This window comes from Zingiber officinale, chromosome 4A (assembly GCF_018446385.1).
Source record: "Zingiber officinale cultivar Zhangliang chromosome 4A, Zo_v1.1, whole genome shotgun sequence".
NCBI classification, from domain to species: Eukaryota; Viridiplantae; Streptophyta; class Magnoliopsida; order Zingiberales; family Zingiberaceae; genus Zingiber; species Zingiber officinale.
The window spans coordinates 77,882,806-77,954,894 of record NC_055992.1 but is presented as its reverse complement, the minus strand read 5'-3'; the positions used below and the strand labels follow the sequence as shown (position 1 = coordinate 77,954,894).

Genomic DNA, 72,089 nt, shown 5'->3' with positions numbered 1-72,089 from the left:
GATCTAGAGCTTGGTCAAGGATTGGGTCTATACGAAGGTTATTCAAGTTAGAAATAGGGGGAAGATTTGGCTGCCAGGTTGTTGGGTAGGACAAAAAGCTCGGAAGGTGTATGAAAAAATATTTATCTTTTCATTCCTCCTGGGCTAGAATTTTATTGAACAAATCACCTTAGGGTGAGCCTAAAAGCAAAATAGACCATCCTCTACTTGTCGGGGGAAGAAATAATAGTGTAACAAATGAGGAGAAAGAAGAACAATGAACAAGTGAAAAATAATAACAACACCACTTAAGATGCGAAGAGATTGAGGAATAAGTTGATAAAGCAGAATGCTAAAATATTAGCTAACATCAATGAAGAAAGGATGTAGGGGGAAATGGAATCTAGCTATGACTTGTTCTCTAATGACAACAATACTCTCCGGTGGAGGAAGATGAGGGAGGTCTTGGCCAGTAGGAATAACCATGTAAGATGGAAGCCTGTAGTTGATGGTGAGGTCGAAGGCATCATCAATAATAAAGTTGGAGGAGCATTGAGCGTACCATGCATGTGCTTCAACCATGGTAAATAAGAAGATGAGGAGAAGGGAAAGTGTGAAAATATTGAGGAAGAAGAAGAAGAGGGCAAAACCTTAGCTTTTTCTCTTTTTCACAAAGTTTTTATACGGATTCTTTGAAAATTCTTTTTGAGTTAAATCATCGGATCATAATAGTGAAAAAGCGGCGGTCGCCTGTGAACTATTGGATAGTTAGAAAAATCAACGAGTAAATGAAAAATTGTATATCTAGGATGAAGTGCGCGAACATGTCACGAATAAAAAACTTACAACGGTAACTAATTTGACAGGTAGTCATCTCAAAGTGTCGGTGAAGTTTTTGAGGTGAGCTTGGTTTTTTGTGCAACTCTTTTAAAAGCATGGCCAGTCCTAAGCTTGAACAAGCCTTTATGACTTGACCGGGGGAATAATAAGTTAAATTGTACGAGATTGATTGTTTACCCAGACAAAGTTGTACCGAGCGAGTTCAATTTTGATTGGTTTGGAGTAAACAATATTTGTCGCAGTTCATCCTATCCTAAAGCTTAAGGTACGGACAAGTGTAAGCCGATGCAAAAATAAACTTGAACAAGTTTTAATTATGGTCGGTCATAAAGATTAGCGTCCTTAGGTGAATAAGTGTTAGGCACTATAGTTCATCCGACCTAGATGGTCGGCCCTAAGCATTCTTGTCTTGCCCCGTCCCAATTCTCGCCCAAATGGATTCAGATTATCCTTAATATAGTACACATGTGTTAAATAAAACCATTAATGGTTACATAATCAAATTTTAAAGAAAAGATATCTAATAGGTTCAACTAAAACTTACATTAGGACATACGACAGAAATTAATATCTAATTCATTGAAGAAGATAAACTAAGAAGAACAAGATGAATCACAATATGTTTGGAAATAGATCGGGAGGAGCACTACGGGTTATCTTTTTATGATCCAAAAAACTGGTGGGAGGATTAGAGGTTAGATATCCACCGTCTTTTAATTACTCCATTGCTCCTACCACTCCAAGAAAGAGGGCTTTAATAATGGAGCCAGCAATGGGGGCGTTGAAGTCCTATGTTCGAAATATAGCTTTTTTTTCTTTGTTTCAAATTGCTCATCCTCTCTCGCTTGCTAGGCTATCCACTATGACCGGACTGTTATTGATTCAATTTGAGCAATCATCAAATCTGATAGCAGGGAATCCCACTCCACATTTTGAGCCATTAGTTTGGATTCTTTGCTAGCTAGTTTAGCAGCATATGAAGCCTTCAATTCTTGTAATTGGGCAAACAGTTGTACATTCTTTGTCATTTGTTTGACGAGCTTCATCTTTATTTCTACTCAGAGACTCATTTTTTATTAAAGTTGAGCTTCAAAAGTATCCAAGGTATCTTTCCATTGGGTTGCCTTCTCAAGCTCAGTTTTAGCCAGCTTTTGAGCTTCTTGTAGTTGGGTATCTAGCTCCTTTATCTTCTCAGAGGTACGTGTGGGAACTGCCTCGGTAGCTCGTTACTTTAGCGACTTGTTTTCCCGAGATAGGCAGTATAATTGTTGAGCAACACTCATACTAATTGCCCAACACTGAAAATGGGTGAAACATAGTTATGAACATCCAAAATGGGTGAAAGATAGACAATTAAAATTATATTACCTTAGTCTGCTCATACAAGAACTCGTCTGCTAACTCTATAGGAGTAAGCTCTTTGAGCTGATTTTCTGTATCCTCCTAGGCACTTATTAAATGATCTTCTAATAATATCGGAAGGGTAGGAGAAGGGGTGGATGTTGAAGAGATCAGAGGTTGGGTAGAGGGTTAAGAAAAAATGATTGATGATTGATGAGGCCACTCTTGGGCATCAATGGTGGTCTTTGTATAAGGAGATGCAGAGAAACTGGGATCTAAAGAACTACCCGATAAAGAAAGGTCCTTTCGAGTTCGAATGGAACCAGGGGTAGAGAGAACTAGATAAAGGGCGGAAAGGGTTTACTCAAGAGATTGCTCTTGTGTATCCTCTAGGGCAAAATCTTCCTGGGCAGAAGACAAGGGTAGAGAAGTTGTCTCTGTGGAGACTGCTAGCCTCTTGGGAGGAGGGGCAAGGGTAATCTTTCTCCCTTTGCATTTTTTATTTGGGGAGGCACCCTTCTCCACTGGATAATCCTCCAACATTGGTAGCACATCAGGGGAAATTCTCCAAAAGCGATAATCGTGATGAACTCAGTTGCATGACTTTCAAAAGCTTCATCAGGGGAGACGGTCAAAGGTAAGCCTCGTTTGGCTAATAATTCTTGCTCCTTGGCATGAATCTTTGCTATGTTCAGGTTGATTGCTTTATCAACTAGAGCCTTCAAAATAGCATCCACTACACGAAACAAAAAACACCTTAGTTAGTAATAATGTAAGAATTGAATTACCAAAACTTACCAAAGGAGCTAGATGTTTCTTGGGGATAGGGCTTAATCCAAATAGATATAGGAGGTCTTCGTGTAGCCACCTATAAATTCTAAAATGTTGATTATTTAGTTTAGGAAGATAAGAAACAAAAATGGGATTCTATTTGAATTGGCCGAGGTAAGGAAGAGGAGGAAAAGAGGATTGCCAATAGATAGGCCAGGTAGCCGGCTATGGCATTTCCATGAAAAAGAAATGAGATTTCCAGCTTTTATTCGAAGATGGCATGCCCTCGAAAAAGATAACCTTCGGTCAGGACTGGAAAAGAAAGGCACTGAGTTTTGATTTCTTGGGATAGGAGAAGAGAAAAAGATTATGGGATGTTGGGGGAATGTTGAATAGGCGAAACAACATGAACATCTTGTACATATACCAAAAGGCATTCGAGATGAACTATTGTAAGGTGATTTGGAAGTATCGACTTACTTCCGATAAAAAAGGATGGACAGAAAAGCATAAAACTTCCACTAACTAGTCAAAAAAGAAGGTGATGTGATTAGGAGGAGGAAGGTGAGGCCGATCGTCGAGATAGGGCAGGATGATGGTATACCCTTTAGGGATTTCATACTTAGATCAAATGTAAGCCCCATTAGAATCATCAAAGGTGGAACAGGTAGAGGTATACCAGGGGTGAATGATTCTTGAGCTATAAGAAGAATTTATGGGAGGATAACAACTTACTAGATCACTTAAGGCGTAGGAGGAGAAGAAATGGCGGAGAAAGGTTCGCCGGAAAAAAACTAAAGAAGATGAAGTACAAGTGCTAAGAGTAACGACTGCTTAGGATTTTTTATAAAAATTAGTTTAACTGTGGTCACTTGATTAAAATGGCATGCACTTTGGAGGACCGTTGTTCTACAAGGAAGGCGTATCATCAATTTGTGCAGATTAGCGTGCGCTAGAACTTATTTCGAAAAACAAAAAGGGAAGAAACATGTCATCAACCCATGAATGGGCATTTATGATGGAAGTGACAACCATATTATTTCTCTAACCATGAACATCTCCATGCATCCTCGTTAGTCTCATTTGAGAAAAACTGGTTGTGGAAGTCTCCAAGGTACAAAAGGAAGGAAGCACGAAAAGGTTGAGCATGAAAAATTAAGACTTGAGTCTAGTCAATCACCACACCTCCTTCGACTAGACTTGAAGGGGAGGTTAGTGATACGGGTTATGATGGATGTACCAAGAAGGTGATGTGGAGATTAAAGTCAAGATGACATGGCAGTCCTACTCCCAAAGGAGTAACATCTCCTCCTTTAGCCAGGATAAGCTACCTAGTGTTAAAGTTCTTAGGTTGACCAGACCGAGGTTTAAGTTGATCAGGGAAAGAGGGTCATCCCTTAGATTGAGCGAATCAGGGAAGTTTTGTCCTAAGGGTGGTCAGACCTTGAGGCAGCCAAGATTAAGGTCATCCAGTCTTACGCATTGGTCGGAATGACTAGCTTGCTCTATAACAACCCGACTATAGAGGGTAGCACGCAAGTGTATCTGCCCAATCTTAAAGTTGGGCGAACATGTATGCTCTTATCGTACAAATATCTAGCCATATAAATATCCAGTCGAGAAATGACACAGTGTGGATGCATCTCTCTTAGTAACCCCTTAAAGGCCTGGGCGGATAAAGGGACGACCGAGTTTGCAACACTTATCCTCATATTATCACCAAGGCAGGATTTCAGCAAAACATATGGTATCATAAGGAATTCTAGGAAGCATGAGGTACTATATTATTCCTTGAGTGGATTTCCAACATGACTAAGACATTATATCATTCTTAAGCAAATGTCTTGAGGCTATGGAAAATATAACAGTGCAACTTAAGGAATGACTGCGATATATTCAACAGGTATTCCAATCAAGTGGTTGGCTTAAGGCGGCTGAGATATATTTAGCAAGTATTCCAATCAAGCGGCCTGCTTAAGGATCGGCCGAGATATATTCAGCAGGTATTTCAATCATGCGGTTGGCTTAAGGATCGATCAAGATATATTCAGCAGATATTCTAATCAAGCAGCCAACTTAAGGACTGGCCGAGATATACTTATCAAATAACATCAGCCCAACAAGTTAGATGGCTTAAAGACCATCCGAGACCTATTGAATCAACAACATCATCCTAAAAAGATGGCCAGCTTAAGGACTAGTCAGGTTATATTCAATCGATAACAACATCTCAACAAGGCAGTTGGTTAAGGACCATCCAAATCATGTTAGCAGATAATATCTTGATAACTTGTCACAATAACAACTTTGTGTCAAAGAATATTCTTCTAGAACCTTCTTTAGGGGTCATCGTGTCTCCTATTAGTAGACCAATAATAATAGCATATTTCTTCATCAACCTCAGCAATAACAGAATCTATAAATGACAAAAGAGGTATACATGTGGGTAAGAAAAAGATTCCTCAAATAATTATGGTGCATTGCCTAACAACCTCTGACACTCTTCGTCATCTCATGATTGTGGAGGTTATGTGAGGTGGGATATAGAAGGGGAGTCCTCTCCATGATGAAGGATTGAAGGAGAAGCTTCTTTCGGAGAGAAAGGTCTTTTGATGGTTAATCATTTGTCCACCGTGCCTAGCGCATCATCTCCTCAGGTCTCAGAAAAGATCATTGAGATTCATTAAGGTAGGCTTTAAATACATTTCTGAGAACACCCGAGTAAACATCCATAGTCGACTCATTTTACATCTCTAAGGACCTTGAGATTAGTACATTAAAAAATTTATTTTATGCTTTTGAACTTCACGAATCAAGAAGTGTAAGCTTCAGAAATAAAGAAGAAAAGATGGCTCAAAACTTAGTATTGAAGGCTAGCCAGAAGGGCAAACCAAATTTAGACACATCACTCGACGAATATGAAGCTGCTTTTATGGTAAGAAAATTCAATAAATTTTTTTTAAGTCCAACAAGTTTAACAAGAAATTTTCACAAAGAAAATGAAAGGTGTGATGCTATAACTACTAAGAAGAAGGGCACATCAAGGACAACTGCCTAAAACTGAAGGATAAGGACAAGAACAAAAGACCAACCTAACAAAGGCACAAGAACCTAAAGGCAACATGAGATGAAACATCATCATTAGAGTCGAAGATTGAAGCATACATCGGACTTGCGCTGATGATAAGTCACCAAGAAGACGACGAAGAAAGCTCATCTAAAATGAGCATCAAAAGCATCAATGAAGGAGGAAAAATGTTAGAGGGAAGCAGAAATGAAGGGGGGGTGTTGGATACCGAGATCGACAAGATAAGTCAGGTATGAACTCTACCTCCTGACAAACTGTATAAATTTTTTAAATTGCTTTCAAAAAATTCTTGTCAATTAGAATTAGAAAATAAAAAATTAATAAAGAAAAACTTAGAGCTAAAAATGAATTTAGTAAAATTTTATCGATTAGAAGATTTCGACAAGTTTAAAGTTGAAAATGAAAAATTAAAAGAACAAATAGAAATATTGAAAAGAAATGATGTATGCCTAAATCTTAGTTCTTTTCAAAATTCAAAGTTTAAAAGTTATGGTACGCTTATTTGGTACCTTAGACACCATAAGGGTCAAATTATAAAGATTTCATAAAAAATTAATTTTCAGAAAGTATTTGGTTAATCCAATAGGAAATAATTTATTTTGGATACCAAAATCATGCTTGGCTCAATACAGAAAAAATTTTAAAATTTTTTGATCGCCAGATTATTTTTTATTAATTTTTTTAAGCAAAAATCATATTTTTAAAATTAAAATTATTTTAGATATTTATTTCTTGAAAAAAAAATTATGATAAAATATTTATATCCTCTGTCAAAAGTATTTTTTTCAAAACTTTCTGACCATTAATTTATTTTCTAGGATTTATTTTTGACAAAATGATAATTTTTAATATTAAAATAATTAAAAAGTCAATTTTTGAAAATTTTGATTTTCTATAGATAGACTCTTTGTTTTATATACTTAAGGTTACAAGATTTTTCGAGTTCAAAATCTATTTTTAAATATTTTTTAAAAAATTATATCTCTCTAGATAAAATAATTTATAATTTCTTATATTAATCTTGTTTGCTCTTGAAATTTTTATCACTATTCTAGATTATTATATTTAATATTGATAATACATTTTCAAAAATTTTCAAAAATTAAAAATTATTTTAAAATTATTTTTTCAAACAACTAGTTTTTAAATCATGAAAATATAGATTTTTAAAAATAATTCCCAAAATTTTTTCTAAGTGTTAGTCACTACTTATGTATCCCTTAGATTTTTTTTTTTAATTTATTTTTGATATTTACTCCTACTTTTAATATGATCAAAGGGGGAGAAATAGGAGGGGTAAAGTTAGGACTTATTTGTAAAATGTTAAGTTGAACTTAATTGATATATTCATGTCAATTTATTTCTATTAAACAAATTGTTTATATCTATTTTACCCTAACTTTAATTGGAGCTAATGCACATCAAAAAGGGAGAGATTGAAAGTACTCCGGATAAGTTTTGATGTGATCAACTGGGTTAAATTAGGTCCTGTGATGTTTTGATCATTATATCCAAGTGTGCAGGAACTTAGGAACAAAAGAAGTCGAGTGGAAGACGTAGCAAACAAGAAGGATGTCACTAAAATTAAGTCGACGAGCTCGGTGCATCCAAGAGATGAGAAGTTGTGAAAGAGTACACCGATGGAGCAAGAAGAATGCACACGGCGCTTCAAAGGAATGAGAAGCCGGAGCGGAAGACTGCTTGAGGGAGAAGGTCGGAGTTGGGTTCTAATATATTCAACTCTGGAAGGCCAGAGGATCACCCAAGCGATTGGAGAAGAAGCCAACGAATGGAGAAGGCACCAGACGGTCAGCACATAGCTCATTGGTCCAGGCGCCTGGACCACTTTGGTGCCAAAAGGGTGCCTAGTAGCAGCGGATCAACTTCAGGTCCACATCAGTAGCGGTTCGAGCTCCAAGAGTGGGTCTGAGTGCCCAGGAGTAGATAAATACTTATCCCTTTACTATTACGAAGCGAATTGAGATGACCAGCTAGACGACCAACTGGGGGTACCCGGATCGAGTCTGGGCGCCCGGATCATGCCACATCATCAAACAGTCACTTTGACCAGTGAGTCTATAAAAGGAGACCTGGTGCTCAAGATTTTAAACACTTGTATTCGAATCATTTCTTTCTGTTTTAATTGTTCTAAGATATAAATCACTGTACAAGTCTTCTTTACCTCCGAGAGTTTGCTCGAAGAAGGAGTTCTGCTAGTGCACTTCATTTGTCTTGGATTAGCAACCTTTCCGGTTGTAAATCAAGTAAATCTTATAGCTTCATTTCATTTCATGAAAATTAGTTTTATTTTTCTAACAAGTGTTTCTAACTTAAGTCCAAAGCTTTGAGAAGGGTGTATTTATTTTTTTTAGACAATTGACCCCCTCTTGTCGGTCATATGAGACCAACAAAAAAATAGTTAGAGGACTTATAAAGATCAAATTCTAGCCTATCCTCACCTATCTCTACTGACAGTTTATAATTATTTACATTAATTAATGCTCCTGCTGTGGCAAGGAAGGGCCTTCCAAGAATTATAGGAATCTTGGGGTCCTCTTCCATATCAAGTACCATAAAATCAGTAGGAATGATACAAACCCCTACCTTTCACCGACACATTCTCCATCATACCAAGTGGGTATCGGCATGAACGATTAGTATGTTAAAGTGTTATGGTGGTCAATTTCAATTCACTAAGTTTCAGCTTATTACAAATTGATAACGGAATAAGGCTAACACTAGCCCCTAAATCACAAAAAACTTTACTAAAAAGTGGTGTTCCTATCTTGCAAGGAATTGAAAAGCTTTTCGAATCCTTGAGCTTTGGAGGCAATGAGTTCATTAGAAGGGCACTGTACTCCTCGATTAATGCCACAGTCTCGAATCCATCTTTCTTACATTTATTTGACATCAGCTCCTTCATGAAATTGGAAAATTTTGGCAATTGTTACAATGCATCCATCAAAGGGATCTCGATGCAGAGCGACTTGACTTTCACCAAAAACTTGTCAAATTCTTCATCTTTCTTTGCATTGATTAGTCTTTAAGGAATAAGGATTGGCTACGTTGTTGGTTGAGTAGGAGAATGACCTTCAACCTCAATGGTACTCTCCTCCTCCTCCTAAGTGCCTCTTCTTTGAGAGGAAGGTGGAGAGGGCTCTCCATTAATTTATAGTCCCTTCCTTGAAGCAGTCACTTGGGGTTCCCCTAAGATTCATCAACTTCTGAGTTCAACTCTGTTGCAATGATTGACTAGGTTGACATCTGGTTTTCCTAGAAATGACCCGGGTGCTCTAGAGGATGATGTAACTATCTGGGCTACTTGGCTATCTAGCATCTTCATATGTTTCTCAGAATTCTCCATCCTTTGGCTTAATTGCTTGATGTCATTCTTCATTTTAAGTTGATTTGCTAAGATCTCCTCAAGCAACTTTTCAATCCTTGATGGTTGGTAACTCTATTGTTGTTGAGGTTGAAAGTTCTATTGTTGCTCCGATTGATAGCTCTTTTATTAACCTAATAGATAGCTTTTCTCTTGATTATTCTTGTAAGAGAAGTTAAGATGATTTCTCCACCCGAGATTATAAGTGTTGGAATACATATTGTTTTGTCTTGAATTAAAGTTGTCAAATGTGTCACATTGTTCCATTTGAGCTAGTTGTATTGTAATAGCTCCAAGTGGCCAAACTTCTTGAATATGATCCAAACCTCCACAAGAATCACAAACTCCCAAAATTATGTTCACCGGGTGGGAATCCATTAATTTAAAATTCTTTAACAAAGCATCAACCTTTGCAAATATCAAACTCAAAGTATCAAGGTCATATTTACCAGGCATTTTGATCATATTTCTAGGGAAAATCGTTCCACTTCTTTCTGATGTCCATTGGTAATGATTAAGTGTCGCACTCTCTATGATCTCTTCAACTTCATTTAGACTTTTGTTCATGAGTGCTCCACCAGATGCAGAGTCAAGATACACTTTAGTCTAATACTTGGTTCCATAGTAGAAAGTTTGGATCATCAACCATTTTTCTAATCTGTGATGTGGACACAATCTAAGCATACTTTTGAATCTATCTCATGCTTCATAAAGAGATTCTGTATCAATCTATTTAAAGCTAGCAATCTGATTTCTCATATGTGTTATTTTGCTTGGTGGATAAAATTTGTCTAAGAATGATTGCTCATACTGTGCCCAAGATGTAATATTGTTTGCTCATAAAGAACTGAGCCAGAGTTTTATTCTATCTCTCAAAGAAAAACCAAATAGGAGTAGTTTGATTACATCTGTTGGTACTACATTTATGTTTGTTGTACCACAAATTTCATAGAAAACCTCCAAGTGTTGGTTTGGGTCCTCATGTACGCCTCCACCAAACTGATATTGTTGGACCATTGTTCATTGTAAGCTTAATCTCAAAATTGTTGCTCTGACGGTCGGATACTAGACTGGTGACCTCGAGCATCCAATGCTGCATAATCTTTGAGAGGTTTGTTTACCATGTTTTGCCTTTCTTGGTCTTATTGTTGCTTTTGTAGAATTTTCTTTCTTCTGAAGGTCCTTTCAATCTTAGGGTCTATTGGTAGTAATTCTCCTGCAAAATTAGACCTTCACATATAAGAGCAAGACAAGTCAAAAATAGTTTATTTGTATTTTCTGAATATAAAAGAATGTAAGTGCAGAAATTAAAATTGCAAGAATTAAATGTGTAAAAGTTAAAGGAAATAAAAGTACAGGCTATGTATAAATATTTACAACATCAGTCTAACTTAAGTGTGTTAAGTCACTAATGTCAAAAAATCTCTGACAATGGAGCTAAAAACTTGTTACAAAGCCGTAAGTGCACAGCTACGTCATCAGTAATAAAATATCGATCCCATAGGGATTGATGAGCACCAGTGAACTGAAGTTGAGAAAGTAAAAGAGAGAAAGAGAGCTTTGAGGAGAACTGATCAAGGGAAGTGTTCTAGGGATTCGGTTTCAATGTAATGTTGATCAATGTGTTATGGATTATTCAAATCCTCTATCCTTATGCAATGTAGAAAGTCTAACTAAATCCCGACATTCCCCCTCGATTGTCATGTCAGAGTGTTGCTCCCTTGATTACCCGATGCCTCTAGTTAGTTAAGATAACTTAAGATGTCCAATTAAAGGATGACCCATTGTCACATAGGGATCCCTGATCATATGATCCTAGATTATACAATAAACCTATTAACATAGAATAAGGAATAACATATTAAACCTAATTAGGTCTTTTCGTGTAAGAGACTACCCTCCCTTTCAAGGGCATGCCCCTAAAAGTCCGGTTAACCCCTATCATGAGGTCTCCGAGCATACAATCTAGAGCATCCCCTCTACATGATGAACGATCTATACATCCAATCAATTAAACATATAAATTAAGCACAAACACATCACACACATATTTAATCAAATGGATACAAGGCATAAACATGTCATTAGAAGGGAAATTAGAAAATCCATAGAGTTCACATTAAAATTACTCTCTTAATCTTTGAACTAAGGAATATACTCCATGACTAGGACAGTTGAACCCAATGGCATAAAGATTATAAGCTTCCTAAACAATTCAAAAGAGAAGAGAGAAAGAAAGCTTATCCAAGTGCGATATTGGGTCTTTGGATCCAATCCTTCAGTCCGAAGAAGATGGAAATGTTGGAAGTGGCCTTGGATCGTCGAAAGCGGCAGAGATGGAGAATGAATCTTGACCTAGAATCTCCCCAAGGGGGAAGCTCTCCTCCCCTTCAAAGGGGGCAGAACTCCCCTATTTATAAGCAAGGCACGACCTCGTGAGACATGAGTTGTGTCACAGTCATGCCAACTTAGCATGGACGGATCTTGAGAACTCAGATATGAGGGGGCACGACAATGTCTTCTGGACACAGTCGTGTCTTGAAGTCCTAAACTAGAGGAGGCACGACCGTGTAGATCCACACGGCCACCTCCCTAGTAGCTTCTACAGTGGCCTCTCCTGGGCCTCTAGAAAGACATGATCATATCTTGAGGCACGGTCATGTCTTATCTCTTTTACAGCATGGGAAGCACGATCGTGTAGATCCACACGGTTATGCCCCTTTTGGGCTCTGGCACACAACTCCGGATATTAGAGACACGGTCGTGCCCGACTCCAAATATTAGAGAGATGGTTGTGCCAAGGGGCACGACCGTGTCATGACTTTTTCTTGATATTGTTCCGAAGTGTGTTTTGTCTCCATTTATTCTCCAAATCGCAACCTGTCAATTAGAAAACTATAAAAGAGAAGATCTCCGATAAAAGAGCAATACTATTGAAATAATGATACAATATAATGTAATAGCATAGATTTAATCAAGAAATATAAGTAGATGTGTGTTAAAATAAGGATAAAAGTATATATAAATTACATACACCAAATATCCATTTATTTATTTATTTTGGAAAAGTAGACGTCCTTTTGATGATTAATAAAATTTAGAGCGCTCTTTTGATTTTTATACAAAAAAAAAAAAAAAAAAAATGGGGCCCTTTTGATTTTTATCCAAAAAAAATTAGACTACCTAAGACTTTATTATTTAAGACTACAATGTTATGGTATTCCCAAGTTATGTTTGTTGACCAACTCAAATCTCAAAGATTACAATAAATTATAAGCTTAGTAAGGGGACTGCTCCAATAGAGTTAGTTGACTGGATAATGCTTGAGCAAACTAGTCAACTAGGTTGATAGTTGACTAGATGTAGGAGTTTGAACAAATAGAATATTTCTATTTGAGCCACCAATCAATTGGAAGGACGATTAGACGATTGGAATGTTGTTTCAATGAACTAGAAATGTTATTGCTACATCCAACATTCATCTTTGGAGTTGTCCCACCAACTAAATTATGTTGGTAGTCAATTGGATATATATATATATATAGACTTGTAACTAAACATTGAAAGGTAAGCTTCTACAAGCTCTTAGAGAGCTTTTGGACACAATGTACATATACATTTGTTGTACTTCATCAAGATCAAATGTCATAACAATATCCAAAGCTTGGACAACTTTAGAAGGCTTCAACTCCATCAAACTTTTGGTAATGTCCCTTCTACCTTAGAATTTTCATTTTTATCTTTTAGGGAGAGAAGAGGATTGTTTTTATTAAGGTCAAGCTTGTGATGCATGCGGAAATAATATTGTTGTTGGTCAAGATGTTTACCTTTGATGTGTTATTCTCGATTTATAAAAGTTTTCATTATTATCTCTTGTAAAGTAGTTGATTAGTTGAATTTTTTGAGAAGTGATGCATCAGACACATCTTAGAATATAGAGTAGGAGAGGTCCCTAATTCTCATTAAATTTGTCTATGTTAGCATTTTTTAAATTCTTTTCATGTTCCCTGCACAAATTATTTTTTTCTTCTTTTGTTATTACAATCATATTGTCACACAAACATAGGATTATTCATTCAATTTAAGTGTGATGTTTAGCAATATTTTTCGCTGTCAGGCCATTTGATCATATATAATAAAATTTTAGAGAGCATGCTTAACCACTCTTAACTTAACTATATTCCCCTTTTTGCACTCACTTCTACCATCCTTGAGATTTCCACATCTCAAATTCAAGACCCTATAATGACTTTTCAAGTAGACAAGGGTAGAACATACTATAGAAGTCATTCTTTATCAAAACTATCAGTAATCGGCTTGCTCTTAAAGTTATGAAATTCCTAAAAGGTGCACATATCTTTCGGATGTTTCAAAAGACACTTGTTTCCCATTTTACCCCTCCCATCAATTATTATGGTACTGCATTCAAAGAACAACACTATTGTAATACTAAATTTTAAAGAAAAACATCATTATGGTGCTGCTTTCAGAGTTTATGTAACATCAAAGTGATGTTGATTTTTTAAAATCAGTATCACAGTGATGTTGATCTTTAAAATGCAACACTATAGTGGTATTATTCTTTGATGTAGAAATAATAAAAAAATAATATTTTTTTATTATTTTGCCGAGTTAGATTTTTGGGGGTATTCTAGTCTTTTGTATATTTAGGGTTTGAGTATTTAAAAACATGTTTAATTATTTTGAGACGGTTTGGTTTAATTCTATTTTGAGTCATTGTCTCCTTATTGGAACGAGATATTTTTCTATTTCTTGGTATTCTCTTTCGAATCAACAGATTGTTGAAGTATCAATTTTGATATTCGTGTGCAAATCAATTCGATAGTATCCACTGCGTCAGTTGGTATCAGAGCGAAGACGTTCTTATGGAGTCATGCCGCCAAGAAGACAACAATGTGTTGATAACGTCCATAACGTATATGAACACGATTTGGAATAGCTGTATCAAGAGATGTTGGATGAATGGGTGGGGCAAATTGAAGGGGTCATGGATTGACTTGCTGACAGGATGACGACGATGTTCGAGACCCAAACTAGCAGAAATCTGGTCCATTATCATTGCTGAGCAAACTTGGGTCTGGGAACGGGTGACGAGGAGGTTCCTTCTAGGCATCACAGAACATCCGATGAATTTGCTCGTGACTTAGGGTTCGGACAACGAGATAAGCCTGTCCCCATGTCCACCTCCAAAATCGAGCCAGTAGGACTACGAGGAAGATCCTACTCTGCGAGGTCCTCCTGGAGAGTGACAAGATCTAGATAAAATCCAACCTCACCGAACGATCTCTTCATCAGAGACCCCGAAGCTGGCAATGCAGATCTTCTTTGCCATCCCCATCTGGAGATATGAGTATTCTCTGAGGAGGCGGAGAAAGAAATAATGGTACGAAGATTGGATCCAAGAGTCTCTTATCTTGATGTTGAAAAATCTTTCTATAAGAACAAAGGTAAAATGAGTGATTACGCAGTGAGTATCCCATCAAATGTGATAGTGGAGGAACCGCGGCCACCAAAGAAGCTTGATACATACCAGAAGAATCCACAAAGTGTAAAGGATAGTAATGTAAATGTGTCACGTCCAACTATGAGCAGAAGACTTAAAGCCATGAAATCTTCTGAGGGTTCCATACAGGTGCAGACATAGCCAAACCAAAGTAGAGAAAATAATGTTGACATGACTGAACCTCCCAACATTTCTTTGCGGAGCCCACTGTCACCCAGGATGATGACTTTGAATTAACTCAAAGTTCAAAAGTGAACCAAATGAAGTCTTGAAAATGAGAAAAACATCAAGTGAAGATGTAAGTAATAATATATCTCTTTTAAGGAAGTCGAAGGTTGTCAAACCAAATTTTGATTCCGCACAACAGAACGTTTCTGCAGGAGATTCTTTTCGAGCTGGTCTTGATGATGTGAGGGGCTCTGATAGTGATACAGAGAACTCAAACAAGTGAGAGGTGTCATCAGAGGATTTCAATGCAATTAACACTGTGATAAGCTCAGTTGAACTTCAGTAAATCAATTCGGGACTACTTGTGGAAAATAATAAGGATCAAGAGCACTTATATGGCAACCATGATGCCAAATCTATTTTGCCTAAGCTTGATGATGATGGTGTGTTTACAAGATCACAGTCACCTAACCAATTGTTAGCAAGAATAATATGTTACCAGAGATTTTCGGAGACTTAGTTGAATTTAAATTACACGAAATAAATTCAACTTATTTGTTAAAATGACCTGAGCTGATAATCTCAGACTGCTAGTAGGGACTGATGTTTGTCAAATGTTGAAAGCAGGCTTCACAGTGGTTGACCGGGCGAAATAGGCTAAGGTCGACCGAAAGTAGAGGCTTAGGCCGACAGAGCGAAGAGGCTAAGGCCGACCGAAAGAAGAGGCTTAGGCTGACCGAGCAAAGCGTAAAGCCAACCGAAAGTAGAGGCTTAGGTCGACCGAGTGAAGCTTAAGGTCGACCGAGCGAAGAGGCCGACCGAGCGAAGAGGCCGACCGAGCGAAGCGAAGGCTTCTGTCGAGCGAGTTGCTGCCGAGCGAATGGTAGGCTTCTGCCGAGCGAATTGCAGGCTTCTGCCGAGCGAGTTGCAGGCTTCTGCTGAGCGAGTTGCACCCAAGTAACGCCTAGAAAGCGGTCGGACGAGTGAACTGAGTAAACCGAGGCCTACAACGAACGCAGTTTCCTTGAAACAAATTCGTCCACCTCCGGTTGTGCTTCAAGGCTTTCTTGGGTCATCTATTTCCCAGAATACAACGGTGAACCGTAATTTCCACCAAGAACTGATGGTCATGAGCACTCCACCGAGCAAGAAATGCAAGATAGAGGAGATGGGGAACGTAGGTGTAGATTTAGCTTTTCATGTATGTAACCTTTTACCTGTGGTCGTAGACTCCTTATATAACAGCTAAGACCAATGGCAGCGTTAATGAACATTATTTGTCAGCTACGAACGTCAACGTTTTACTCTACTGCATTAATCATTCTTTAATGCATCCGTTTCACTCGGCTACATTAATCTTTCTTTAATGCATCCATTACACAAGCAACAAAAAGATTTAATGCATTTGCACAAGTCGTGCTCAAGTCAATATGGTTCAATGCAATGACAGCGTTAATGATTTATTTGTCAGCTGCGTTTTACTCGGCTGCATTAATTATTCTTTAATGCATCCATTACACAAGCAGCAAAAATATTTAATACATTTACACAAGTTATGCTCACACACGAGTCAATATGGTTCAATATAATTTGAGCCATAAATTTGCACCCCTCCTCTTGCGCACTTACATATGAAAGAGAATCTCTCCCTATGCATTTGTTCATATTCTCAATGCATGTAAATCAATATAAACTAACAAACATGCCTTGAAGCTTCCAATGTGGGACTAAAATTTCATTCACAATGAAACTCCATACCTCTTCCTCCTTTTCTCCATTCACATATATCCAACACCAAAGTGCTTCCAAAGTATTTGTCACCTCAAGAACCTCTAAGCAAGCTTCCTTGTTAGGGAAGCCTCAGAGGCCGGACACATCCACAAAAGGGATGCTACCACCATATTGAGGGGAGAAAGTTGCTTTGCAGCTTGATGAACATGTCTTAACTGCTGGAACTAAGACTGTTGTGTCAGCAGATCAGGAGGAAAATGACCGGAGAAGGGCAGAATACTTACTGCATAGTAGAGAAAAAACTGAAGTTGAATTGATTAGTTGTAACAGCAAGGGTTTTGTTGTATCATTTGGATCTTTACTTGGTTTCTTACCTTACAGACATCTTGGTGTGAAGTGGAAATTCTTATTATACAAGCAGAATCTGCGCATTGTGAGCAGTTTTGATGTTAGCAATAAAATCCTTGAATTGGAGCCTACATCTCAGGAATATTATAAAAAAAACTGAAGTGTCACCATCACAAGAAAATTTTGTAGAACTTATTGAAGCATACAACCTTAAAAAAACCAAGTTCCTATCATCTTTTACTTGTCAGAGACTTAGAGGTTCAGTAATTCTAGTTGACAGCAAATCCAGAAATATAACGTTCTTTATATGAGGCCAAAAGAATTGGTTGAGGAAAAGAGAAGTCTTATGGCTAGACTCAGTATTGGTGATGTGAAATGTCATATCAAGAAAATTGCATACTTTGGCATATTTGTGGAGGTTGAAGGTACCTGCCCTTTTCACCAATCAAAAATTTCATGGGATGTAACTTTAGATCTATCCTCATACTATAAAGTTGGGCAAATGATGGAAGCAAAAGTTCATCAACTAGATTATACTCTTGAACGAATCGTTTAATCTTTGAAGGACATAATGTCAGATCCATTAATGGAGGCTTTGGAATTTATTATTGGTGATGGTACTTCTTTGGGAGGAAAACTTGAAGCCACACAAGCTGATGTCGGATGGGCTGAAGTGGAATTACTCATAGAAGTGTTGCAGACAATTGAGGGAGCATCTAGCCTTTCTAAAGGCCATTTTTTCAAAAGCCGGGGTTTAACTTCAGTTGTTTGCATTGAGGTTGCTGCTACATTTTATCATGATTTTATCAGGGAGTGACAAGATTGGGTGCCTATATTACTTCTAGTTCCTTTGGTCCTTGGTCTAATAAAATTCAATCCTAGCACAATGTGACATCTGCCTTTGGACATGATCGACCCATCATTGACCATTGAGTTCTACTGTAGAGATAAGGATGAGTTCGAAGGTTTTTGTTAGCATTTTGCCTAACTAGCTGACAAATCAAGTGGAACATCATTATTTATCGTCATTATCGTCATGTTGCACCTCCCTAGTCAGCAAATCACCTTTCCATGGTGATTCGTTTAATTATGATATGGCCCGAGAAGAAAACACCGTCGCCGAGAGAAAGGGGAGGAAAGAACTTAGGTCCCGGGTAATCATCAACTTATCCCTCTTTATAATACCTAGGTATTTTATTATGGCTTAAGATTATTTCGTTCCTTATCTTTTAACGAAATACTCGCGGAACCGTTGGTTGGTTGCGTTTCCGCCGAACCCCTGGTAATGGGTTAAAGTCCTCAGCCGAGTCTTTTTCTTCCTCCTTTATTTTAAATGTTCCTAACTACCGCATAAATATAATTCGTCCCTTATATGGTTAACAAAATATTTGCAGACCAGATGGTTGGGCTAAGTTTGTTAAGACTCGGGTTCGGGTCCGTGATCTTGGGCTAAAAACTAGGCTGCAACCATTTTCTGCCCATTAATTATTGTTATTAACTTCTACTCATTAAATAAAATTCTCCCTTTATTTGATTAAGTAACAACTGTTAGCCGAGTTGGTTAGTCGGGTTTAGCTCGGGTCAAGGGTTGCCGGTTCGAGCTTTGTCTTGGACATTTTTTGTCACAACTTCTTTCTTTTGGTAAAAATACCAAACGACCTCCAAAAATTCCATAAAACTATTCTAAAAATTTCTAAAAATCTTTAGAATTTTTCTAAAGTATTTCTAAATATTTTAAAGCACTTTTAGGACTCCTAATGAGGAAAATTGGGTCGTTACAATCCCCCATACCTTATAAAAAGTTCGTCCTCGAACTTAGAATAATTCTGAATATTTCTATCTCATACTGTCCTCACGCTCCTAAGTAACTTCCTCATGCTTCTGGTTCTAAATGACTTTCACTAATGGTACTCTTTGTTCCTTAGTCTCTTAACTCCTCGGTCCTCTATCATTCATATCGCATCGTACCCATCAGTGGTCCTTGGAGGGCCTGTTATAAAGTCTCTGGAGACCATAGGTGCATTAGTCACACTAAATGGCATGACTACAAATTCGTGTGTCCATATCTAGTCCTGGAAACTGCTCTGGGCGGATCACTTCCTTTCACTTCCAACTGATGGTACCCAAAGCGCAGGTCTGCTTTAGAGAACACTATTGCCCTTTTTAGCTGATCAAATAGATCACCCATTCTGGAATGAGGGTACTTGTCCTTAACTGCTACTTTAATCAGCGCTCTAAAATCTATGAACATCCGCATAGATCCGTCTTTCTTCTTAACGAACAACACTGGAGCTCCCCGGGATGAATGACTAGGGTGGATGAAACCCTTGTCAAGTAGCTCCTGAAATTGTTCTTGTAACTCCTTTAGCCCTGCTAGAGAAATTTGGTACGGGGCTTTTGAAATTGGGCTGGTGTCAGGAACCAATTCAATTTCAAACTCCACTCCTCTGTTGGGAGGTAGTTCAGGTAACTCTTCTAGAAATACTTCTGGATATTCCCAGACTACCCGAACGTCTTCCTGCTTGGGTCTTTCTTGTTATCATTGTCTTTCTAGTTCTAATTACATAACTGGGATTTCTGACTCCCCACTGTCTTGTCCTCTATCTTGACATCTAGTTATGCCAAGGAAAAGACTTGATATCTTCTCTATCTTTTCCAATCATACATATTTGTATATGAATAAAAGAGAAACAAAACTAAAATTGTCTCTATTCTTTCTAAGCATATGTATCAAAACATAGAAAATTAAAACATGAATTTTCTTCTTTCCTAAGCACATATAAGCAGATACTCTATACTGCAAATAATAAAGAAAGCATAAAAGAAAATTAAATACTTTCTTACTCGAAAACGACAAGGATGGTGCTGCTGTGTGATGCTGGAGAATGAGGACTGCTCTGATACCAACTGTAACGACCACCCTTCTTACTACTACTTGTCTCTAAGGATGACTGTTACTTAACTACTAACTCTACTTAACTAGTATGATTAAAAATCACATGGAAACCCTACCGAAAAATTTCGGCAGAGTCTCCCTTGTACCGGTGACCATATTCAACAATACATGCAATATATACTCAGCCACAAACGGTTGGAACACATATCAATCAACCACGCAGTATAATAAATCCAAAATAAAGAAAACAATACCACAACTCATCACACCATATCACAATTCATCTACTATGTCCTAATCACATCAAAATATCATGTATTATCTCAAATACTTCTAACATAGCAAAAGACAATAGAAACTAAAAGAAAACTTCTTTCTTAGTCCCAAGGCTTCCATAGTCTTGGCATCACACATCCTTCGAATACCTCCTTGTCGCCTTCCTTTCTATATCTTTTTCTTTCCTGTATCTGCAGTAAAAGGAAGTGCAGTCTATAAGCAAAATTTGCTTAGTAAGCGCTATCTAACTCACAAAATCACGAATGTGCATGTATACAAAAAAAAAACTAGAAACTATATGCTCTAAAAAGAAATAAAGCATAAACATAACTGCTCATGTCAACCTAATAGCAAAGAAAAACTAAGGAATCTACTCATGTAATTCTAATAGCTAATCATGCTACTCATCTAATAGGTAAACATGAAAACTACTCATCCACTAGATAAACATGGTAGAATAAAGAACTAAACTTACTGATTTTCATAACTATATGAAACTTATTTCATTTGTTCTAACTTATTCTTTAATACTTTATGTTTATGTAAAACTCACTTTACTTGTTCAAAAACTTATACTTATAATACTTCAAAATAATAATCAACTTCTCTTGGGCCCAGAATTGTGCTTTTTATTGTAACGACCCGACCCATTTGGCGACCCTCAGGTCGTCGACCGTCGACCGTCGGCCGTGCCGTTACTACTAGGTTATCTAAACCTAGGGACGACTATGGGAGCCCAACCCAAGGACAACTGAGAGTCCAGCACAGTGCCACTGATAAAAGTAAAATACTTGTTATCTTTTAATACTTCTATATAATGTCTCGGCATTTTCTTTAGCACCTTGTGTGCCAAAATCCCTAAAGTCTTGACTTTGCGATTTACTTAAGGCCTTGATATTTTTCTTTCTTTTCTTTATCTTTCTTATATTTTTCTTAAACTCTTAAAAAGAATATAGGCATGCTACAACAAAATTAAATCAAAGGAAAGAAAATCTGACTTCTATAAGCATGCTATATCATAAACAAATCAAAAGAAAGCATATCTAACTTCTTCAAACATGCTACAACATATTTAAAACAAAGAAAAATAATTCTAAAATCTTTAAGCATGCTAAAATGAAAGTTGTTCAGATTTGTTATAATGCAAAGGAAATCCAAAATTGCAACGTGAACTGACATAGCTGTTCCTACTCATTGGAGCTACATAAACTTGAAATCTGCAAGCATAAGAACTAATAAGGAAGGATCTATATCAAAACTAAACAACGGAAATGCTAACAGCACAAAACCACTCTACTGCATGCTCGTTTAAAGGCCTATTCCTACACATGGCAGCAAAGAAGAGGACAACCAAAACTAAGTTCCTACATGTATATATGTATGCTATTTCTGCTCATCCACATCTAAAAGCAAAAGGGAAACAAAATTAGAAATCTATTCATGTGCATCTCCAAGCAAGGAAAGAACAGAAAATCTGCTCGTGCATATTCATAACATATGAAGGTCTAAACAGCAGGAAAATAGCTACTCGTGCACTGTAAACAAAACATATGAAGACTGCACAACATAACTGGCAGTAAGCTCCTCTAATCACACCCCTTTTTGTGGCACGATTCAAATTTAAACTTGCTATTAACACCAAATTAAATTTGCTGAAAGCTTAAAACATAAACCTCTATAAAACTGATTCACAACTTGAACTTCTATATATTGCTCTACTGAAAATATAGCAACCCTAAAGGACCACTGTTAATACACGGCAGAAACAAAAAGGAATTGCTACTGGAAACCCAAAATCTGCATTGTTTCTCATGCTCGCTACCAAGAACAGCAAAAATCTGAAGCAAGCAAACTATAAGCTAAACAAACAAACAAGCAAACCCTATTTCCTTTCATTGAAGCACACGGCAGAAATCTCAAGACTAAAATTTACAATATACATCGAATTTCAAGAGAACCAGATCCGGAACCCCTCTTACCGCAAGTGAGTAAGCGACTTACCTTCGTTTTCTTGGACTTACAACCGAAGGAGAGAGATCTAGGGTTTGCGGCGAAGCTTGAGTTTCCCGGCCACTTCCTCGTGCCTACGGGCCCTCCTGCCGAGGTGGTCTCAATTGGTGAAGATCCGCCGGAAGGGAACCTTCGCCGGCCACCGGAGGAAGGAATCCTGGCGGCGGCTGCGATTTCGCCCGAGAAGAAAACACCGTCGCCGAGAGAAAGGGGAGGAAAGAACTTAGGTCCCAGGTAATCATCAACTTATCCCTCTTTATAATACCTAGGTATTCTGTTATGGCTTAAGATTATTTCGCTCCTTACCTTTTCATGAAATACTCGTGGAACCGTTGGTTGGTTGCGTTTCCGCCGAACCCCTGGTCATGGGTTCAAGTCCTCAGCCGGGCCTTTTTCTTCCTCTTTTATTTTAAATGTTCCTAACAACCGCATAAATATAATTTGTCCCTTATATGGTTAACAAAATATCCGTAGACCAGATGGTTGGACTAAGTTCGTTAAGACTCGGGTTCGGGTCCATGATCTTGGGTTCAAAACTCGACTGCAATCATTTTCTGCCCATTAATTCTTGTTATTAACTTCTACTCATTAAATAAAATTCTCTCTTTATTTGATTAAATAACAACTGCTAGCCCAGTTGGTTAGCCGGGTTTTGCTCGGGTCAGAGGTTGCCGATTCGAGCCTCGGCTTGCACATTTTTTGTCACAACTTCTTTCTTTTGGTAAAAATACCAAACGACCTCCAAAAATTCCATAAAAATACTCTAAAAATTTCTAAAAATCTTTAGAATTTTTCTAAAGTATTTCTAAATATTTTAAAGCACTTTTAGGACTCCTAATGAGGAAAATTGGGTCGTTACAATCCCCCATACCTTATAAAAAGTTCGTCCTCGAACTTAGAATAATTCTGAATATTTCTATCTCATACTGTCCTCACGCTCCTAAGTAACTTCCTCATGCTTCTGGTTCTAAATGACTTTCACTAATGGTACTCTTTGTTCCTTAGTCTCTTAACTCCTCGGTCCTCTATCATTCATATCGCATCGTACCCATCAGTGGTCCTTGGAGGGCCTGTTATAAAGTCTCTGGAGACCATAGGTGCATTAGTCACACTAAATGGCATGACTACAAATTCGTGTGTCCATATCTAGTCCTGGAAACTGCTCTGGGAGGATCACTTCCTTTCACTTCCAACTGATGGTACCCAAAGCGCAGGTCTGCTTTAGAGAACACTATTGCCCTCTTTAGTTGATCAAATAGATCACCCATTATGGAATGAGGGTACTTGTCCTTAACAGCTACTTTGCTCAGCGCTCTAAAATCTATGTACATCCGCATAGATCCGTCTTTCTTCTTATCGAACAACACTGGAGCTCCCCGAGATGAATAACTAGGGCGGATGAAACCCTTGTCAAGTAGCTCCTGAAATTGTTCTTGTAACTCCTTTAGCCCTGCTAGAGAAATTCGGTACGGGGCTTTTGAAATTGGGCTGGTGTCAGGAACCAATTCAATTTCAAACTCCACTCCTCTATTGGGAGGTAGTTCAGGTAACTCTTCTAGAAATACTTCTGGATATTCCCAGACTACCCGAACGTCTTCCTGCTTGGGTCTTTCTTGCTATCATTGTCTTTCTAGTTCTAATTACTTAACTGAGATTTCTGACTCTCCACTGTCTTGTCCTCTATCTTGACATCTACTTATGCCAAGGAAAAGACTTGATATCTTCTCTATCCTTTCCAATCATACATATTTGTATATGAATAAAAGAGAAACAAAACTAAAATTGTCTCTATTCTTTCTAAGCATATGTATCAAAACATAGAAAATTAAAACATGAATTTTCTTCTTTCCTAAGCACATATAAGCAGATACTCTATACTGCAAATAATAAAGAAAGCATAAAAGAAACTTAAATACTTTCTTACTCGAAAACGACAAGGATGGTGCTGATGTGTGATGCTGGAGAATGGGGACTGCTCTGATACCAACTGTAACGACCACCCTTCTTACTACTACTACTCTCTAAGGATGACTGTTACTTAACTACTAACTCTACTTAACCGGTATGATTAAAAATCACATGGAAACCCTACCGAAAAAATTCGGCAGAGTCTCCCCTGTACCGGTGATCATATTCAACAATACATGTAATATATACTCAGCCACAAACGGCTGGAACACATATCAATCAACCACGCAGTATAATAAATCCAAAATAAAGAAAACAATACCACAACTCATCACACCATATCACAATTCATCTACTATGTCCTAATCACATCAAAATATCATGTACTATCTCAAATACTTCTAACATAGCAAAAGACAATAGAAACTAAAAGAAAACTTCTTTCTTAGTCCCAAGTCTTCCATAGTCCTGGCATCACACATCCTTCGAACACCTCCTTGTCGCCTTCCTTTCTATATCTTTTCCTTTCCTGTATCTGCAGTAAGAGGAAGTACAGTCTATAAGCAAAATTTGTTTAGTAAGCGCTATCTAACTCACAAAATCATGAATGTGCATGTATACGAAAAAAAACTAGAAACTATATGCTCTAAAAAGAAATAAATCATAAACATAACTGCTCATGTCAAACTAATAGCAAAGAAAACTAAGGAATCTACTCATGTAATTCTAATAGCTAATCATGCTACTCATCTAATAGGTAAACATGAAAACTACTCATCCACTAGATAAACATGGTAGAATAAAGAACTAAACTTACTGATTTTCATAACTATATGAAACTTATTTCATTTGTTCTAACTTATTCTTTAATACTTTATGTTTATGTAAAACTCACTTTACTTGTTCAAAAACTTATACTTATAATACTTCAAAATAATAATCAACTTCTCTTGGGCCCGGCAACTGTGCTTTTCTTTTGTAACGACCCGACCCATTTGGCAGCCCATTTGGCGACCCTCAGGTCGTCGACCGTCGACCGTCGGCCGTGCCGTTACTACTAGGTTCTGAGAGTCCAGCACAGTGCCACTGATAAAAGTAAAATACTTGTTATCTTTTAATACTTCTATATAATGTCTCAGCATTTTCTTTAGCACCTTGTGTGCCAAAATCCCTAAAGTCTTGACTTTGGGATTTACTTAAGGCCTTGGCATTTTTCTTTCTTTTCTTTATCTTTCTTATATTTTTCTTAAACTCTTAAAAAGAATATAGGCATGCTACAACAAAATTAAATCAAAGGAAAGAAAATCTGACTTCTATAAGCATGCTATATCATAAACAAATCAAAAGAAAGCATATCTAACTTCTTCAAACATGCTACAACAGATTTAAAACAAAGGAAAACAATTCTAAAACCTTTAAGCATGCTAAAATGAAAGTTGTTCAGATTTGTTATAATGCAAAGGAAACTCAAAACTGCAACGTGAACTGACATAGCTGTTCCTACTCATTATAGCTACATAAACTTGAAATCTGCATGCATAAGAACTAATAAGGAAGGATCTATATCAAAACTAAACAACGGAAATGCTAACAGCACAAAATCACTCTACTGCATGCTCGTTTAAAGGCCTATTCCTACACATGGCAACAAAGAAGAGGACAACCAAAACTAAGTTCCTACATGTATATATGTATGCTATTTCTGCTCATCCACATCTAAAAGCAAAAGGGAAACAAAATTAGAAATCTATTCATGTGCATCTCCAAGCAAGGAAAGAACAGAAAATCTGCTCGTGCAGATTCATAACATATAAAGGTCTAAACAGCAGGAAAATAGCTACTCGTGCACTGTAAACAAAACATATGAAGACTGCACAGCATAACTGGCAGTAAGATCCTCTAATCACGCCCCTTTTTGTGCCACAATTCAAATTTAATCTTGCTGTTAACACCAAATTAAATTTGCTGAAAGCTTAAAACATAAACCTCTACAAAACTGATTCACAACTTGAACTTCTATATATTGCTCTACTGAAAATATAGCAACCCTAAAGGACCACTGTTAATACACGGCAGAAACAAAAAGGAATTGCTACTGGAAACCCAAGATCTGCATTGTTTCTCATGCTCGCTGCCAAGAACAGCAAAAATCCGAAGCAAGCAAACTATAAGCTAAACAAACAAACAAGCAAACCCTATTTCCTTTCATTGAAGCACACGGCAGAAATCTCAAGACTAAAATTTACAATATACATCGAATTTCAAGAGAACCAGATCCGGAACCCCTCTTACCGCAGGTGAGTAAGCGACTTACCTTCGTTTTCTTGGACTTACAACCGAAGGAGAGAGATCTAGGGTTTGCTGTGAAGCTTGAGTTTCCTGGCCGCTTCCTCGTGCCTACGAGCCCTCCTGCCGAGGTGGTCTCAATTGGTGAAGATCCGCCGGAAGGGAACCTTCGTCGGCCACTGGAGGAAGGAATCCTGGTGGCGGCTGCGATTTCGCCCGAGAAGAAAACACCGTCGCCGAGAGAAAGGGGAGGAAAGAACTTAGGTCCCGGGTAATCATCAACTTATCCCTCTTTATAATACCTAGGTATTCTATTATGGCTTAAGATTATTTCGCTCCTTACCTTTTCACGAAATAATCGCGGAACCGTTGGTTGGTTGCGTTTCCGCCGAACCCCTGGTCATGGGTTCAAGTCCTCAGCCGAGCCTTTTTCTTCCTCTTTTATTTTAAATGTTCCTAACTACCGCATAAATATAATTCGTCCCTTATATGGTTAACAAAATATCCGTAGACCAGAGTTCGTTAAAACTCGGGTTCGGGTCCGTGATCTTGGGTTCAAAACTCGGCTGCAACCATTTTCTGCCCATTAATTTTTGTTATTAACTTCTACTCATTAAATAAAATTATCCCTTTATTTGATTAAGTAACAACTGCTAGCCCAGTTGGTTACCGGGTTTTGCTCGGGTCAGGGGTTGCCGGTTCGAGCCTCGGCTTGGATATATTTTGTCACAACTTTTTTCTTTTGGTAAAAATACCAAACGACCTCCAAAAATTTCATAAAAATACTCTAAAAATATTTAGAATTTTTCTAAAGTATTTCTAAATATTTTAAAGTACTTTTAGGACTCCTAATGAGGAAAATTGAATCGTTACAGAAGGTGCATAGAAGTGGCCTCATTTGGCTGAACCGTAGGCATGGAGCTCAAATTGCAAATGGTCTCCAACGCCATCTATAACGGTGCTCATCGTTGCATAATAATCATCTTCTAAAATACAGTGGCCAAACCTTGAAAGAGTAAAATGCAAATTGTGGGAACTTAGAAACCGTCAATATTTTGAAACTCCTTTAACTACACTTGAAATTGAGATTTGAAACTCTAAATGTGTACCCCAGTAAAATCCTTAGGGAAGAAAAGAGCTTTGATTTCCTTCATTTGCTCAGATGAATTATTCACACTAAGGGTTAAAATCCCTCTCAATGGAACAAATTTTGTCCAAATTACATCCTCGCAATACTTGGCAAGCAGAATATTATAGCCACTGCATCCGAGAAAAAAAAAGATAATAATCCACATTTTCTGTTTCATGTTCATCGTCCGGAGTGAGCGAGACAAAGCTCGGGTCATTAGTAAGAGCAATTCTAAGGCCTTGCAGGCCCTCGTGAGGTGGAGGAGAACACAACAAACATCCTGAGACAAGAGGACTAGAGTGTGGTGATGGAGCGCATGATCCCTGCACCGTTAGCAAGGTGAATAGCCAAGAGCCCTCCTACGGCATTGGTAGAGCAAGTGGCATCAGCTAGGCCTTTGAACACAAGTAGTCCAACCCCACCGTGTCACCAGGAGACGGTAAATTCATCTCCTGTCAACTAATCTATGTTAATCAGGTCGAATAAATATTCTTCTTCTCTCCTCCCCTCTCCTCTCAACAGGCTAAACACAGCCTAAATGAGAAAAAAGAAGCTTACTTATTAACGAAAATGCTTGTTTGGTGAAGAGACGTGTCAAAGCCACCCTCTGTCTCTTTGTTTGGCAAAGGATAACCATGGAATAATATATCTTGGTATGAAACCTTCAAGAAATTTACATTTGTTGTTGGTCTCCAAAGAGATTACCTAGAATCCAGAATCCAGTCACTGTGGAAGAGAATGAAAAGAGTGCATGTGGATTTACAAGAGTTTTAATATAGTCGAGTTGCATGATCCTGCCTTTATCACTTGTCTGGTTGAAATGAGATGAAAAACAAGGCGATGAAAGTGGTGCATCATTTTGTTATTTGTTTTGAATCAGGTACATATTCACAGTTGCCACAACCAAATTCACCTGTGCGTTAAGTCGATCACTATTGGAAAGTATAAAGTGTGTTATCATGGTCGCTATGGGAAAGTATAGTGCTTTCTCATGGCCCCGTATTGAAGTGGGCATCAAATAAACCATGCCTTTGTAGGCAAAAGAACTTGAAACCATCACTATTGGTTGAACTAAGGTGGCGGCTACAAGGTTTTGAGTGATTACTGAGCACATCAAAGATGGTGGAAGACCTGCATTATTTGGTACAATTTTAGTAAATATGTACAACTTTCATCTCATCCAGAAAAAGCCATTTTCCATTCACCGACTGAAATAGAAGTATTTGTTATATTGAAATCTAGTTTCCACTGAAACAAACCTGAATCTCGATTGTTAGAATATTGCAACTTAAATCCTCTCAAGACATATCCCTCCTTCCACTTTCCCAATAAGATCAAGTCACTTGATACTAACCGGCAACCACCGCGAAGCATTTGACCTGTTCAAACATGATAATAAATTGTGTGGAAACAGTTCAACTGTACAGAAGATACATTGTAATCAGAATGAATCTTTGATAATTGCGACCTTCAAATATACCAGAGCAACTGCGAAGGTACAATAAACATTTAGTATATATACCAACGTTTAGAATTTCTGTTTGTGTCAAGATTTTGACTCTAAGATAGAAACAATACGATTTCAATATAGTATTCTATCATTATATAATAATTGTTAGATAAATATATTTATTATATATAATTTTTTAAAAAAATAAGTTACATTGATTTTATATAAATTCTCAATTATTGAAAACTTAATATTATTAAACAAAAAAAACTCTATAATAAATATATAAATTAATAAAAAAATATTATTTTTATATATAATAATTATATAAATTAACTATTTATTCATTTAATTAATTATTAATTTAAATAATATATATTTAAAATAGTAACAAATATATTAAAATATCAATTAAATAATAATAAATTTATCAAAATATAAATTAAATTTATTAGACTTCTTTAAATTTTTAAATAAAATTTAAAATAGTAAAAAAGAATTTTTAGAATATAAATTAAAAAAATATTTAAAAAATTAATTTTAAATATATATTTTATTGAGATAATTTAATTATCATTTATAAAAAAATCCTTTCAAAATATTACATTTAAATTAGGAAATCATTGAATTAATTAAATCTCATCCTAATTTATGATCATGAACCTTGAGACATCATGCATGTCCAACAATGCCAAAGGGGTCGCAAGATGCTTCTAGCGACACCAGAGTCATCTCGCAATGCTTTCGGCAGCATCGAAGACATCACACAACGCTTTCAATGGCATCACACAATGCTTCCGGCCACACCTAAGCTTTTGCGAAGAGGAGTCAAAGGTGCCTTTGGGATGTCTTGGTCCCGCAAAACTTCCGGCAACGCCCAAGGCATCCCGCAACACCTAAAGGATGCCTCCACCTTGTTTCCCTTGCTGTAGCCTCGTTAATGTCTCATCATTGCCTCTCCACTGCCTCCCCGTCGATTGCCTTTGCCGCTGTCTCCCCGTCGATTGCCTTCGCCACTGCCTCCCACTTACTATTGCGTGACGCACAAAATGACGGACGCAAAATCGTCGGCGCATATTCTAACAATTTCGCTCCCTTCGTGAACGTGCTGCTGCCCCACACAGAACAATATTTCAATCCATAATATATACACAATCTAAGATCACCAAAGCATGTTATGAGCTGAGAGTATTTTGTTGATCGTTGATACTTGCTGGTGTGCTTTGGGCAAAAACAACATAAAAACCTGAAGCCCAAATATTTGGCAAAAAGTACTGAAAATTTGACTTATTGAGGGAGGTGGATGTATTTGAGCAGTTTATAAAATTAAGAATCATCCTGGAGTAGTCTCCATAAAATTACAGAATACACAAGATCGAAGTTTATTAGCCAAACCTTCTGCAGTATCCGCCAACTGCAAGGGCATGTCATTCCTGAAATAGAGTTGTGGTTGGCCATATGGTACAAGTGATCAGTCAGAACTTCAACGATTCAAACTATCTGCTGTACAGCAATCACAAGTGAAGGTCCCGTATTCTTTAATGAAGCAATGCTGAAAAGCATTCATCAGGATGATAGTGAAGAACTTATATGGTAAGATTCTCTTGAATGGCAACAAATGATCCACAGATGTTTCCCCCAATATCGGGAAATTTTTCATATCCTGGAATGGGCTTCACCTTGCCATTCCTATCAACATCAACTGGATACTTTAATAGGTGGCCCCTCATTTCTGTTACGTCATCAGCCACATACTGCATCCAATTCATATGACCAATATTACGAACACGTCTCATACACTCAAGGCTCTCTGGATGGGTAAAGCATTCCTCAATGGTTCCAGTGTGCTCAGCCCAAAGTGACATTCTGTACCCAAAAATCTGTGTATAGGCCATATAACAATCAGAAAGACAATCATTCATAAATACATATCTACTGAAGCATAGAGAAAGATGAGAGAGCTTCACCTAGGTTCTCTCAGATGTTCATAATTTTTTGTTTCAAGTGTTGTCCTGTTTTACATACCTTGAGAAAGCGACATTTAGATAGTTGGTAAGTATGTTTATACCTTATTCAATTAAACTAAATATTCTTGCTGCCTGCTATTTATGAAGACGGTTCATCCACTTAGCTCATTGTTTCAACACAAGTGGTTAGCCCACAACATGGATAGCAAAAAGACATACTATCATAATAGTATTTGTTTCTAACATAGCTGTTTCCAAGTGAAAAGGATAATAAGATGGAGTCGGCGGGCCTGGAAGATGTATAGATCTCTATTTTTTAACTATAACCGGTCTGGTATGGTTTAGTCTACAATAATTTACGAAAGGGCACACTTAAAGTTGTGAAATTCTCAAAAGACACACCTAACTTTTAGATTTCCCAAAAGGGACACTTGTTTCTCATTTTATCTCTCTCGTCAACCCGCTATGGTGCTGCATTCAAAGAATAGCACCACTGTGGGTACTCGATTTCAAAGAACAGCACCACTGTGGTAAGAACAGCTAGATTTCAAAATACAACAATATAATGGTACTGATTTTAGGATTTATGCAGCACGAAAGTGGTGCTGATTTTCAGCACCATAGTGGTATTAGTCTTTGAATGCAGCACCAGAGTGGTTGGCAGCAGGGATAAAATGGGAAACAAGTGTGCCCTTTGGGAAATCTAAAACTTAGGTGTGCCTTTTGGGAATTTTGCAACTTTAAGTGTGCCCTTTGGTAAATTGTCAATTAGTCTATCAGTAAAGATTGAACAAAATTGATCAAACAAGGTTTAAAGTAACCTTTTAACTTTCTTTTATGTATAATTCTAATTCAAATAATAACATCGTGATGCCATTTCAGCTGTTTGATTGAATTGCTTAAATTACCAGGGCCTGATAGAAATTGACAACTTAGTCTGACAATCAAATTTAAGAAAATTGTGTAGGCATACCCAAAGATAATGCAATTCAAACCAGATGCAGATTTAGAATTATCACCTGTCCACGAGGACCAGAAGGCCACATTGCCCATGTATGCTGGGACTGGTATGCTCCCATTGCAATCTCAGTGTCCCTGGTACCTTCTAGTGATCTCTGATTGATATTTGCTGATCCCAAGATCAAGTATTCATCATCCACTATCATACCCTTTGAGTGCACGTAGATCATGAAGCGTCTATTCTTCTTAGCAAGAGCCTGAATAAGGCAGAATCATGAATTTTGAAGGAATAGTACAATTTGTTTCAACAATAAACTAGGGCATATTTAGTCTTTTTTATGAGGCATCCTGCATCCTGTATTCTATAGAATACAAACCAGACAACTGCTAGCTGTTAGCAAAATATTCAACTGCATCACTAAATCAAAATATTAGATTTTCTGGAGTTCTTGCAATCTATCATATGAAAGTAAGAGCATGTAATTTTCTGATGCTGTCTAGGTGCAATACTTTGTTTCAAGTAATTTATTGCATGATACAGACTATCAGATAAACATGTATGAATTATCTTACACAACTAGTCTGTCTAAGGGCACAAATGTTTCTTACTGTTACTAGGCTGGAAACGTAGTTCACTGGGACTTTGAGCAAGAATTTTTTTTGATTGAATAGCACTAAATAGTAATGGCAGAGTGAAATAAACAAAAATGCTAGCAGCTCTTTAATAATAAAATAATATGAGAAAATAAAATTGTCAAAATATAGGAGGTTACTTGAGGAGAAGCTTCTGCTTTGGGATTTGAGTTGCTAAGATCTATAGCTTCACGATTACCAAGGCAGAAGAAGTTCAAATAATCTTGCGGCTCATAAGTATTCTCCAGCCCAACTTCTTTTAAGGCTGTGTAGATGGTTTCATACATCATTTGCATAGTCTTGTTCTGCAGTTCCATATCAACAGTAGAGAATTTATGTCAAGTTAGTGAGAAATTTTGCACCAGTAATTCTTGATAGATGAAAATAGCATAACAGGTAATAGAACAAATACCAAAAGAACAATAATGTAAGAAAGAGAATATTAATCTATATAGATACGGGTGTTTCAAAGTTCAAGAGAAAATCATGAAATCCGTATGAGAGGGGAAGCCTTATTGCAGCAAAATAATTGCTTATAGCAGCTAGTGAGCTAGTTAAATGAGTTTACATTGGAGAACATCCAAAATTTGATAATGCTATGCATATAGGATTCCTTGCTCATAGTGGAAGGCATGTCTTTCACTCATCCATTCACAATATCATGATTTGAAATCTCATATAGTGCTAAGCAAAATGATCAAAATGTATCATAATCACCAAAACTCAATCCAGTCAATATTGTCAATATATTCTTTCCTTATTCTTCTTTCCTTATTTAGTTTTTATACCTATAAATCCCTAGCCGTAAATCCCTTGATTGCCTCTCATTATTGTTATATTCTTACTATAATTTTGGCTATATTTCTTCCTATTAGACCCAGGATTAAGGGATTTGATAATCTTTGATATCTATATATTATAATTCTCTTAGTAAATAAGACAGGAAATATTTTACACAAATTCTCTTTTATTTCTTTGTCATTTTCTTTGTCATGGTATCAAAGCCAAAACTCTAAGATCATTTAATCTTGTGTCTTGATTTCTTGTCTAACTCAAAGATCTTAATGTTTTGTTTTATTCGCATGTTCTTCTAAGTCTGTTTTCTTTGACCTAATCTTGTAGTACTTGTTTCTAGTTGAATCATGTTTGTGGAACGATCTGAACATTTTCTCGTTCCATTTAATAGAAAGAACTATTCTTCCTAGGCAATATAATTTCATATCTTTATCAAGGGAAAGGAATTATGGGATCATATTGATGAGACAAATCCTGCACCTAACAGCAAGAAGGAGAAGGAGAAATATGTGAAATGGGAGGTAAAGGATGCTCAGTTTATGTCTTGGATCCTTAGAAGTGTGGAACACCCCATACTTCTCAAGCCAAGAGTTTAAATGGGAACTAGAGTTGAGTTAGCTCAGTCAAAGGAGTATGTCAATCCAACAGTTTTATTCTTCCTTTGGAAACTTTTGGGTTGAGTACATATCGTGTATGCAAGTGTATCTTCTAAAGGACTCATTGCTATCCAAAGTATGCATGAGACTGGCAAGCGTGATCAATTTTTAATGAAGTTAAGCAGGAAGTTTGAAGCAATTAGGTCCAACCTGATGAACAAAGAACCAATTCCTTAATTGGATATTTGTGTAGGAGAGTTTCTTAGGGAAGAACAACGGCTCATTACACAGGTTGTCCTAGAGCAAAAAGCTCAACATTCTACTCCAATTTCAGTTGCCTATGCTGCTCAAAGGAAGTTTAAAGGAGGCAAAGATATGACTAATGTTCAATGCTATAGTTGCAAAGGATTTGAACACATTGTCACTAATTGTACTAAAAAATTCTGCAATTATTATAAGAAACCTGGGCATATCATCAAAGATTGTTCTATTCGGCTCCAAAGAAATTTGAGATTGCCTACAATGTCTCAGTTGGTTCATCAAATGCTCTTAGTCCTGGCCAGTCTTCTATTACTCTTGAAATGGTCCAACAAATGATAGTTTTTGCCCTTTCTGCTTTAGGCCTTTAGGTAATAAAAATTCTAACCCTAAGCCTTGGTATTTTGATTCTGGTGCTTCCAATCACATGACTAACACTGCCTTACCTTTAAATGATATTAAAAAATATATAGGAGATCTCCATATTCATATTGTCAATGGTAATTCCTTACCCATCACAGCTGTTGGTGATATTTTAACCTCTTTAAATACTATTTTTGTGTCTCCTAAGTTGTTCACTAATCTTATATCTGTCGGTCAATTAGTTGACAACAATTGTAACATTCAATTTTCAAATTCCTAGTTGTCTTGTGCAGGATCAAGTGTTTGGGAAGATAATCGCGAAGGGACCTAAAGTGGGACGTCTCTTTCCTTTGTTTCTATCTCCCTCTCTGGTGTCAAATTATGTTGCTTGTAATGCTCTTCAATATGATAATCAGGTGTGGCATAGACGTTTAGGTCACCCTAATTCTCACGTACTTCGAGTCTTGCTTAAATCTGGTTTACTTGGAAATAAAATTTTGACTTCTAATAATGATATTGTTGATTGTGCATCTTGTAAATTTGGTAAAAGCAAAACACGTCCTTTTCCGATGGATAAAAAAAGCACCACCGAACCTTTTGAACTCATACATAGGGTATTACCCCTATAATCTCTCATGAACATTACCGATACTTTGTTACACGTAGTCATGATTTCACTCGCTTTACTTGAGTATATTTTCTTCAGTCTAAAAGTGAGGTATTTTCTATGTTTCAAGTCTTTCATGTTTTACTTGAAACACAATTTTTTGCCAATATGATTCAGGTGGTGAATATATGTCGAATGAATTTTAATTTTTTTTCTTCAAAGTCATGGGATCATTTCATAACGTTCTTGTCCTTTCACTCCACAACAAAACCGTGTGGTTGAATGAAAAAAATCATCTTCTTGATGTTGTTCGCACCCTTCTAATTGAGTCTTGTGTTCTTTCACATTTCGATGTGAAGCTTTGTTTATTACTGTTTATTGATTAATAGATTAGCATCTCCTAACTTGAACAGTGATTCTCCCTACTTTCGTTTGCTTGGGCATGCACCACAAAATATTCCAATCTTCATATTTTTAGATGTATTTGTTTTGTTCATCTTCCTGCACATGAAAGAAATAAACTTACTGTCTGTCAAGTATGCTTTCTAAGGATATGCTAGAACCCAAAAAGGATTTCTTTGCTATAATCCTCATGCCCATCGAACTCGTGTCTCTAGGAATGTCATTTTATTTTTGAAAATTGGCTCTTCTTTTGCACACAACAGACCTCGGAATTCCCTTCTCTATCTGCTTTACCACATTTTTTGTGTCACCAACACCAGTTCCAAGGTTTAAACCTGGTTATGTTTATCGTAGATGCACTCCTACATCTGATCCTCCTTTAGGTTTCACTGAGGTTCTTCCACATCTTCTTGCAACTTCGGATCCTATTTCTAATGATTCACCTCCTCTTCGAAGAAGCTCTAGACCTTACAAACTTCCTGAAATGTATGGTTTTTCAAGCCCTGCGGCTATGTCTACTACTTTGTCTTCTTTTTCCATTCCCACTTGTTAAAAAGGCTATGGAACATGAGTATTGGCAACAAGTAATGGAAGCAGAACTTCAAGCACTTGGGGAAAACCATATTTGAGACATTATTTCTTGTCCTCCAAATGTGCCCATTGGTAGTAAGCGGGTCTATACTATGAAACTCAAGTTTGATGGGTCTTTAGATAGATACAAAGCTCGATTGATTGCTCTTGGCAATAAACAAGAATATGGCCTCAACTACAAAGAAACATTCGCATTGGTTGCTAAGATGACCACGGTGAGAACCATTCTTGCTATTGCATCCTCTAAATCTTGGCCTTTACATTAGTTGGATGTAAAAAATATCTTCCTGAATGGGGATCTTAAGGAAGAGGTTTACGTGAAACTTCCGCCTATAAGTCAATGACAACTTCTCATGAAGTTTGCAAGCTAAGACACTTTTTGTATGGGTTGAAGCAGGCACCTAGAGCATGGTTTGAGAAGTTTCACAGCACTCTTCTCACCTACTCTTTACACAAAGTTATGATTCATCATTTTTCTTTCACAAGATAACCACTGGTATAGTCTTTCTCTTAATCTATGTTGATGATATTATCATCACTTGTAATGACAATGGGCTAATAACTAAGCTTCAAAATATATTACATAGTACATTTAAAATGAAAGATCTTGGGCATCTTACATATTTTTTGGGGCTAGAAGTTCACTCTCGAGATCATGATTTGTTCTTAAATCAATATAAATATATCCAAGATTTCATTGAGCTAGCTGGTTTAAAGGATGCTACTGATATTAATACACCAATGGAGGTGAATGTGAAACACAGAAAAGATGAAGGCGAGCTTTTGCCCGACCCTTTTTTATATAGGCAACTTGTTGGTAGTCTTATCTACCTAACAATCACAAGGTCTGATATCTCATATGTCCATATAGTTATCAAATTTATGCAATCACCTCGATATCTTCATCTTGTTCGTCGTATTATTCGATACTTAATTAGGCCATCTACTCGTGGGTTGTATTTTCCTACAAAATCTACTCTTCATTTGACTATGTACAATGATGTAGATTGGACTGGTTGCCTGGATACTAAGAAGTCTACAACAGACTGGTGTATTTTTTCTTGGAGATGCCTTGATTTCCTAGAAGTGTAAGAAGCAAAATTGTATCTCTAAATCTTTCATGGAAGCTGAATATAGAGTCATGTCTGTAGCTTATTTTGAAATTGTATCATTACATGATCTTTTTTCCGAACTCGGATTTCTTCCACCGAATCCTATGCCACTTCATAGTGATAATACTATTGTCATTCAAATAGCTGCAAACCCAATATATCATGAACACACAAAGCACATTGAAGTGGACTGGTATTACATTAAGGAGGCCTTTATTCAAGGTGTTATCACCCTTCCTCATAATTTTCAAATAGCTGATGTCTTTACGAAAGTTTTGAAAAACCAACAATACAAGTTTCTCAGTCGCAAATTGATGCTGATAGACTTACATCAATTTGAGGGGGGATGTCAATATTGTTCCTCATGATCTTCAAATAGTTGATATCTTTACGAAAGCTTTGAAAAACCGACACAAGTTTCTCAATAGCAAATTGATGCTTATAGACTTACCCGCATCAATTTGAGGGGGAATGTCAATATTGTTCCTCATGATCTTCAAATAGCTGTCTTTACAAAAGCTTTAAAAAATCGACACAAGTTTCCCAGTAACAAATTAATGCTGATAGACTTACCCGCATCAATTTGAGAGAGCTTGTCAATATTGTCAATATATTCTTTCCTTATTTAGTTTTGATAGCTATAAATCTCTTGATTGCCTCTCTCATTATTCTTAATGTAATTATTGTTGTATTTCTTCCTATATTAGACCTAGGATTAAGGATTTGATAATCCTTAATATCTATATATTATAATTCTCTTAGTGAATGAGATAGAAAACATTTTTCAAAAATTTTTTCTTTTATTTCTTCATTTTCTTTTTCAGATACCCCTCGGCACTGAGGTTTCAAAATCTCAACTCATGCCTTAGTTTCGATCTTTAATGGAAAAATACTATTCTGGTATCGTGTTAATGCTCCAATGCATGATGTCAATGAAAGATTGGAGATTGAAGAAGGGGATGAAGCAAAAGGAGATGTTATCTATGCTAAATGGTACTGAGTTTCGATAATTTACCAAAATAATATGTTTCAATTGTTTCCTTGGCATAATTCAAGATTTAAAACCATGTTTGATACAAACAATGTCTCCTTCAACTTCAATCCATTGTAAATAACCAAAATTACAACATGATCCCCTCCTAAATATTTGCTTTTTTTGGTCAAATGGGTGATCCGACTTTATCAATTTATTATTGATAATAAATAACCAAGATTACAACATGATCCCCTTGTGTATCTCTGCATTGATTATTGTGCACAACCACTGGGATGGTTCTTCAAAGAAAGCCATTCCTGTTCCATTTCCCAGTGCCTCCTTAGCAATTCTGTTTGTGCAGAGATTCCTCTCTATAGTTCCATAACTAATCTTTATTTCCCAATCCTTGTGCCAAGAATTTTTTATGCACTCCACCTCACTAACATAGATGGTTGAGCATGGGGCTTTTCCATTGATAATTATGCACGCCTCCTAGGAGATTGTTTCAATTATGAGTTTCTTAGATCTCAGACTCCAAGTCCATTCCATCCCATTTTTAATGCTACTTATCTATCCATCCAGTATGGAGGTTGGATTGAGTAAGTGCATGCAACCACCCACATATCTACCAGAGTGATCTCTTAGTATCAATCCAATCCTAGCTCCACTATAAGGTATTAAAGTGACACGTTTGTATTCAATTTGATAATCCCCTAACAAGGAGCCTTCTAAATTCCATCATAGATTAGAATGGTTTGGGGCATCATCTGTTTCCATAATTCAGAACTGAATTAAATATATTGGCCTAGGTATGTTCTTCTTTACATTTTGCCAACTGAGGTCCTTGCCAATTATTCCTCTTACTTGCGTTAATCTTTGAGTCTGTTAATTTTCCACTCTAATAATTTCTTCCTTAATGGAGGATAATATTTGTATAGCTGACCCCTCAAAGAAACACAAATGATGACCGATTATTTTCTTCCTCCCATTAGTCCCAATTTGAATGTTTCACTTTGTTGACTTCATTGATAACAGCAGCTTCAGGAGTTTCTTTATTGGCCAAGTTAACTTTTGTTTAAAAATGAATCTTTTCTTAAACATCTCTCTCACTTTTCTTGTTCTATATGACATAGAACAAGATAGGGAGGAAAATTCTATTTCATACTTGAGCAAGAGAAACATACTGTATAAAAGTTATATGTACTAATTTTTTGTTCTATTTTGTCATCTTTTAGAACTCATATTATGTATTAGCCTTGGAGATGCGAAACATATGGATAAGTTTTCCCTAGTGATACTGAAGGACATGCAGGAAGAACACTAAGCTTGGATTATTTCTTGACCAAGAAAACCATTGAGATATTTCTTCTATGGAATTCTTCATAATTATTTACCAGAAAAATTAATTAGATTGCAGGACTCAATTTGCTCAACCATTAAATGCAACATAGACTGACCTATATTGAGAAAAATACTAAAATAAACTGCAAATACCAACATGGTCCACAGAAGAAAGTAAATAGGGGATATTACAGAAGATACAGCAAAAGGAAAAATGGACTGAACAATTTAGAATTCAAGAGCACATTTCTTATCGGAACAACAGAAGATGAACAAAAACCATTATAGCATGGTAATTTGCAAAATCACCATATATTGATACTGTATATGCCAAGTTAAAGTGCATGGATACTAACCTGCCAAAAAAGAATCCTTTGTGTAGCAGCACCAGTTGGATTACCCTCAGGCCACATAGGAATGACAATATACACAGAGAACCTCTGATTTGCTTTGATTTTGTCTGCTATCTTAAGGGCAATTTCAATAGGTATCAAATTATTAGCACCTGCAAGAAATGAGTAGTAAAAGAATAAATATAATAAACAAATAATTTAATAAATAAGTAGAATTTAAACCACAAAAATAGCATTGGTGTTTAATACAAAAATATTGGTAAATCAAAAAGTCAACTCCCTTGAAAAATATAAATGCACAACATGAATATTAAGGAAAGGAAGTATGCAGGGTAAAAGGCTTAAACGGATGCAGAGCTTAGAAATAGAATGGCAATAGTTTTTAAATCAGTATTAATCACATATTTTCACTGAAAAATATGGAGATTTCAGCTTAATATTTGATAGAACCTCATGCCACCATCTACAACTGCAAGTAAACGTTCATAAAATAATGTCATCATAATTCATTTGAACTTTTTCTCCAGCCAGTAATTGCTTATTTAAGCTTCACATAAATCTTAAGGCACAAAAGTTCCATGGAGAGTTAATTAATAGTTAATGTAAAGGTCATGCAGTCATAGAGGGATACCATTTTTCTTTTATTTAGTTACACCTATATCGGAAGGAACACAATATAAATTGGCACCTTCCAACACAGTTCATCCGATCCATTTCTCACAAAGTCAAAACCCTATCATGGAGTATTGTATTGTAGAGCCCCCATGCATAGATTTTCTTTATTTTTTCCATGATTTTTGTTTTTGTTCAAAGAAACCTATGTGTCTTCCCTTCTCTCCCATGTTGTCTCTTCAAACAGACTAATCAGTCTTGATTAATCTGATGATCTCTGTAGTTAGACAATCCTATTTCAAATGGTTCAAACTTCATTGAGGTACTGGCCATCACAGACGGACTTTTTTCTTTGAACTACATCATACAGGCAGAACAATAGGTTGTTTAAAATATGCCAAAAATTTGTAGTTACCAGAAATGTTAAAGTGTATCATATCTAGGAACCATGATGACTTGCTACGAATGAAATTCTTACGATTCTGAAACTAATAAAAAATCCAATAGCAACCAAATTTAACTCTAATTGAAATATAGCCCTTAAATAAACTTAATCTACTGAAATTTGACCTCTATCCATTTTAAACTAAGCCTCACTCATTTAAAAGAAAACAAAGAAAGAAAGATGAATCTTTTGTTACGTAAAAGGAGTAATTTTTTTGCATAGAAATGCATCATCAACGTAGAAAGAGAGGTTTAGGAGGGTGGAATCTAAAGTGTGAAATTGTGAAGTGGAGAGACAGCATCAACAATGAGATGGAGTCAAAACCCAATAACCCAAAAGAACAAATTTCCACAGAAATTAGGAGCCAAATGTGTGGTGTATTTGACAGGGATTGAGAAGAAGGATTATCACAATGAAATCATGTTCCTTCTACTCTTTTCATATGGCATTATTATATTCCTCTCAATTTCTTCTGTCACATTTATGCCACTGAGGCTCCCAGTTGACAGAAGATGGAATAAATAGTGATTCTTTTATCTCAAACAGTTAAAGGTGAAATATCATGGCAACTATTTCATTTCAATTCTACATGAAATCAAATAAGACAATATTTTGGTAAGGTGAGATATGAAATTGTGTATGTATTATGAATCATTTTAACATGCTTCATTATCAATATTATAATACCTAATCAGATGATTTGATAGCATTCATGATTTGTAAAGCTACCAAATTCAAACCAAATAAGAATTGTAATTTTACAACCCTATCTTCTGTCTCATCTTTCTCTTGTTTTGTCTACCAATATACATAAATATATAAGGCTCCTTGCTCAACTTTTCTAACATTATTACACATACTCCCCATCTTCACAACAGAGAGAGAGTGATGGTTGGTATAGATCTCAAGAGGCATTAAACAATGCCTATTAATAAAATAAGAAAGACTAAATGATAGGTTAGTGAGCAGCAAAAGTAATATGAGATCATAAGACACTAGCACAATTTAGAGGTAGTGGAAAAAGATGACAAAATGGAGGATGAAACATTAACCTAAACTACAAACATAATCCTTTTTCCAGTCTTCCCCCCATTCAAAAAAGAGTAAATCGCCAATGCATGCCAGAAGAAAGGTCGCATCTCATGAAAGAGGTGTAACCTAAAGATTTTAATGAAGTAGGGAAGGGCAGTGCCTCTAATATCTCTTAGGAAAAAGGTGTTACAAAGTATCCAGATAATAAAGTAGGAAGGGCACAAGTGTATGGAGGTAAATCTTCTATTGAAGATTATTCATTTAAGGGCCTTGTGTCTCTTTATATAGACACAAGCAAGCACTCAAGGTGTTACATAATTTAGGTGTCGATATGAACCCAATTCCGGTGGCGAACACAATCATTTCATCTCAGATTAATTGTGTTGGGTTCATATCAACACAATTTCAGTATCAATATAAACCCAATTGATTAATGTTTAATTAATAACAATATATTAACACTAATCTATTCAATTTAAATAATTTCTGACATATATCAACATAAGTGTTAATAAAAACATGCAAATATTAATTAACAATGTAAAAATAATACTAATATTAATTTGTATTAAAATATAATAATTGATAGCAATATTAATTTATTTAATTGCTATGTGATTAGAATTTATAACAACATACCAGTAATAAACAGTAACTAAAATTGAAAAAACTAACATACATTAGTAGTAATTAATATTTGATATAACATAAATAAAACCAAATGAAATATCGTTCTGTGCTGCCCGGCATAGACGGTTTTTACCCTTCCACCGAGAAGGCGAAACCGGCAGTGCCGCCAGAGGCGTCCTAGGGCGCATGAAGCGTCACGGGCGCAGGAGGCATCGTGACGCAATGTTTTTGGAGCCGCCAGAAGCGTCGCAAGATGCTTCCAGCACCACCGGAAGCGTCGTCAGACGCCTCCGGTGGCGTCCGACAATGCTGAAGGCGTCCGCGGGGAGTCGGAGGCGTTGCGGGCATGCACGCGCGGGCGTCGGACGTTTAGGTTTAGGTTACGATACAAAATTAATATTCCAATTTAAATAAATCAAACAATTTCTCCTTTTAAGTGTGATATTTGAATGAAACTTTCATTAACCCTAATTAAAATATTCCAATAAAATATAAAAGTATATTTTAAATTTAAAAAATAATAAATTTTATTAAATAATATTCTAAAAATTGTTTTTTTATGTTTTAAATTTTATTTTAAAATTCTAAAAAAATTTAAAAATTCTAATTTAAAAAAAAAAATTAAAAAGTTAAAAAATTTTATAAAAATTCTAATAAATCAAATTTATATTCTATTTTTTTAATTATTTTGTATTTTTTTACTATTTTAATGTTTAATTGATATTCTAATTTTTTATTATTTTAAATATATATTATTTAAATTATTAAATAAATAAATAAATAGTTAATTTATATAATTGTTATATATAAAATAGTATGTTGTATTAATTTATATAATTACGATTATCTAGACATTGGAGAACTATAAAGAATCAATGTTTTCATTTGATTCAGACCACTTCTTTTAGTATTAGTAAGTTAACATACTATAATGTATCAATTTTAATTCGAGTTATGGATAGATCAATTTTCTTTAAAAATACTATATTTAATTATTTTTCTAACAATATTAAGTTGTTTAATAATGGAGAACTTATATAAATCAATATACAACTTATTTTTAAATTATACACAATAAATATATTTATCTAATAATTATTATATATACATATATATATATATATATATATATACTGAAATCATATCGGCACAGCACGATACGATACCGAAACCGTATCATTCCGATCTATGACTGAAGCATCGATATGTGTCGAGATTTTAAACCTTGAATAAAACTAATATCTTAGCTTGATATAAATATTAGTATCAAAGTTAATTGGCATTAAAATATAAATAATGATTTAATAAATAATTGTTAGTTTATTTAATTAATAAAATTATATAAGTTAATAGAAATCATATTTCACCTCCTTGAGTTTATCCTCTCTTTAACATACATCAAAGTTTCGATCACCAACATATCATTCAGTATTTTCAAAATCTTGTCATTTCCATTCTTAACCATTGATAATTTTTTAATAAAGAATGTAGCGTTGCACATGTGGTGAAGTGTGTGTTTCTTATATAGTCTTGGTATTGTTTTGCATGCATTTTGTTTCATCACATAAGCATATTTTGTATACTTTCATCTATTTTGTATTGTTTTCACTCTTTTAGTTCGAAGAACTACTCTTTATGCTTTTAGATTGATTGGATGCGAAATTGGAGCTTAATTGGAGTAAAAAGACCTTGGAAAGAGAGTTCATAGCAAGGAACATGCTCTACCCGTATCCCATGACACAGGCGTGTTCACAGCAAGGAACACGCTCTAGCCATATCCCATGACATAGGCGTGTTCCTTCGGCCGAATTTTGACGCGAAATGGAGCAACCACGGAGACCACGCATGGGTTGTTCATGCCCCTCGGCAATGTTGTGCCCCTTATGCTGAAAATTAACTTTGTTAAAAGTACAACATGCCCTGGCCGTGCCCCTTATGCTGAAAATTAGCTTTGCTAAAAGTACAACACGCCCTGGCCGTGCTGTATGGCACGGACGTGTTCATCAACCTAGTGCCCGACACGGTCAAGTCATGCCACTAAGCACGGCTATGTCGGGCATCCTCTTCTACCGACTTGGAGCAACATGGCCATAGTTCGTGGGTGATGCCCCGACAAATTAGAAAACAAACAACGATTTTGGCCAGTTTTAAGGGCTATAAAAAGCCCTAAGAGGCTCATGTTTGAGGGGGAAAGTGTTTCCGCATGACAAGGAACCTAGGGGAGTTGTTTCCAAAGAGCCGTCGAAGTTTCTATCCATCGTAAAGCTGGGAGTTCTTCCGAAGACATCGACACATACATAACTAAGCATTCTCTTCTCCTTTTCTCTTGATTTTGAGTTGTAGAATGTCTTCCTTCTCATCTTTTGGTTGTAACTCCACCTCCATGGAATAGTACTCTTAATTCAAGGATGAGGGAGTAGCCCGATTAACTTGTTGATGCTAATTTTATATATCTATTCATCTTTCTTTACTATATAATGCATTTATCCATAATCCGACTTTATTATGCATACATGATTATGATACTAACCATACATTTTCATATGCTACGGAACGTGGGGAAGGACCAAAAGGTGAACCCAACTCTCATACCCATAAAGACCGTGGCATGAGGGGTTGTTCACGAAAGTAGTCCAAAACCTCATGAGGGCACCATTACTATCACAGAGCCTAATGGGTTTACGTCGATTTGGCATCACGAAATAAGAGATAGCACCTAGATGACCATGGGGTCACGTGATAGGGAAACAGTCGCTTTATGAAGACTACCTTGAAAGTAGGCGTCGCGTTTGGGTAAGCACGTCAATATAATTTCAAAAGTCTATACCAGTTACTCAAGGATAGACCACCTTCATACGTATAAACATTGAGGTAAGAGAGTGAATGATATTTAGGGTGTCAACAGTCATCGTGGCAAAATCAAAATCCTAGAATTGTGTCCCAAAATCGAATTTCTCCTAAGACTCCTCATGTTTTCTAGATTCGTTTTCTTTCTTTCACAATGCTCGCGATTTTGATCGTCTAGATAACCTGCTTTGTGATTCTAATTAGTCTCAATTTGCAATCCCCGTAGAATCAATATTTTATTACTTAACAACAGTCATGCACTTACGATTTTCACCCATCATGTGACATTCTTGCACCATCATTATATTATTAGGTGAATTAATAAAGCTAATAATTGTCAGTGAAATAACAATTTCAAATTTTGAAGGTGTATTTTGCTCACTTGCTCATTCTAAAATTTCAAAGTAGTTTTTAAAGGAGTCAAGTTAATTAAACCATCATACCTTCCTTAATCTTGAAACCTCTTAACTTCATCTACGAAACACGTAGGCAAAGGAGAAAGAGATACATTACGGCTCCGTTGATATGCCCTATGACCTCTTCACCTACCTCTTCTCTCTTAATCCTGTGTGATGCTCTTTCTCTCCGCGAGAGAAAGCACGTCTATGTCTATTCGAGTGGAGAAAGAGAGGCAAGAAAGGAACAATGGCAATGAAGGAAAACAAAAAAGAGAGGACTAAAATGGTGGACACAAGATTAGTGTGTGCGGGGGTGGCATGGAAAATTATCAAAGCAAAGTTTTTTTGAAAAAATTGTGGGGAAATATTATAGACTTTTGATTTTGTCATCTCAAGAGATAAAAAAAAATTAAACAAGATTTTTCGCCACTTTTTCCTTCTTCCTCTCATCAAGAATGGGGAAAGAAGCTCCAAATTGCATTTTTTTTTTTGCCCCCCTTGCCATTTCTTCTTCTATCCAAGTGGACAAGAGCATAAAACTATATTTCTCATCGCCTCTATTTAGGCGTAAGGCTCGGCTAAGAAAATAGTGTGTTTCAAGCTTGCAATTGATACTTTAGTTGACTAGAAGTTAATTCTAATCAACTGATGCGCTAAATCGATTAGGGAGTCAACTAAGGCAAAATTAGTTGTGAACAGAATGTTTAAATGTTTCTATTCGAGTTTAGTCAGCTGGTCAAACGACTAATGTAGTTTCAGTCAATGGTCAGTTAACTAATTTACTATTCAAATGAAAATAAGAACATTTGAAGATTTATTGAAAGGAGTCAATTGATGAGTCTTTAATTCAACTGAAATGAATTTGAGTCAACTGGATGGATGAACAATTGATTGGAGCTAGCAACTGGCAACAAATAACAGTAATCTAAGTTTCGACTAGCATTAAGCAGAAAAACTAGAAAAAGTTATCCCAACATGGATTGAAGATTATAAATAAAGGCGCAAGAAAAGATCAAAATAGTAGAATGTCATATTTCTCAGATCATTCTACAACTCCACAAAACCTTGCTTGTTTTATTTTGTAGTCTTTCATATTTAGAACTTAAGCTTTATACCTTTAGTCCTTAATCATTTATTAATAGCTATTGGTTATTCTTCTTTAATCTTTAATATAAATTGTTTCTCCACCTTTGATAGACAGAAAATTAATGGACTTTTCAAGTGATGATTCACCTTAAGAATCCATAAGCCATAGAATAGGTACAAGTTCAAAACCATATAAATTATTTGTTAGCGCTTGTATTTATCTCTTATAGTGTTTATCTTCTCTATATCCACTACATTTATGTATTTGGATTTGCAAGAGAGACAATCTTCCGATCAAAGTGTTATTCACCCCTCCCCCCACTCCTAGTGATCCTCATATTGATCCTAACAAGTTCCACTTCAAGACTTCCAGTACACTACCTAAACTCCTACTCCTCTTCTTCCTCTTCCACCCACACCAGACTTCTTTCTCCTCTCCCTCCTCTTTGGCCGATCCAATATTGGCATCGACAAAGGCAACATCATATCAAGCTAGCCAAGGACTAAAAGCCTAACTCAACTTGAGATTTTAAATCCTACCATGTAGTTAAAGTTGTTACAAATAAACATAACATAGAGGACCACTCTTTGATATTTTGACAAGGCACACTAGCTTAGCATGAAGCTTGTAAAAATAGTATCAAATTTTTAGGATTAAACATTTCTGTCAACAAATTTGTACATTTAAGATGCATGCATGAGACATTAGACCAAAAAAAAAAACCATTGCTTGTTTACTAGAATGCAATTTCGTAGGTTGAATTTTAATTGACATTTCATTAAAAAAAATCTTTGAGACACATCCATTCACAAGTAACGAATGTAGTTATTTATGTTTTGTCTCCCAACTTAGCATGCCCACCAAAATTTTTTTCTTATTCTTCTATGATATTATGTTGCTGGCCAAAAAGAAAAATCATTTATATATAGATTTTATCAAACGGTGACCCAACCATATTTAATTTGAGAAACCTATATCCTATGCATGTGGACTTCATTAGGATACATTAGGATATGCAAATCTCCTATGTAAATCTTCTAACTTGATGAAAAAGAAAAATATTTAGTCCCTAGTTCGATGTTGGCTAATATAACGGTTCAAGAGTTCATATATATCATTTTGAAAGTCTTATAATAAGATCATAGTTTAAAAATCCATTGTGTCGACGAAACGAACAAAATTTACTTTTGCCCCCCCCCTCCCCAGGCATCGACACCGCGGAGGGGACCTCCATGAGTCGTGGCGAGGCCGCAGTGACCTTCCCAACCTCCGCAGGTCACGGCGGGGGGGCGCACGTGACTGCGAGGTGAAAAACATACAAAAATAAATAAAAATAAAATTTAGGTTAATAATTTCAATCAATTCCTAACTAGGATAATCTAAATAGGTTTAATCAAAGTCTAATAAAACTATATATATATATATTATTTATTTATTTACCACACGGCAATGTTCTAAAATTCGCTAGGCGTTAGTCGGACGCCAGACCAGCGCTTAGGCCACTTAGGAAGGGATTAGATACCGATAGGCGGATTCCATAGTATCAACATAAATTACATAATAAATCACATTCTACAACTCTAACACAAAAAAAATCAAATTTAAAATGAGTTCAAAATTACATAACTAATAAAATATCACAAATTTATTCTACTTCTTTTTCATAATTTTCAACAACTTGTTCTTCATCGGACACACACTCAATATCATCATTGTAATCCTCCTCTTCTTCTTCGGATGCAAAATCATCCTTGTGAAGTTCTCTCACCTAGAGCTTCTTCGGGGTTCTCTGATGAAATGACGTTTTCAAAGGATAAGGTTTTATCCAACCTTCAATTCAATCGCTTCCAAGTCGATCAGTTAAAGAAATATCAAACAACAAATTTTCCTTCAAATCAATTTCTCCAGTGTTTTAACTCTCTGATTTCTCATAAATGTGGGCTTCTTCATTTGCTCTGATTTCTCTAACTCTGGTTCCTAGTACGATGAAGATGAAGTTTGGTGCTAATCGCTCGAGCAAGCCAACAAATTGATTTTCTAGTTGGACCAAGGTTTAGGGCTTATAAAACTTAAGCCCAATATAAAAAAAAATGTTACATTTTTGTTTTTTTTAATTGTGCCTTAAATTTAAAAGCTCAAACTAAAAAAAAAAAAATCATTAAAACCCTACACTATTTCCGTCGAACCTAGACGATTCAACCGATTAGTCGACGCCTAGGGCTGCCTAATCCCACCTAGGCTGGACGACTAGCATCTTTTCGATGCGGTTGGCTGATGCCTAGGCGACTGCTTAGGCCGATTTTTAGAACACTACCACATGGAGGTGCCCTGATCCCGTATTCTTTTCTTTTTAAAAAAAAATGTTTTTGGCATTTGTGTATTTTTTTTAATATTTAGATTAAATTTTTTATTTTCAATTAATATATTTTATATTTAAAAAATATCAAAAACATATACGATATAGTGTGATAAGTTATAAAAACTTTCTGATGGCTCGAGATTTTAAACTATTGTAAAGATAACATAAACTAATATTTAAAAAATTAAGTAAAAATTAATTTAAGATTAACTAAAATATAGATGTAATGATTAGGATCGAGTAGGTTTAATTTAAATTTATTTTATTTTAATCAGTTTAAAGAGAAAATTTTGCCTATATATTTAAGAAAAAATAATAATAAAATTCAATGTTAATCATTAAAAAATATAAAAAATCGCGGCGCGCGATCTCGCGATCGCGTACTGCGCGTTTTTTTTTTTAAATTTTTTTTTCTGTTTTTAATAATTATTTATTTTATGTAATTAATTTAAACAATTCTTAAGGAGGATGTGTGGAGGATGTGTGATATTTCGAAGAGGCTTTTATAAACCTAGTTAAAGTATCTTAATAAAATATATAAAAATATATTTAAAATTAAAATAAATTTAATTAATTAATATTCTGAAAAAATAATATTTTAAATTTCATTTAAAAATTTTAAAAAATATATAATAATTCTTATTTATATTCTAATATATTTTAAATTTCATTTAAATTTTTAAAAAAATGTAAAAAAATCTATTTTTTTTAAAAATAATGTAATAAATTATATTTATATTCTGAAATTTTTTTTATTTTTTAAAATTTTTTTACTTGATATTTTTTACTATTTAAAATATATATTATTTAATTAATAATTAATTAAATGAATAAATAGTTAATTTATATAATTATTATTAATATAAAATAATATCTTGTATTAATTATTATTATTATTATAGATAGTTCCATTTTAATTTGAATTATTAATATATCAATTCTATTTAAATAAAATTATTTTTAATTATTTTTTCTAACAATATTAAATTATTCAATAATTGAGAACTTATAATAAATCAATATACAACTTATTTTTATATACACAATAAACATATTTATCTTATAATTACTATAGATAAATAAAAAATACCGAAACTGTATCGGCACAGCACCTTGGTGCCAGTTAGCAAGCAAAATGAGATGTTTAGCTCATGCCACTCGGTACGGCATGGGAATTTAAACCATGCATCATATCAAGCATATTGTTAATGTTGAATGTTTACAAATTAATAATATGGAGAAATATAATGGATAATAGTCAAAGGAGGGCGGAAATAAAGAGATTATGCATGATGCTATCTTTTATGAATAAGATATAATGATATGCAAGAGTTTTACTAGAAAAACCGATTAAATTCAGAAACTCTTTTGATTTTCTAAAAGAGAGGAATAAATTTACCGTGGTGATGTGAGTTTATCCATTGTTGAGTTGTCACCAGATTCAAGTTTTAACTAACTAATAAATTCATTGTACTTGATATCCCTCCTTGTAACTTTGCAACCAATTGTACAGTGGATCTGTTAGCCTAGTATTGGATCCTAAAACTTGCAATTAGTTTTGGAGAGGATCAAAAATTCTTAGACAAATTTCAGTACAAGTATTGGGACCAAATGTCTGAGAGGAAATTAGAACAATTACAATTTGGTGGCAGATGGTGCTCATCCTCCATGAATGAGGCCTCCAGTCAAAAAGAGCCAACCACGGGAGGGGCAATATTATGGCATACAATGACAGATCTAGGTCATCTTTTCTGGAGGAACTTCACAGGTCCCTGTTGCAGTGGTGGTGTGGGAGGACTCACCAATGTCGAGGTTGCGGGAAGAAGGAAGAGGTTATCATGTGATTTACAATGATCATCACACAGCTTATGCAGATCTATGTAAACAGAAGCCAATAGGATCAATTCTGATTCGGAGTCAGATGACACATGAATTTCAAGATAGATGGCATGGGAAGGTAAATTCCTTGAGGAGACTTCTAGTGTGGGAGGTCATAGTTATGTTCACAATAGGAAATTTGAAGAGGAAAAGATTTTCCTAAGGATGTTGGCGTGGGTCCAAGCAGATTTGGAGGTAAGGTGAGCAGGATAAAAAAATCGAACTCACAGAAGGCTTCAGTAAGAGTAGCTGCTATTGTAGGTCCTGCAAGGGGGATGGCACGAGTTATTGTTGAAAACTAATTGAAACTCTAGCGGCACATAACTAAGCCCAGTGTCAAAAGGCAATGCTACTGTATTTAGGAGGACGCCTCAGTCCTGCCTCTGGTTGGTGCACAATTAGGGAAAATACACAAGAGGGCAGCTAGGTGGCAGCAAGTGGGACAGCTGCAGTGTGAAGAGTTGGTATGTTGATACTGAAGCAACAATACAGAGATGTCAACAAAAGTCCTCTGCTGTCAGAGGGGAATTTTGATGTTGATATCGTACGCTAAAAGTGGAAAAGGAAGGATATGTGGGGGATTTGTTAGAGTCACAAAGGTGAAGCTCTTGGTGGCTGGGTTCTTGGGAAGCGGCTCAAGCAACCTCTAGGGGGGGGGATTCACTTCCTCGAGGCAAGAAGTGGAACAAGACTGGAATTGATAGATGGACTCTATTTGCGTGAGATAGATGGAAAACTTGGTTCCTTGCAATCAAATGTTGGTGTTTTAGTGGGCACCAATCAAGCAAAATCAAGAACTGATAGATGGACTCAAGGTGTAGCTAGTTGAGTTGCAAGAGGACGTAGGATGAAACAGTGTAAAATAAAATAAGATATTGAACATTGAATCAGGAACCAGGCTCTAATAATAAATTAATACATCAAGCAAAAGTAATCTTACACTGCAAAAAATAAGCACTCTCACACAAGCAACGTAATTCACAAAAAGAAATTTTATTAATAAAATGATATTCTAACACAGGGGATTGGTTCCTTTTAGGAACTAATTCAAACAAAATTGAAAACAAATATTCTACAACAAAATGAACTCAATCAAACTAAGAAAGTAAACTAAATTAGGAACAATTCATTATACAGCAAAATGAACTCAATCAAACTAAGTAAACTAAATTAGGAAAATTTCAAATTAAATTAAACATCTACTAGAATTATGCTACATCCTTAAATAAGATAAATTATAAATTTTTAAAACTCCCTAAATTATCCTATCCTCCTGAACAAGAAGATCTACAAACTAAACCTCTACAAAGTCTATACTTTCAAAAAGAAAATCCTAATTTAATTATAAAATCTTGTATTTGGCCTTATACAATAAGGCTCGATCAAGTAGAGGAAAATTAAAGTAAATTTGCTAAGCTTGTGGCATAGTGTTTAGGGAGAGGATGCTGATCATGGGCAATGCCATGCAGTGGTTATAAAGACAAAGGTATAGGAAATGGAAGCAATGGGGATGAGAGAACAATGCATAATACTGGAATTCTTAGGGCAAAGTGCAAAGGATGGGCAAGGGTGACAGTTGCAAAATTATAAGGTTCAATAATTATTATACTCTTCTTAATTCCAACATCAGTTGAAAGAGTTGGAAAAGTCAATATTGCTCAATACAATTATTGTGCAAGATCCTGTAAGATAACTGACTTTTTTTCCCAAAGATTTGGGCCAGTGTTAGACCATAGTATCCAGTTTGGGAACATTAAGGGTCAAATTGAGATACATATGCTAACTTCAGGGGTAAATTAGGCATTTAAATTTTAAGGGGCCAAATTGGAATTTCTACAATAATTCAAATACTGCAATTTCTGCCACTCACCTAGACTTTTGTTTGAATCCCAATTAAAAGATGAACCAAGGAAGTACTGATTCTCGATGTAAATGAAGTGTTGTGCAGATCGAATTGCATGTACATAAGCTGTATGTATGCTCATATCAATCAGTACATTCTTCCCACAAATGAGGTTCTGTTAGAGAAATTTGATAAAATTTATTAACAGATAGGACTGATGACTATCCTGATTCCAAATCAAGAGTTCAAAGATATACCTTAATAGTAGCTTCTCTTGGATCTTTTGGAAAATCTTTCACAGAATTAGAATCTACTGATCGGAAAATCTGAAATTTTGAACAAGAACAATGTATAGCTGTCATTAAATAAAATAAGAACTCTGCGAAATAAACAAAATTCACCTGAACATGCCAAGTCTCTGGATCATTATCATTCATGTATAATGAATCAGCAATCCCTACAATTTCTGGTATTCTTTCAATCTTAAGCAATTTATCATCTTGTGATTTCAATTTTTTAATCCCACGGTGTTTAGAAGCTTTTAACCAACGCTCCTCAAAGTTTCTGAGAACATCGTAAGCTGCTGGACCATCAATTCTAGAGTGCAAATCATGCCATGGTTCTCTTGGGCCACTCTCATCAGCATTCTATAAGGAATTGAGATTCAAACAAAAAGGGTGTTCAGAGTTGTCACAAACAATTTTCAATTATAAAGAGCACAAATGGATATAACAGTTTAGTAATTAGTTTAAAACACTTAAAATTTGGTGAAATCATTAAGTTTAATGTATGAAATGACAAGGTATTTAAGAAAAGACAAAAGTTAACTCTACGCACAATGTTAACCATACAATAGGAAAAAAAAAGGTGGTCAAAATAACAGCTTCCAAACAAAGAGATGAATATCACCATTATGAACATGAAAGCATTGAAATTTACCACAAAATTAGGATTGTGATAGTCATCCTTATGCAGTGTTTGTAATGTCCCGAATAGAGGATGTATAGGAGTGTCATATCGTCCACCACATAAATCAAGACCTCCAACAAAAGCTATTATTTTCCTTTTTCCATAACCAGCATCAACATCTACAACCACCTGTTTCTGATGATGCGTGTAGATAGTTCCGGTTTCCTGGCATCATGGCACTATATCAATATCCAATTAGTCAAAAAAGTATTGCTTCTATGATACACCAACATTTAACCAGGTTAACTGTTAACTACAAGCACAGTACAGGTTCATGATAAGAATTGTCAGAAAAACAACATGAACTGAAAGAACAATGCATGAGTCTGAACATTATCAAAGCAAGCATTTTCCACATCCTTGCTTCAGCTTACATACAATTGATTTTGTGGTTAGAAAGTTTTGATTTCTGAAGAGTGTTTGAACTTTGAAGCCAACCTGAAAACTTGATTATGTGGATGTACTAAAAAGTTCAGTTGGTAGAGTAACCTGTTGCTTGACAAAGCTATGTTTTTTGCCAGCTGAACGGGGACAAAGTATCACTTCCACTGAAGAATGTTTGAAAAACCGACGAGTCTCTTCATCACGGGTTCCCATTATGCCAGTCTGCATAAGCTAAGATCATCAGAATGTTCTTATACAAAAGAAACCATCCACTGAAGCAATCTCTCTGGAAGCTTTTTGGAAAAATGACATGGAATTATGCAATTAAAAAGATATATACAGAAATCTGAATATCTGACTCATGAACCACAATGCAGAGAATTTCTCAGTGACGATGCAAGTATCAAAGACCCAAAGTGGTTCGTGTAAAAAATATTTTTATTCATAATTATATGCTGAATAGATTTATTCCCGAATTTAGTTCTTAGTTATATTTTGTACTTTCGCAATGTAAGACTAAACCTATTCAACATACAATTATGACTCTAATAATTCCAATTTAGTAATTCTAAAACTGTTCGTAATTCTAGTGAAGGATCATATTGTAATACAACAACAACAACAACAACAACCAAGCTTTTTCCCACTAAGTGAGGTCGACTGAGATATGGTTATTATAATATCGAATCAAATTGTATAAAATTGTAATTTGGAGCACAAAATAAGTGCACCTTTTGCAGTAAAGTCTCACAAGAACACAATTCAAATACCCAAGAAATGAACTCTCAAGAATCTAAACTCTTTGGACGAATAAGAATTGAAATTTCAGTTATCAAAACATTTTACTGAATTGTCCTTGCATATTTCTTCTGAATATCTGAAGTACTAAATTAGAGTTTTGGCATATAAATAATGTAGTAAATGAACTGGATGGTGGATTTCGAATTCCGCCATTTTCATGATGATTGGAATTTTCATATTTTCAATTAATAGACTACTAAATTGCTTAGTTATATCATTGCAAGCAAAGATATTCATTAAAAGTATGAAATTGGATTCAATTCATTATTTTAACTGTTCCAACGAATTGTGAGTTCTTAGTGATTCAAATTAGGAAGCAAAGGAATTTAATTTTTTAAAAGTTTCAAACTTTGTAGAAGTTTCAAACTTTGTAGAAAGTTTATTTTGGTAAATTGATTTTATTTAGGAGGATAAGTTATTTTAGTAATTTTTTATTTGCTAACTGTCATGACAAGTTCTTTAGGTATAGGGTTTTTTGTCTTATATTTTTTTAATTTATTTTCAATTTTGTGAGGGCTGGGATTTTTAAAAGGGGCTCCAATCCCCCATGCTAACCATTTTCCCCAATTTAATAATATTGCTCTTTGCAAGTTTTTTTCTTGTTCCTCGTATTGCATCATGTTATTAGAGCCAAATTCTTGATTTTCAGTAGAACCCAATCCCAGGCGCTCCTCCTCCACTGATTTGTTTAGACCAAGGCCCGACCCTATGCTTCTTCCCCTTAACCTGCAACCATTCCTCACTGATCTACAAACTCAGCTCCTAACTTCTCTCTCCCTCACAATCCATGGCACTAGTGTCTCCTTAAAAAAACATTGCAAACTTCATCCCAAACATTGGCATCTCTGTTTAGACCTGAAGCAAATCCGACATCAGAGTCTTGTAAATCGATGCACTATGACATCTGCTGAAACCTTCAGAGAACCCCTCGCCTGCTATCGTCCCTCGCCGAACTACAACCCAGCTCCTAACTTCTCTCTCCCTCACTCCTTACAAAAACACTGCAAACTTCATCCTAAACATTGCCATCTTTGTTTAGACCTGCAGCAAATCCGACATAAGTCTTGCAACCCAATGCACTCTGACATCTACTGAAACCTTCACAGAACGCCTCCTATCCCTTGCAGCCTCAGTCTGCATGTGTTAATCTTTCCTAAGCATTGCTTCTTCCATTGAGTTTCCAAATCTGCACCATAGTGAGCCTCATCAAAAGCTTCCTCTTCCTCCAACCCACTCCCATCCATCAAGTTATGGGCTGAAACCTTCAGCCACTAAAGTAGGCTGTACCCACTTCAACATGCAGTGAAGCCAGCAAGGCTTCTGCTATTCCTTTGTGGGCCTCTCTCGTGCATCATTAGTCACCACCATGATCTGCTTTTAGATCAATGCCACCTTTGCATGGCTTCAACTCACAAGCCATGAGTCTAAGTTATTCTTCAGCGACATGTATTAGCAAAAGAGAAAAAAAAAATGGTTCAGCAATGAAACAGCTGTACCTTTTTTTGAAAATTATTTTTGTTTAATCTGTTGGTTATATTCATACATTTGATTAGTTTTATTGACAAAATCCTAGCATTTCATGTATACCTTATTAATTGAATAAAACATGGACTGTTTTTGCTAATTAACCATCATTTATCATACTACAACAACAACAACCAAGCTTTATCCCACTAGGTGGGGTCGGCTATATGGATGCTTTTACGCCATTGAGCTCTATCTCCAACTATATCACCATCTATATTTAAATAAATTTTATCTTGTTTTATTGTTGAAGTCTTTTTTTGTCTTCCTCTTCCTCATTTGATATGCGTGTTTGTCATATTTTCACATCGCCTAACTGAAACATTTATTGGTCATCTAAATACATGCTCGTACCATCTTAAACATGTTTCTCAGAGTTTTCCCTCAATAGATGCAACTCCAACTTTCTCTCTAATACTCTCATTTCTTATTCTGTCCATTCTCGTATGTCCACACATCCACTTTAACATCCTCATCTCTGCAACTCTCATCTTCTGCTCATGTACTCGAGTCATAGCCAACATTCAGCTCCATATAACATATCAAGTCTAACTACGATTTTGTAAAATTTTCCTTTAAATTTTAGAAGTACTTTACGGTCACATAAAACATCCAACGATTTCCTCCATTTCAACCAACCTGCTTGTATTCTATGTAAGGCATATATCTCAATCCTCCGTCATTTTGCAAAAAAGATCCTAAATATCTAAAGCTCTCGGTTCTAGGCAACTCGTCATCTCCTATCTTAACAATTGTCTTATTATATCTAATATTGCTAAACTTAAATTTCATATATTTTATCTTTATTCTACTAAATCTAAAATCTTTCCCTTCTAGTGTTTCCCGCCCAGATTCTAATTTGGCATTTACTCATTCACATGTTTCATCTACAAAAACAATATCATTTGCAAATAACATGTATCACGATACTGTCTTGAATATATGCAATAAGTTCATCCATATTAGTGTAAAAGATAGGGACTTATAGTTGCTCCTTGATGTAACTCTATATTTATTGAAAATGCTTCAGTTACTTTGCCTGAAATTTTTACTCTAGTCATTACATCCTCGTACATATCCTTAATTAGTTCAATATATGTTATGTTAACACCTCTCTTTTCTAGAATTCTACATATAATTTCTTTTTGGACTCTATCATAAGCTTTTTCTAAGTTAATGAATACCATATGTAGATCTTATTTTTGCTCCCGATATTTTTCAATTAATTGTCTAAGAAGATGTATAGCTTCTATAGTCGACCTTCCAGACATGAACCAAAATTGATTTTCGGTTACCATGGTCTCTTTAATTTTTTTTTATTACTTTTTCACAAAGTTTCATGGTACTCATTAATTTAATATCCTTATAGTTTGCACAAGTTTATGTCTACCTTGTTCTTATACAAGGGAACTAGATTACTTATTCTCCATTAATCAGGCATTTTTTTATTTTTAATATCATGTTAAAAAATTTTGTAAGTCATTCAATACTTTGTTTCCCTATATACTTCCATATCTCTATCGAAATATCATCTGGTCCAATAGCATTTCCATTGTGCATCCCATTTAAAGCTTGTTCTACTTCTGAAGTTTAAATTCTACGATAAAAAATTAAATTTCTATGCTCATTTAACCTACTTAAATTACCTAAGTTAAGTTGGTCACCTAAACGTTCATTAAAAAGTTGATGAAAATCCTCTTTTATTTCTCCATCGTTTACTAGAAACATATTACATTTATCTTTTATACATTTTATTTGGATAAGATCTCTTGTCTTCCTTTTTCTCTCTTTAGCTAGTCTATAATGTCTCTTTCCCCTACTTTTATATCTATTTTTTTTATATAATCATTCAAAAGTTTCATTCTTTGCTTCATTCACTACTCTCTTAGCTTCTTTCTTAGCTATTGTATATTTGTTTTAGGTTTTTTCTCATTCTTACAAATATATAATTCCTTATAAGCTATTTATTTTTCCTTTACTTTCTCTTATACTTTCTCATTCCACCACCAAGATTCCTTATTTAGTGGTGTGTCCCTTTGACTCACTGAGTACACTTTTAACTACTATTTTCGAACTTTAATACCATCTTATCCCATATCGTATTAGAATCACTGTATATTTCATCTAATACTTATACTCCTACCTTCTCCTTAAATATATTTTGTTTCCCATCCTTTAACTTCCACCACTTAATTTTAGGAGTCGTATACATTTTCTTTCTATTGATATTATGCGTGAGGCGTATATCCAACACTACTAACCTATGTTAGGTAGTTAAGATTTCTCCATAGATGACCTTGCAATCCTTACAAGTCTTTTTATTCTTCTTCCTAACCATAATAAAGTTAATTTGTGATTTATTATTTTCACTTTTGAACGTCACTAAGTGTTCTTCTCTTTTCCTAAAAAAACGTATTAGCTAATATAAGGTCATATGCTATTACAAAATCTAATATAGTTTTTCCTTCCTCATTTCTCGTTCTAAACCCATAACCTCATGTAACTCTCTCATATTCCTCATTTTTTACTCCGACATGCCCATTTAGATCACTACCTATTAAAATAATTTCATTTGGCAGAATATTTTATAATATTTCATATAAGTCATCCCAAAACCTTGATTTAGTAGTTTCATCTAATCCTACTTACGGTGCATATACGCTAATTATGTTCATAGTTTATTTCGCCACTATTATCTTAAGGGCTATAATTCTATCTCCTTTTCTAGTTACTCCTACAACTTCATCCTTTAACAAACTATCTATAACAATACTCACTCCATTTCTTGCTTTACTCTTTCCTGTGTATCATAACTTAAAACCCAAGTTCTCTATCAGTTTTACCTTCTCACCTACCCATTTTGTCCCTTATACACACAAAATACTACTTCTACTCCTAATCATCATATTTATTACATCCATTGATTTACTACTGAGGATTCTTATATTCCATGTTCCAAATCTTATGTGGCATTTGGTTTAGAGGTTTGGGAATGAGGGAATGGATTCATTCTCAAACATTGTGTTTAGTTGATGGGAATGGAATTAAAATTTTGAATGAAATCAAAAAACTTGGGTATTGATGAAACTCACCTCCTCCCTTGGGTTTTGATGGGAATGAGAATGAGAATTAAGTTTTTGATGAAAATACTCTTAATATATTTGTTCAATTTTTCTTTTATATCATTTTCTCGCTTTGTTCTCTCTCATCATATTTTTTTCTCTTTTCTCTCTCATCAGACTTTGTCTTTCATCATACTTTCTCTCTCCTCAATCTCACCCATCATACACTCTCTTTCCTCATTTTCTCTCATCACACTTTCTCTCTCTTCATTCTCTCCCATCATACTTTCTCTCACATCACACTTTCTCTCTCCTCATCCTCTTTGGCCGTACTTTCTTTCCCATCACACTTTCTTTCCTTATTTTTTTATCACACTTTTCTCTCCTCAATCTCTTCCATCACACACACACTCTCCTCATTTTCTATCATCACACTTTTTCTCTCTACACTTTCACTCTCATCATATTTTCTCTCTCATCACACTTTCTCTCACATCATATTTTCTCTCTCCTCATCTTCTCTCATCATACTTTCTCTCTCATCATATTTTTCTCTCACATTCAACTTTCTCTCATATATAATTTTTTCTCTTATTTTCCTCTAAGGGTAAAAAAAGAATATTTTAGTTTATTCCAATAGAAAATATTTAACTAACTAAACATTATTTTTAAGAGTGATATTCATGTCCATATCCATTCTCATTCCATAATACTACGATTCTCATTCCCAATCCGATTCCTAGGAAAGAACCAAACCTACTATTATTAGTTTTCATATTATATTTGTTCTCATACAACTTATGGTGTGAGAACTTTTGTCTATTTAACATTACACCTAAGGTCTCATGGAAATATAACGGTCCTTGTCGATACGTTACAATCGGATCTTGCAACGCAAACTCTTGCATATTTAGCACTTGGATTGGCACAATCCACCTCTACCAACATACCTCCTCCATGCCACACAAGAACGTCTGTCACCCTCTACATTGCAGTGCCCAAAAGCATCCTTTATTGCCCGCATAAATCCACCTGCACGACCACGCCTTTGCCTCTAACCATGTTTTTCCCTTTGGTGTTTCCTTCGCATGTGATCTTCTTCATACACTCTTATCCTCACTACAATCCTTTGTGTTCCTCTTCTCAGCACGCCATTATTGTGTTGCACGTTCCTCTCTATATGCCCTTCTACTCAGCAAGTTCCTCTGATTGTTCTTCTCAGCACCTCACTATCACACTTCATGTCATCCCTTGCCTTATCGTCGCATTACCCTCCTCATCCATAACACATTGCCCTATTACTCATTGCCTGCCTATGCATCTCTTTGTACAACAATCTTCACTAACATTCCTCTTTCTTGTGACCTTCGTGGGATCCAAAGTCCTAAATTTGTCCAAATCAAGTAGTGTTACTAAGAAGACATTAGCTTGTCTTTTCACGTCTACATGAGTTCATTCCACAAAACATTGTTGTTAGCTGAGCACTTGCACATGTGTCATTCATGTATCTTCATCACTAGCTCAGCCCTTACGTAAGGTCATTTTGTGCATATCAAGCCAATTTGTCTTCTCTCTTTGCATGTGTGATTCCATGAATCTCAAGATATTATGCCCGGCTTCTCATTGTGTTATCTCATCTCTCCTCTCCATATGTGTTATTTCATGGATATGATCTCTTTTGGGAAAAAAAATCAAAAGGGCGCTCATCATTTGCAAAATCGTCAAATGGGCGCCCTATTTCCAATTAAAGTCAAATGGACGCCCCATTTAACTTGAATTGTCCAAAATACCCTTGCATTATCTAATCACTCGGTCGTATAGAAACTAGTTGCTAGCTTCTACATAGTGTAGAAGTTACATCCTAGCTTTTACAACATGTAGAAGTTACATGTTAGCTTCTACACGACAGATCGTGATCAGATAATATTCATTTGAAATGTAATGAGTGTGAATCCCTATAGATTGAAATGTTGTTTTAATCAAGTTAAGCAAAATCAAAATGATATAAAGTCACTATTGTAGAAGCTAGCAACCAACTTCTACAGGGTGTGAAGCTACATGCTAGCTTCTACAACGTGTCGAAATTACATGCTACCTTCTACACGGTTGATCGTAATCAAATAATAAATGTAATGAGTGTCATGGAGTCTCCGTCAGTTGTTTTGCTCATTGAAATTTTATTTTAATCAGGTTATCACTTAGAGAAGCAAAATCAAAATGATATAAAATCACTATTATAAAAGCTAGTTGCTCGCTTTTACATGTTGTAGAAGCTAGCAACTAGCTTCTATACGTTGTAGAAGATAGCATGTAGCTTCTAATAGTGTAAAAGCTAGCATGTAGCTTCTACACCGTGTAGAAGCTAGCAACCAGCTTCTACATATTGTAGAAGCTACATGCTAACTTTTACATGGTCGAGTGATCAGATGATACAAGTATATTTTGGGAGTCCAATAGGTCACCCATTTGACTTTAATTGAAAATGGGGTGCCCATATGATGAAAATGCAAATGATAGGCGCCCTTTTGATTTTTGCTCATCTCTTTTCTCTTTGTGTCCTTCTATAGACATTTTAAGTTAGATCTATCTTCTCTCCTGTCATTTTACAAACATATAAATCCAATAATCTTTGCATTAGTCTCTACAATATATTCAACCCAACTTAAGGCAAAGTGTTAGAGAGTTACTAATAAATATATAAAGATCATACTTAATATTTTTTTAGTTACCAATAATATATAAAAAGATAAAGAGGGTTATCTAAGGTTCATAAGGAGGAAACCTTGTCTTTATCTCAATAAATAACTAATAATTCAATTTAAGACTTTCATTGCCATGTGTTCTTTTATATTTGATTATGACTCTAAAGCTCATCAACCTAGATAGTCAATTTTCTTATATACTAGTTGTCGCAAAGCTAAATTTTTACTAAGTTGATATAAGAGGCATGTCGATGCCAAGAAAAAAGTTGTGATGATGATTATTGTAAAATATTTAATGATATGGTAGATTGTCATTTTGCATTTATACATTTGAATTGTTCCAAATTTATTGTCCAATTTATTTAATCATGTGTGGAAAAAATTAGTTTAACTTATTTATTTAAACATTAGTTCAATTCCAAATTAAAGAATGCAAAAGACATTCTAGTCTTTGCCAGCAATGTCATCCTTCGCATTATCATACATGCCATAGCTACTATCAAGATGTAGATGCATTTCTCACCTGATGATCGGTCGTTGATTTTATTCATTAGAAGGGGCAACCAAAAAGAAAGAAAATGTCAATAAAGTCAAAGTTTTGTTTCTTAAAGAATAATAAAGATGTATATATTAATCACTCAATGGAAGAGATGTCAAAAGAAGAAGATATTAAAGGCATTATATTTCTCAAAGGTCAAGACTTATCAAATTGGTGTCAATACTATTCTTTACCCTTGGAAATGACATCAAAATTGAAAATGCTAACAATTCAAAGTAGAGTTTTCTTTGGTCTGGAAGAATGATGCGAATTAGGAAGAAAATTTAAAAGCTTTATACTTTGTAAAATTTTATTTTGGTAGAGCCTTTTATTTAAGAGAAAAAGTTGTTTTGGCAATTTTGGGGGTAATTATCATGCATAGATAATATAAGATTTATTCTGTTTGATCAATTCCTTTCCCTATAGAGTTTTTTATTTCATAGAATATTTTAAATTTATTTCTGACTTTGTTTGGGTTGGAGTCGTTAAAGTGGCTGCAATCTCCCTATATAGTCATCTTTCAGTTTAGTAAGATTCATTGAGTTCTATTCTCTAAATGAGATTGTTGAAACACGTAGGTATTAAGATAATCAACCAAATTAATCAGAGTGAACAAAACAGGTGCATGGATGAGCAATATTATTCATCATGTAGTAATAAGTATAGAAAATTGAGTGGATATTTACTGTTCGATAGCCCAGGACGTTCCTTGATGTTGGATCATCCCATATGAGAAGCAAGACTCGAACTCCTTCTTGTGACTTTGACTTAAGTAGATCTCCTAGCGTTGGAATTGATGGATAATCAGCATCCCTTACCAGACGGACTGTGTGGAAAACTGACCAACCAACAATGTATATCAAGCGGCGTGCCTGGGTTATTGCATCAAATATATCATGCCAGCACCTTCCATGCACGTAATTTGCACCATTTCCCAGCATCACGTTCGGGAGGCAACCATCGGGAACATGAGCATCCTGATAAAGTGTGACCTTCCCACCTTTCCTGAGGGGAAAATAGGTACAAGGCACACCGCCATGGTCAGGACTCGCACCAACTCCGCCATGATAAATGCTGAGACTGTCCATTGGGAAATACTGTATTGATAATCGCAAGACAGCACCAGGCTTGCATGGCTTCCCATTCGGACCAAGAATTGGGTAAGTTCCTTCCACCTTCTGGCCGGAGTAAATCTCCTCTGCTGGAACACAAACCGTGCCAATGAGCTGCGCCCCAACGACATCACTGTCTTTGACGATGAACTTCACATCGGCCGCGTGGTGCGCTACTGGGACATTAAAATGCTGCGTCCAGACAGGATTCTCGCTGTTACTCAACACATATGTCCTGGCGACTGCTGCACCACACACTGCTATGGTCACATAGGGGTCGCTGGTTATCGAGGTCATGTGCTCCACCTTCCCGCTTACGACGCTCGTTATCCGCGGCCCGAGCATGTCGGTCACAGTCTTAGAGAACAAGTCCATGTTGGGAAGGTTCCTCGCCTCGTACACCCAGATATCGAGGTTCCCATGGAGCAGCAGCACCTTCAGCGACGCACCACCCTGCGAAGATCCTGAGAAAGGAACGATCGCCCCATGCTGTGACCCACCGGCCTGAGTGGAATAGTACGACAACCTCCCCGAGGAGGACTGGTGCTGATATCCATAGGTTCCCGGCTGAGGAAGCGGCGAAGCCGAATCGAGAGGCGCGCTAGGCGGCTGATCATGGAGCCGTACGTTGGCGAGGAGGTCATCGATGGGATAGATCGACGAAGACGAGGAGGAGAAGGAGGATTGAGCGGAGGGGGAAGCGAAAGGGCGGTGATTGGAGGCTGACGGAGAGGCATCAGGGTAATGGAAGCTGGAGGAGTTGGGGTAGAAGGAATCAGAGTGAGGGAATACATAAGGCGGGGCATCTGGTCGCGAGCTGAGCAGGGGATCATAAGAATTATTCGGCGGCAGCGGTGGCGGAGGGTAGGAGGGCGGTGGAGGCGGAGGGTAGGAGAGCGGCGGAGGCGCCTGGTAGTAGGAGGATCCGGAGTGGTTGAGTTGGGGAATAGGGTATGGCGGTGGAGGTGATGAGAAGGAGGAGAAATGGTAGAGATAGGGATCCGCCGGCGGCGGTGATGCGAAATTGTCATAGGGAGGAGGAGGAGGATAAGGATTTGGATATCCGTACAGCGGCGGAGGAGGAGGGTATTGGTTGCCGTCCATGGTGGCAGAGAAGGTTGTTCCTCCGCCCGCTCGGTTGTCGGGAACAGGTAGTGGGAAGCAATTCGAGACCAGGGAGGAAGTACGGAAAGTGGTGGTTGCGTGAGAGCGAGTAGGTTGGACTTTTTTTAAGGAAAACAAGAATCGGTCGTTGTGTTTTCTCCGTCTGGTAAAAGAACAAGGGCGGAAGAAGCGTGCCGGCGGAGTCGTCCATGGAGCCGAAGCGTTTTTACTCGGTTTGGTCCAGTGAAGTAATGAACCGAATCGACCGGAACATCCACCAGCTATTTATTAATTTTCCTTCTACAATATTCATATATACTATGGTTTTTTAGCGAAGCCGTCGTATTTTTTTATTTATTAAAATAAACATTCTAATTTTAAAATTATTAAAAAATATTAAAAATAATATTATTTTCTTTCTACTCCTCCCATCAATCTTTTAAATCTCCTTTCTCCCGAAGTCATTTTTCAATACATTCGAGCTACAATTTAAGATTTATAAATCAAAAGTTATTTGTATGTCACGTCACCTCATGATGACAAAAGGTGAATACGTTCGTCCCCAGTGTCCTCGTCAATCCGTCCCAGAGCCAACACGGAAAAAATAAATCATAGATGACTACTAGCCTTGGGAATAGTGATAATAAGGGAGGCATTTACCTCGACTATTCCGATATTCGAATCTCATATCTCATGATGACAACACCTCATGTGTTAGCTACTAGACCATCCCGAGAGGACAAATGCACGTCGCCTCATCATAGGTCTCATCTTATCTCTCTCCTTCCTCTTCATGTTCTTATATTGATAATTTCAATACGAACTTTTTCCTGCTTTACTATATCTCTTCTTATATTTATACGGTAGATTGCAATAGAGTAGGTAGAGAGCTTAGACTTTGTCATAAGAAATTAAAGAGGTATTAAAGAGTGCTACTTTGAAGGATTACGACTTTAAAGAAAATCGACATGGAAGGATAAATTTCAAACAAGACTACATTTGATAAAAGAAAAGACAGACCCGACCTAAGATTAAGACCTATGCCTAGGGCCTCAATAAAATTAGGGGCTATTATTATTAAGAAAATTTTAAATATATTTAATAATTAAAATTTAATTATGCACAAATGATAAAACGGTTGGCAATTCCATTTTAATTTTTAAACGTGACCCTTCGATTTCCACACCAACAATTCCATTTTAATTTTTAAACGTGACCCTCGATTTCCACGCAAACAGTCAAACTCATTTATCAATTCCAATAGAAATTTTTAATTAATGATATATTAATTATAATTATTATATTCATATACAATTCTATCTAAAGCTACCAGCCTACCACCACATAATTTCATTTTATTTTCTCTCGCTCATTCTCTCCGGTCTTATTCTTTTATTTTTTTTCTCCCTCGCCGCCACATCGATGATTCTCATAGTCTCAAAAGACATCCTTCCTTCCTCGACCATACGGTAATATTTTTTTATTCTTTATTATTTTGTATAAATAATAAATTATAGATGGAATGAACCATAGTGTTGGAAAAATATATTATTAACAATTGTACAAAATTTTTCCCCCATTTTTTATTTTTCGATGCAAGCAAATTACTAATATTATAAACCTGATTTATGTAATTAAAAAATCATAAAATATGATTCATAGATTTTTAATACTTTTTAACTACAATAATCTGATTTATTATATACTTGTTAAGTGTAGTTTATTGATTCAAATTAAATTTAACATTTTTTTATTTTCTTAGTATATTTATGCAGGTAATAGCTTAAGTTTGAAATATCATTAAATTAAAATTACAGTGTAAATCAGGTTTTATTATTAATTTAATTCTAAGTAATTTTATTTTGATAAAATAGTAGGGATTTATATTTTCTTTGTTATTATTATTTTAATATAAATATGTCTAACAAAAATATGATTATGGATATATAAAATGTATATAAAAAAGAAAAATAGAAGAATTTATTCAATCCTAAAAAGGTACACTTGATAGATTTATTATTAATTGATCATGTCCGAAAGTCGAATGGACGGATGTTGGGGGTGTGGCGCTCTAGCTGACCTCCAGTAGACTTTGCTCCCGCCTGCAACACAAGAAGCGTCAGTGTCGAGCCAGGGAAGGGGTCCCTGATGATGGCCCTCCGACGCTCAAGTCAATCTCCGGCGAATCAAGAAGCAAAGAGAACTGTAGCGCAACAATAGAAATCGCGAGAAAAGCATACCTCCGCCGCTATCTGGACCCCCTTTTATATAGGACTCTAGTAGCGTGTGTGCATGCTTCTTAAATCGGGCACGTTATCCTAAGTTTTCCCTGAAGAGACATGTCAGTAAAGTGTCTCTGATACAGTACCTTAACGGGTCGAGCATATATCTGAAGTGACAGTGAAAGCTTCCGTCGTACGATATTCTGTCTGACCATGTCGCTTGTTAGTGCCACTAACTCCCAAAAGGATGTTGAAGGATATCCCGCTGTGTCTGTTGCTTGGCCGAACGGAATGCTCGCCCGACCAGGATTCTGATATCCTTGCACCTGCTGCCGCACCGAGCGGAATAGTCGCTCGGCTGAAAGTCCCCTGTCCAAGCGTCGTCCACTGCTGGGTCGAGCGGGATGGCCGCTCGGTCGGAAGCCCACTGTCGCGCTAAGTGGGAGAGCCGCTCGGTTGAAAGTCCTTGGTCTGTGTCGTCCACTGCCGCGCCGAGCGGGAGAGCCACTCGGCTGAAAGTCCTCGGTCCATGTCGTCCATCGTCGCGCTAAGCCGGAGAGTCGCTCGGCTCGACTTTTACACGTCCCTTGAGCTTCGATTTGATTACTCCATTTTGGAAGCGATGGGTTAGTGCTTAACCCACGATTGGAATACGTCTCGCCCGACCGGCCAAGACCATTAGTCCATTGACCGTCTTGACTTGGACCTCCATTGACCTCCACCGTGACAGTGGAGAGGGGTGCTCGAGTTCCTGCTTCCTTCGCATACTCCGACAACGGTGAAGGTCAAAGTCAAGACGATCAACGGACTGATGGTCTTGGCCGGTCGGGCAGGGCGTATTCCGACCGTGGGTTAAGCACCGACCCATCGTCTCTGACACGGAGTAATCAAACTGACGCTCAAGGGACGCGTAAAAGCCGAGCCAAGCAGCTCTCCCACTTGGCGCGACGGCGGACAACATGGACCGAGGACTTTTAGCCGAGCGGCTCTCCTGCTAGGCGCGACGGCGAACGACACTGACCGAGGACTTTCAACCGAACAGCTCTCCCGCTCGGTGATATAGTGGGCTTTCGACCGAGTGGTCATCCCGCTCGCCCCAGCAACGAACGACGCTTGAACAGGGGACTTTTAGCCGAGCGGCTATCCCGCTCGATGTGGCAGCAGACACAAGGGTACCAGAATCCTAACCGAGCGACCATTCTGTTCGGCCAAGCAACGGACAAAGCGGGATATCCTTCGACATCCTTTTGGGAGCTAGTGTCGCTAACAGGTGGCATGGTCAGACAAAGGATCGTACGGCGGAAGCTTCCACTATCACTTCAGATATATGCTCGGTCCGTTAAGGTACTATGTCAGGGACACTTTACTGACATATCTCTTCAGGGAAAAGTTGGGATAGCGTGCCCGCTTTTAAGAAGCGTGCACACACGCTATAGGAGTTCTATATAAATGGGGGTCTAGGTAGCGGCAGAGGTATGCTTTTCTCGCGATTTCTACTATTGTGCTATAGTTCTCTTGGCTTCTTGATTCGCCGAAGATTGACTTGAGCATCGGAGAGCCATCGTCGGGGGCCCCTTCCCTGGCTCGGCACTGACACTGCTTGTGTTGCTAGCGAGAGCGAAGTCTACAGGAAGTCAGCAAGAACGCTATGCCCCCAACATCCGTCCCTTCGACTTTCGAACAGGATCATTAATAATCAAAATCAAAACTCAAAAAATAATACAATTGAAAATTTAAATGAAAAATTAATTGAATTTTTACCCGTAGATAATACTTTAGGACAAAAAGAAATCTATCTAGAACTTTCTAATAATCACAAATCGAATTCATCAAATATTAATATTAATGAAGAAAATTAAAAGAAGAAAAAGATGACTTAATAGATCATGAAGATAATTTTTTAAATAATATTGATGAAACTATTATTCAAAATACATATGATCCAGCACAATGGAAAAATATAAATACCAATTTAATAGATTTATTAGTTGAAAAAAGTCCAGTTAGAGAAATCAATATTTCTTTTCCAAATGATGAAAATTCTAGACATTTTTCTATAGTTCATTATATTCGAAAATTGCTAAATGGAGAAAAACATGATAGAAAATGATTAATATATTCAAAAGAATTAGATAAAGTATTTTGTTTTTGTTGTAAATTATTTAGTCAAAAATCAATTACAATTCAATTAGCAAATGAAAGGTGTCGAGATTGGAAAAATCTTAGTGTCAAGCTTAAGAGTCACGAAATAAGCAATGAACATATTATAAATATGAATATTTGGTTTGATATTGAAATGAGATTGGTAAAAAATAAAATCATTGATCAAAATTTACAAGAAAAAATAAATAAAGAAAAAGGACATTGGAAGAATGTATTACTAAGAATTATTGCTATAGTTAAAAATCTTGTAAAAAATAATTTGGCATTTCATGATACAAATGATAAAATTTATCAAGATAATAATGAAAATTTTTTAGGTTTAATTGAAATGATTGCAGAATTTGATCCTATAATGCAAGAATACCTTGAACGTATTCCAAATGGTAAAATTCATAATCATTATCTTGGTCATAATATACAAAATGAGATAATAAATATATTAGGAAAAGAAGTAAACAATATTATAATTAAAAAAATAAAAGAAGCAAAATACTTTTCAGTTATCTTTGATTGTAAGTCATCAAGAACAAATGTATCTTATATTAAGATGTGTAGATATTTCAACAAGTCCAATTAAAATAGAAGAATATTTTATAGAATTTTTAAAAGTAGATGATACATTAGGAAAAGGTCTTTTTGATACGCTTATTAATATAATAAAGAAAATTAAACTGGATGTAAATGACATAAAAGGATAAGGGTATGATAATGGGACTAATATGAAAGATAAACAACAATGCGTACAAAAGATATTGTTAGATATAAATTATAAAGCTTTTTATACGCCATGTTGTCATAGTCTTAATTTAGTACTATGTGATATGACTAATTCCTGTACTAGTACTATAATATTTTTTTGGTGTGATACAACGTATTTACTTATTATTTTCTTCTTCTACAAAAAGATGAAAAATTTTACAAGACCATATTTCTAATTTAACTCTTAAACCATTATCACAAACACGTTGGAAAGTCATATTGAAAGTGTTAAAGCAATAAAATATTAAGCTCCACAAATAAGAGAAACTAGTGACGATCCTAAAATAAAAAGTGAAGCAAATTCTTTAACAACATATGAGTTTGAAAATTTTAAATTTTCATTAGGTATAGTTATTTGGTATGATATATTATTTGTGGTTAATATTGTTAATAAATCTTTACAATATAAAAATATGAATATTGCTATTGCATTAGATCAATTAAAAGGTCTTGTTTCTTTTTTTTAATGATTATAGAGAAAATGGATTCCTATCTGCTGTGATTTCTACCAAAGAGATTGCAAATGAAATGAATATAGAACTAAAATTTTGTGAAAAATGTGTAATTAGAAGAAATAAATGATTTGATGAGAATAAAATTAATGAGGTGAAGCTTTCACCTAAAGAATCTTTTAAAATTAATTAATTTAATTATATTATTGACCATGCTATTTCTTTACTTCAAAGTAGGTTTGAACAATTTAAAATATATGAAGATAATTTTAGTTTTTTATATGACATAGAAAAGTTAAAATTGCTTGATGATAATTTTTTAAAAATAAAATGTTTAAATTTTGAAAAAAAAATTAACACATGACATGTTATATGATATTGATGGTTTAGATTTATTTTTAGAATTAAAAGTTTTAAAAGAAATAATAAATCCATAATTAAAAATCGCACTTAAGGTATTGAACCTTATAAAAAAATTAAATTCTTTTCTTAATGCATAGATAACTTATAGAATATTATTAACTATACCTGTTAATGTAGCTTCAGCAGAAAGAAGTTTTTCAAAATTAAAATTAATAAAGTCTTATTTACGTTCAACAATGTCTCAAGAAAGATTAAATAATCTAGCAATTTTATCAATTGGAAAAAATGTATTATCAAAACTTGAATATAAAATTTTAATTAATAATTTTGCATCTCAAAGAGTTAGAAAATTAAATTTTATATAAAAAATTATTTTTAAATTAATATTTATTAAAAAAAAATTAAACCCACCATTGTCGGTCCCAAGTCCAAATGAAAAAGGGTGAGGGAAAATTTTATTTTTTTTAAAAAATTATTAAAGACTTAAAGTTTTTTTTTTTAGCCTAGGGCTTCATGGAACCTTGAGATGACCCTGAGGAAAGAGATACAGTTTAATTATATACATATAGGATTTGCTACAAATTGGTCTGTAATATCGAGAAAGACTAGGATATTATTCTTTAATCAAATCTAAGGTTTGACATCATATCTACCTTCACCTCGTTTAACGCTTCCTATTATAAATTGTAATATTGTTGATATCCAAAACTAGGTCCATCAGT

General features: G+C 35.7%; 1 protein-coding gene and 1 non-coding gene across 2 annotated transcripts; one reads left to right on the top strand and one right to left on the bottom strand.

Annotated features, from left to right (window-relative positions):
* Positions 1 to 10,056: 10,056 nt before the first annotated feature.
* On the top strand, positions 10,057 to 10,163 carry LOC121973922. Its single transcript, XR_006109827.1, has one exon. It is a non-coding gene; the product is annotated as a small nucleolar RNA R71 (small nucleolar RNA).
* Positions 10,164 to 30,387: 20,224 nt separating this feature from the next.
* LOC121970013 (phospholipase D gamma 1-like) lies at positions 30,388 to 65,644 on the bottom strand. The gene is made up of 10 exons (XM_042520400.1): positions 63,879 to 65,644; positions 54,671 to 54,787; positions 54,152 to 54,346; positions 53,614 to 53,859; positions 53,470 to 53,538; positions 53,240 to 53,387; positions 40,085 to 40,233; positions 32,828 to 32,992; positions 32,114 to 32,311; positions 30,388 to 31,007 (listed from the first exon to the last, which is right to left on the bottom strand). The coding sequence occupies exons 1-10, from the start codon at positions 65,406 to 65,408 to the stop codon at positions 30,714 to 30,716; spliced, it is 3,111 nt and encodes a 1,036-aa protein (XP_042376334.1). The 5' UTR covers positions 65,409 to 65,644; the 3' UTR covers positions 30,388 to 30,713.
* Between the last annotated feature and the right edge of the window lie 6,445 nt (positions 65,645 to 72,089).

Coding starts and splice junctions, on each gene's coding strand:
- LOC121970013 (XM_042520400.1), bottom strand. CDS start 65,408: ATGGACGGCAACCAATACCCTCCTCCTCCGCCGCTGTACGGATATCCA. Junction 53,539..53,613: donor CAGAGACTTGGCATGTTCAG/GTGAATTTTGTT, acceptor TCAAAATTTCAG/ATTTTCCGATCAGTAGATTC. Junction 53,388..53,469: donor CAAGAGAAGCTACTATTAAG/GTATATCTTTGA, acceptor TTTCTCTAACAG/AACCTCATTTGTGGGAAGAA.